The sequence below is a fragment of the Cibotium barometz genome, chromosome 59 (assembly GCF_041138505.1).
Source record: "Cibotium barometz isolate CiBa-2024 chromosome 59, ASM4113850v1, whole genome shotgun sequence".
NCBI classification, from domain to species: domain Eukaryota; kingdom Viridiplantae; phylum Streptophyta; class Polypodiopsida; order Cyatheales; family Cibotiaceae; genus Cibotium; species Cibotium barometz.
Window position 1 is genome coordinate 27,025,780 of NC_141104.1, and position 72,089 is coordinate 27,097,868.

At 41.2% G+C, this 72,089-nt stretch overlaps 1 protein-coding gene across 3 annotated transcripts; it reads right to left on the reverse strand.

Annotated features, from left to right (window-relative positions):
• Positions 1-20,173: 20,173 nt before the first annotated feature.
• LOC147605654 (uncharacterized) lies at positions 20,174-52,515 on the reverse strand. 3 transcript variants are annotated; one of them, XM_086793562.1, is made up of 9 exons: positions 52,104-52,515; positions 51,918-51,984; positions 50,939-51,699; positions 50,580-50,819; positions 30,276-30,365; positions 29,766-29,915; positions 21,220-21,344; positions 20,982-21,111; positions 20,174-20,666 (listed from the first exon to the last, which is right to left on the reverse strand). In XM_086793562.1, the coding sequence occupies exons 3-9, from the start codon at positions 51,674-51,676 to the stop codon at positions 20,538-20,540; spliced, it is 1,602 nt and encodes a 533-aa protein (XP_086649688.1). In that variant the 5' UTR covers positions 51,677-51,699; positions 51,918-51,984; positions 52,104-52,515; the 3' UTR covers positions 20,174-20,537. The 3 variants fall into 3 exon arrangements, with proteins under 3 accessions (XP_086649688.1, XP_086649690.1, XP_086649691.1); XM_086793564.1 differs by having other exon boundaries at positions 20,982-21,124; positions 51,918-52,506; XM_086793565.1 differs by lacking the exon at positions 20,174-20,666 and having other exon boundaries at positions 20,976-21,134; positions 51,918-52,506.
• Between the last annotated feature and the right edge of the window lie 19,574 nt (positions 52,516-72,089).

Sequence of the window (72,089 nt, forward strand, 5' to 3'; positions counted from 1 at the left end):
AACGATCTGTTGTGCTTCTTGCTTGGTTTGCTCATAAGAACTTGCTTGTTCTCTGATGATAGCTCATTACTCTCTTCTTCTTCTTCTTCTTCTTCTTCTTCTTCTTGGTTGCACAGCGACTGTCCTGAAGTCCTTGTGGAGCTTTATTGTAGCTATCATAGACATCTACGTAGGAGGAGTCTACACCATTCCCTTTTGATCAGCTTATTTACAGTGGGTGACGGGGTTACCCTCAAACATTAACCTTTACGACAGCATGTGTTACTGGTGGTATTACGGGCTTCATTGATAAATGATTTGAATCGGTGTGGGCAAAACCATTATGGAAATTATGAGGCTAGCATGCTGATGATTTACCCAAGGTGATGAACCGATAGTATGCTTCCTCTTTGAGATGCGCAAATGATAGTCCTCTCTCAGATCTGCCTGTTCATAGAGCCTCAATAGCCTTATAGATTCCTTGAAGTGGAACTGATTGTCTTCATTCTATGCCCATTAAACTCGATGATCTTTTGAGATTCCATGATGAAAGATACTTGTTACATTTGTTGTAGAGGTATCTATTGTGAGCTGTGCTTCTCCACCATGCCTTCACCAATGCTTGGAGTTGATGAAGATTCATCCTGTCTTTGTGTTGATTTGTGAAGAACTATTCTTAGATTTGGTCCACTTTTAGAAGCTCTATAACTACCAAGATCTTCAAGGAATGCGTCATGTATATTCTATTTGGCCTCTCATGAGCATTGCTATGCTAGAAATGCCACCATTGCTCATAGCCAAGCTTGTGAATTACATTGGTAGGATTACATTCGTTGAGCTCAACTTCCAAAAATGGTTTGAAACTCAGAAATGACTCCAGAAGTCTTGCATTGGGTAAATCACAGTGCTTGTACCATATGAACAACACTTGCATCATGTGTTTGCAAGTTAGGAAACTTTGTGGTGTATGGTGCAAACTGGCTCACTCGAGTGGATTGGGTTTAATTTCCAGCAAGGTCTCAACAAACTAACTTTTTGAATTTTTGCACTTGAAATTGTTAAGCTTGCACACTTTTGTATCAATTATTCATCAACATGCTCTTTGCATAACACTAATGCCTAGATCTATATAATAGAACAACATGTAATACATTTCCTTGATGAAAAATATACCAAAATACTGTAATCCACAATGTGGGCTTGCAAATAATGTCTTTTGAACACTTTTTCTTGTTGTCTTTAGTCGGGATGGCTACCCTTTCTATTACTCACACCACCTCTCAGGTATTGCATCACCCTTATTACCAGAGCTTGCACCACTCTGGACGATAGTCCTCTCTGCTCTTCATCACCATTTAGGTATTGCAGCAACAAGTACAAGTAGGTATAATAACAAGTACAAGGGTTGGTATAGTAGGAACAATGGTGGTTGGTATTGTGAGGGCAAAAGGACAAAAGAATCAAATGTACGAGAGATCAAAGCAAAACAATACAACATGAAATAAGTGAGTGAGTCTATATGTAATGGTGAGTGAACATATGTACAAGAGCCCTCTGATGTGAGGTGACTTTGAGTAGAAGAAGACCATTGTAGAAGTAAAAACGATGTCAAAGCTGAAGTACGGTCAGTGTGACGAAGGCTCGCGCCGATGTGAGGCAAAGGCACTCCAAGGTGGTAGTGGGTAGTGGAAAGGTGAAGTGATGCTAATATTGATGATAATGTAGACTCTTGTGACAAGGGTGTTGCTATACTTGAATGTGAAACCATTCGAGACTATATCAACAGAGTCAAATATCTTCACTCTCGCTGTGCCAATGGTGGCAAAGCAAGTATAAGAGCTCATTGATATGGGATAGGTCACTACTAGTCAATCACCCTTTGCATCTCCTATACTCTTAGAGTTCTTGAAACTTAGGTATAATCCTACTTCCTGTCTTACATTGATATTTTTCCTTGAGTCTAGTCCTCTCTGCTTCTCACCTCACTCAGGTATTACATCACCCTTGTCACCAGAGCTTGCACCGCTTCCAAATCTATTGGATTGGTACTACTCACAATCAGCTATTTGCAAGTAGGACTGAGAAATTGGTACTACTCACAATCAGCTATTTGCAAGTAGGACTGAGAAATTGGTGTACATACAGTACATCAAGATTGGCACTAATATGTGTAGATTTGTACCAATCCAATAGATTTGTAATCTTTTGTCCAACTTCTTTACAAGAAAGTGACAAGATTAGAAAGATTTGATCAAGAATCACTTACTGCTAGTTTTCTGCATCAAGATTTGATATTAGCACAATAAACTTTGCATAATTTGTATACTGCTCTATTTTACAATGTAGATCTACAAACAAAATAATACTCTGCACTGATCTTGAAATAGATCTTCAGTGTTCTCAACTCTGCACTTGAAATTGCATAGTAATGAATTATGCAAATTTTCTTGAAACTGCACCAAGATTCTTCACACTTTCTTGAAATTGCACTAAGATTTTATAATATTTGTAATCTATCTCCAATTTCTTTGATAATCAGCACCTTTCTTGATGAATCTTTCACCAAAACTGTATAACAACCAAGAATCTCCCTAATAATGCAAAGACTCGAAGGATCTTGCTAATGATAGCAAGAAATTAGGGTTTGTGTAAAGATTTGATGAAAATAGACTCTAATTCATACAAAATTCAACAAAATCTTGAGAGAAAAGTATTTCAAAGAGTTAAAAACTAAACCAATGAGGGACTTAAGTGCAATTCTTACACCAAGCAGCCCCTTTGTGAGGGAAGGCGACGAAGGAGAAGTATCACTAAGAGAGAATCTCTACTCAAAAGAGCTAAGAAACCAACAAAAATTAGACCCAAAAATCCACCAAGACTCAAGGTTTAGCCGAAGACTCTAGCCTTAGGGCTTGTGTTCACACAACCTAAGTATTTGGCCACTCCACATTTCCTATAAATTGGCTAGCACATTTACAACAATAAGGGCAGTTCACACAGAGGCATGTCTTTGGCATTGCCAGCATTTTCTCACACTATTTGTGCTTTTATAGCCTTGGTAATGCACATTAGCATATTATGGGCTTGTGTTACACTTTTGGGAGATTTTGGTGCGTACACTTTGGGTAGTGTTCACACGCAACCATGGATTATTCCGATTACTTTTATCCTTCATTTGATCGCCATGGTGTGAATTCACATTGTCGTCGATATCATTTTGATCAATTCTCATTGTGATATCGTGCACTATCTTCGTGGTCCTACAATTGCTACTGTGATTTTCCTTCTCGTGTCATGTATTGCATATCTTTTGCTACATTCACACATGCCTTTGGCATTTCGAGTCCTAGACCTCTACATCTTCACTCGTCAACTTCTTGCTATCATGAGGCAGCATATTCATACCAATATTGGATATTCGAGCTTCACAATTTGATGCCATTTTTGGCATTTGTTCGATAGGGAGGAGATATGTGCCAAATGGTCTAGGTGGTCAACACACGACAAGTTTCATCACTTCATTGCTTGGTTACATCGGCACAGATGGTTCAGTGTTATTCACGTGGGATGATTCTTCTTTTAGTAACTTGATTGAGTATTCCACACTCTCGAGTCATCGTGATTATGTTCCTGATGACGACGTGAACTACACCGACATGGATACTTATGATGATGATGATGTTCGTAATGTGACTATGGATGATGATCATGGTGTCATTCATGGGATACATTTATTGAGTTATGGTATGACAAGTTTGGATCCTTGGAGGATGCGTATCGAGCATGCTTACACTTTCACTGCTATTGTGGTAGTGTTCGCATAGACCTCGATAGCTCCTACGACTCCCCCACGACATTGACTAGCCATCATCTCATTAGTTCTCATTTACCTAAACCGATTCATTCATTGTATTATGATGGGGATAATGATGTATCACATGATGTATTGTACACACACACACACACACACACACACACACACACATGATATTAATGTATCGCACACACATGCACATGATCATAGTAATATGCGTGCACATGATGCCACTAACACATATGTACACAATGATGATGTATGTGATCCTGATGTGTGTGAGTCAGATCATGTGGGCATGATCTCGAGGGTAGAGACAGCAAACGAGCATACCGAGCATGGACACTTCTATGTCTATCATCTTTCCTACAAATCATGTGAACACTCTAGTTGATTATGGTGACATTCCAGAGGATAGTGCACATTTGATTGGTGATGTATCCATTAGCACACTTGAGGTTAGTGATACTCCGTATATGAGTGACAGGGACACTTATGAGCATAGAGATGAGTTCCTAGTGTTAGATGCATCACTCTGTTCTTCTAGGATTTCTATTCATGGAGATACTGCTGATATGACCACTACTCCTAGTATTCATAGCATTCCTAGCAATATTCGTGTGGATAAAGTTCATGTATTTGAGCAGTCAGGGATAGTGCATGACAGTAGTGATCATTTTTCTAAGGTTATACCTCGTAGGGGAGGTAGAATTGTGCATATGGATCTAGAGAGCTTTGTATTTGATTTAGACATTTTTCCTAGATCCAGTGATTAGAGAGGTAGACCTATCTTGGGATATAGGTTATACATGGATTCTAATGATGGACACAGACCATGATCTTGATGATCACTTTGAAGATTGTGAGGATAACATGGTCAGTGATTTAATTGATAGTGGATGATGCCACTTTCGTCTCATGTGTGGATACACTATTAGCATTCACTGATGGTGATCCTATTGATCATTTTTTTGCTTTGGATGACACATATGTAGAGGATTTCACACATGAGGGCATATTGCATTTTTTGGATCGTGCCTATATACACATTGATGCAGTGAATCATGCCTTGGATGATTCGAGCTATGTTATAGTGGATGGCGACATTGGTTCACATGAGTTTCTACACGATGCCAACTTTGAGATGTGTTTTTTTGACTTCCATGATTGTCTACAGGACCCTAGTTTCTTTGGAGCCGGGACATTCATCTTCGAGTGCATCATATGCCACTTGGGATGTATGGTAGATGATTACATAGCATACCATTCAGATACACTTGTGACATGTCTTGGTCTTGATCTACGTGGACCATTCGACATTCCAACTAGGAGTTTTGTTTCCATTTAATGGATACCCTAGATGTCAATCCATGTTTTAGTCACACGAGGACGGGCTTATGAGCTATCCCTCAGACTTGAGCTTTCCTTTTGACCCAGGAGCTATTGCCACATTGGATTTGAGGGTCCATGATGTATACTACATTTATCCATTTGACCCAGGAGGATTCATACCTAGCCTCATTATCAACATTGACTTCTTGCACTTTCCATTTGACCCTGGGAGATATTCAGCTACTTTCATCATCGACAATGGTCACTTACACTTTCTTTTTTATCCAGGTGGGAGATTGCTTAGCTTCATCATCAAGACAAGAGCCCCTCATCCTTTCCGTTTGACCTTGGGATCATAGTACTCATGTTAGGGTATTTGGGTGGTTTTGTGATGGGTGGCATGCCATTTATTACTCCTTATATTGGCTTTCCTATACCTATGACTGCTTGTTAGATATCCGTAACGCCGCTACGGGCGTTACCACGAGAGGGGACGGCCTCTGGCTCACCACCCAGCCATAGAGGAAGAATGAGGATTGCCCCTCATCCCCCAGGCTATATAGTGTGTGGCCTGCCATCCACACTAGCCTGGCCGCCCATGACTCCGCATGGGCGTCCTCTCCCACTGAACCCCGGATATGGCCATCCGGTCTGCCGTCGGTCACAGGCATTACAGCCTACGTGACATTACCCCCCCCTTAAGAAGAGTTTTCGTCCTCGAAAACAAATTGGGGAAACCTTTTGGAAATTGCACTACGGCGTTCCCAGGTAGCTACCTCCTCATCCCTATCTGTCCATTTAACAAGTACCTCCTGGTACACTTTATGTCGGGTCTGTCTATCACGATACTGTAGAATCTTTTCAGGTTCATGTGGTATCTTTGGTGGCTCTATCAAGTCCACCAAAATTTTTGGAGAAACTGCGTTCTCTAACCCGTGAACTGATCTCTTCAGTTTACTGACATGGAAGACAGGATGGACTTGAGAACTCTCCGGTAACTCAAGTTTATATGCTACGTCCCCAATCTTCTTAAGGATTTTAAAAGGACCACAATATCTCGGAGAAAGTTTATCACACTTTCCCGTTTTCATGGTTTCTGACTGCGCAGGAACCTTGAGGAATACAAAGTCACCTTCTGCAAAGGTCACCTTTCTTCGTCCTTTATCCGCATAAGTTTTAGCGCGATCCTGAGCGCTACGAATGCTCTCACGTGCGGCTCTGAGCATATCATTCATATCTTCAAGGAAATCCTTGACAGATTGAATCTTCTCCTTTTCTAGGCCTACAGCCATTGGAGATCTCGGCTGGAATCCATACATTAACATGAATGGTGTAAGTCCAGTCGCTGAGTGTTTGGAGCTATTATAGGCAAACTCCAGTAAGGGTAAGTACTCTTCCCAATTAGATTGCTTCTTACTAACATAAGAACGCAACATATCCTCTAGAATTTGGTTAACTCTTTCAGTTTGACCATCAGACTCCGGATGATCTGCCGTACTCATACTCAGAGTAGTATCCAGCTTTTTGAAGACTTCCCTCCAAAAATGACTGTTGAACTTTCTATCTCTATCCGACACTATATCTGCGGGCAGGCCATATAGCTTGTAGAGATGTTCAATAAAGAGTTTTGCCAACTCTGGCGTTTTAACAGTTTTCTTCGTGGCAATAAACTTTGCCATTTTAGTTAACCTGTCCACTACCACCCACACCGAGTCATTCCCTCGACTCGTCTTGGGTAAACCAGTAATGAAATCCATGGAAATGCTTTCCCATTTCCCTTGGGGAATCTCCAGCGGATGGAGTAGTCCTCCAACCTTAAGACGTTCATGTTTATTGACCTGGCACTTATTGCATTTCAGCACATAAGTCTGGACGTCCTTAAACAAACTAGGCCAATAAAACTATCTTTTTACTAGTGCATAGGTCTTCTGAATCCTGGGATGACCCGCACTTGGACTATCATGACTTTCTTTAAGAATTTGGGCCCGAAAGTCACCAATAGTTGGTACACATATTCTACCCTTGTAGAGTAAGTACCCGTCGTCAATGGAGTAATTAGCATATTTCTCCCCCCGACGAAGTTTATCACTCCCCTTTGAAGCCGTGGCAGTCAAAGGTGATGAAGGGCCTACGTCAGAACTCTCCGGTTCCAAACTATACCCAGAAGACACGGCTAGTCTCTCCGGACTAACTCTCGCTTCCCTTCCCGTTGCACCTTCGGCCAGTCTCTCCGGACTAGCAATACGTGCCAACGAGGGAGGTGGTCGCGTCTGTGAAGAAGTGCGTACGCGTACAGCGCGCCAGACCTCTGTAAAAGATGGATCATGCTCACATAAACCACGTAGGGACTCCAAGAAATCATTCTTGAAGACTGTGAAACTAAGTTCATTAATCTGTGGCATGCGACTAAGTGCATCTGCCACCACGTTATACTTACCTTTCTGGTAACGTATCTGAAGGTCAAACTCTTGTAGAATCTCCGCCCACCGAGCTTTTCTACCCTTCAGTTCATTTTGACTTGAAAGCCATTTCAGACTTTCATGGTCCGTCCGGACCTCAAAAGTGGCACCATATAAATAGTGTCTCCACTTTTTCAGTGCATGAACTATCGCTAGGAACTCTCGCTCGTAAGCCGAGTAGTTACGCTGCGCACGATCTAACTTTTTACTTTCAAATGCAATTGGGCGTCCCCTTTGCATAAGTACGGCCCCAATGGCCTCATTACTAGCGTCTGTTTCCAAAACAAACGGCTCATTTGGATCGACAATTGTCAAAACAGGTGCAGCTGCTACGGTCACCTTGAGCTTATCAAAGCTTTTCTGTTGGGCGTCCCCCCAACTAATGTTCTTTGTTTTTGACCGTAACTGGTCAGTCAACGGGACTGCGATCTTCGCGTAGTCCTTCACATACTGTCGGTAGAACCCCGACATGCCAAGAAAAATCTGCAGTTCCTCGAGATTCTTCGGCGCTGGCCATTTAAGAATAGCCTCTACTTTTTCTGGCTCCATCCGCGTACCATCGGCGGATATAATATGGCCAAGGTAGTGAATTTCTGTTTCAAAAAATTCACATTTGCTTTTCTTTGCAAATAATTTGTGCTCTCGCAACAACTTGAACACTAGACGCAAATGCTCTATGTGTTCTTTCTGTGTCTTACTGTACACAAGAATATCATCTAGGAAAACTACTACGAATTTTCCCAGATATGGACGTAAAATATGTCCATCAGCGTCATAAACGTCGCTGGAGCATTGGTTAGCCCAAATGGCATAACCAAAAACTCAAAATGCCCGAAACGGGTCCTAAATGCTGTCTTCGCAACATCTTCTGCTTTTATTCTAACCTGATGATACCCAGATCTTAGGTCTATTTTTGTGAAGTATCTCGATCCATAGAGTTGATCGAACAACTCATCCATGCGTGGCATCGGATACTTGTTCTTAATCGTTATCTGATTAAGAGCTCTATAGTCTATGCACATTCGCATAGATCCGTCTTTCTTCTTTACCAAAAGAATAGGCGATGCCCACGGACTTGAACTAGGCCGAATAAAGCCTTTGTTCAAATATTCCGTTAATTGTTTTTCCACCTCCTGTGCCTCGGAGTGGCTTAATCTATAAGCAGGTTTGCTTATAGGTTTTGATCCTGGCATAACTTCAATGCCATGGTCTACTTCCCTAGATGGTGGTAAACCATCTGGTAAATCATCAGGAAAAACATCCTGAAATTCCTCTAATAAATTCGTTAAAGTATCTACGTACTTTTTCTTTAATGTCTCATTCACCTTGGATTTTTTCTTGTTTGAATCACATGCATGCCAAACAGGGTTTTCAAACAGTGGGTCTCGTCCAAGGTTATTTTGTTTTTCTTGTTTGTCTACGCAAACATCATTTATCGTTTCATCTACGGAAACAGAATTCAAAAGAGGGTAACAAGCATATACCTCTGCTATCTGGTCTCTGCGGACCGCTGTACACAGCTCCATGGAGGAAATAAGTGGTGTGGCAGGGACAGTACGGTCGCCCTGCAGGGTGATGACTCTACCTCCATGCTCAAAACATAGCGTGTTATGTAAGTAATTCCGAGCTAGACTAGGGCCCAAGCCATACAGCCACTCCCTGCCTAGATATACGTCTGCTCTGGCTAAGTGCATGACCTGAAAGTCAAGCGGAGCCTTGTAGTCCTGCATAGATAATGGGACCCCCAGTACTACGGTATTCCATACCGTTTTGTCATATCCGTTGGCTAGGCCAACAGTATACTCATGATCACTCCGGGTCTCAGTCAATCCCAATTTCTTGACTAACGAGTAGTTCAAGAAGTTGTGACTAGCTCCATCATCAATAAAAACTGTGACTCTACGGCCACCTATGGTGCCATACATGCGCACCATGTCATGCGGACCTACAGTAGGCTGCCACATCGCTGGTGTCACTGAACAAGCATGATGCTCATCACAATGACACACTGTCACCTCTCTGAAGTCTGCGGAACTGAGAGGGAGTCTCTGCACTGTATGCAACTGCCTAGAAGATTTACCATCTTTTTTGGGCTCGTTGCCACTCGTGCTGGCTTTAGGCTTTGGACACTCAGCCTTCGTGTGTCCTACTTCATTGCAATTAAAGCAGCGATTTTCCTTTTGCGCTTTAATATATTGCTCTTTCTTTTGGTTTTCAGTGTCTCTTTTTTTTCTGGATGGTCGCGGTTTTTTAGACCAATGACCACCCTGTCCTTCCTGGTCCGTCCTATCCCCTTGTTTCTCACTGCGGAACCCTTTTCTTTTGAGGCCTGACCTCCTCTTTTCACTACCCTCGGCCCTGCTAGAACCACCACGCGCACTACGGCGCTTGATGTCATCGAATATCTGTGCATATTGAATTGCCTCTGCTAAGTCCTTAGGCTGTAGGGGTTCTACGTACTCAAGGTAATCATCTTTGAGGCCTCTCTTAAAGCCCCGCAATGTTTGGAATGCATCGATTCCTTTTAACTTGAGTACTATCTCCCTGTAATTTGAGATGTACTGAGTTAGGGATTTGTTTTCCATCGAGCACTTGTCCCATAACTCCCAGCTTCTCTCTGCCTCATTAACAGGCAAAAATTCTTTTCGAAACATTGTTTCAAATTCCGTCCAAGTGGCAGGGCGAGTTGTCAGACTCATCCACCACTTGTACGCTTTGCCGGTTAAAGAGAGGCTAGCCTCTACGGGCTGTATACGGCTAGGCTGCTGTCGCAGCGCGTGCAAATCTGACCACTTCGCTAGAAACATATTGACTGAGTCCTTGTTTCTCTCCTTTTCCTCGCCACCAAAACTAGGCGGCTTTAAGTCTTTTAACAACGACGAAGCTGTCGCTACGGACGGCCCCGCAGGCGCATCGGCCTGTACTCCTGCAACCACTGGCGAGGCTACGCTCACCCGTGCTGTAGGAGCTCGGCTACCACGAGGAGTCGGAGTATTAGCCGAGGCGGCTGTCAGTGCATCTAACCGTGTGGAGATGCTCTGTAGCATCGTGACTACATCAGCCTGGACTTTACCCATAGTATTCAATTTCGCATTAAGATATTTAAACAGTCCACTAGAGAGCTCCATCTCTGTCAGGACATCAGCAGGGTCCAGTAGGTCATAGTCATCGTCGTCATAATCCAAGAGGTCCTCCTCGGTCCCCTCGGCGACGTCAGTGTTCATGTCCTCTGGCTCATCGGCCAGAAAGGGGTCATCAGCCAATGCGGCCGCTGCGGGCTCGCTGGGTCCTAAGACGGGGTCAATAGACGAGGAGGGCGCTGGCGGATCACGAGTGATCGATAAGCGCGCTCCGGACCGAACAACGGTCGGGCGTGTACGGCCTGACAATTCGGTCGGGGTCAAACCCGCGACCGAGGACAAGAGACTGGAAAAACCTAGAGAAGTAGAAGGCGGTGGGGACACACTACGCCTAGCAGACATTTTTAATTCTTGCAAAAAATAATGCGAGAACTCGGAAATTACTTAAAAAAAACGCTAATAAAAATGAGCAATGGTGGAGAGAGAATAATAGTCACCCCCCTTTACGGACGCCTGTCGATTTGTTGCGTTGCGAGCCTCTACAAGGACGCTTCCGGGATGCTCCGATCCACGAGAAAATATCTGCAACTCATAACAAAAATTAAGTGCGGAAACTATTATCCCTTGCGGGATTATTTCTTACGGGAATGATTCTCCTTCCCAGCCGAGAGAGAAAGGGTCTTTGAATTTTCTGATTTTTCAATTTTTTCAAATTGAATAATGGAAAAATATATATATATATATATAAGAAATGGTTTTTTTTTCTTTTCTTTTTTTTTTCTTTTTTTCTTGTCCCTGGCCGCTGGTGGGCGTCTGGCGTGTGCTGGGCGCTGTGGCCGGTTGTGTGGTGGCCGCCGCCGTTGGCTGGCCGGCGCCGCCGCCCATGGCTGGCCGCCTGGGCCTGGCTGGCCTGGGTGTTTGGGCTGGCCGCCTAAGCCACTACGTGGAGGAGCTGCAGCCACCCACTTCAACGGGTCGCCACTTCAACGGGTCGCCTCTTCAACGGGTACTTACTCTTCGCTCACGCAAGCCTGCGCCTCCCCCCCCTCTACACGACTAGATATGTGTTTTGCTGGGGCTGGCTGTGTTTCGCCGCCCCACCCCCCACACACTGTTTTGTGGGGTTGGTCTGCGCCCCAAGGCTCGCTGCGCCCCAAGGCTTGCTGGGGCTGGCTGCTCTTCGCTCCCCCACCCCACGCATTTCAGCAGGGCATGGGTTTCGCCGCCCAACCCCCACACACAGGGCTGTCGTGGGCGTGGTCTGCGCCCCCCCCTTTTACACAGACAATTTTTTTTTGAAAACCTTCAACGCAGAGCTTTCAAAGCGATCAACGCAGAAAAAAAAAAATATCACAAACACATTTTGCTTACCTCGATGCTGTGTGACGGGGAGAGAGAATGAGAGAGAGAGAGAAAGATTTCTTTCCTCAAGAGTCTTGGCCCTCCTTCCTCCACACATTCCCTTGTGTAGATAAGGGTGAGGAGATTGTGGATGAAAACCACCGAGTGGGCTCCGGTCCCCCGTTCGCGCGCAGACTCTCACGATCCCTTCGAACCATGCTCTGATACCAGTGTTAGATATCCGTAACGCCGCTACGGGCGTTACCACGAGAGGGGACGGCCTCTGGCTCACCACCCAGCCATAGAGGAAGAATGAGGATTGCCCCTCATCCCCCAGGCTATATAGTGTGTGGCCTGCCATCCACACTAGCGTGGCCGCCCATGACTCCTCTAGCAAAACTACTCCTGCTTCTTCTCTTGCTTCTTGCTTCTTCTCTAGCAAAACTACTCCTCTAGAGCAACATCCCGTAAAGGAGAAGAAGATAAGGTATTTCTTTTTTTGGACTATGATGAAATATTTAGTCTAGTTGCAAAGATGGGAACAGTGAGAGCAGTCATTGCTATGGCTGCTGCAAATGGTTGGGAAATGTATCAAATGGATGTGAAAAATGCATTTCTAAATGGTGATTTACAAGAGGAAGTTTATATGGCACAGCCAGAAGGATATGTACACCCAAGGTACCCCACTCATGTATGCAGATTAAAGAAAGCATTATATGGTTTGAAGCAACCACCTCGTGCTTGGAGTGATAAGATTATATGGTTTGAAGCAACCACCTCGTGCTTGGAGTGATAAGATAAGCCGATATCTTATCTCCCTTGGATTTCAGGTTTCTTCAGCAGATTCTTCACTCTATGTGAAGAAAACAGATCATGGGATTGTCTTACTTGTCATCTATGTGGGATGACTTGATTGTCGCTTTCATATATAGCATTTTTTATATGTTTGATTTTTGAATGACCACCATCCTTTGATTTTGAGGACGAAATCATTATAGGAGGCGATGGTTTATAATCAAGAAACAACTTTTAGTTTAGTTGTAGGACCTTGGTCATGGGCTCAAGTATAAAAGGGGGCTCATGGACCACTATTGCATCTTTTGGATACATTATGATATTTGGTCATCTTGACTCTTGGAGCCTCATGGCTTTCATATCTTGGCTTGTGGAAGGCTATTTCCATTCTCTTGGTAGGAGGTTAACTCACGTAGGCATCATGGTCATTTGTATGAGATTATTTCCTTAATCTTATTTTAATCCATGGTGATTATGCCATATCTCAGCCTTATCATCACAATTTCATGAAGTGATTTCCTCTTAAGAGATTCTCGCTTCCCTTACTCCCATTGTCCTTTCACTATGATAGGCTAAGCATGATGTAACACTCCATGACTAGACCTCTTTGAATCTCTTACCTCCTCAATAATTCTTGGGGTATAGGTGTTACCTTCCTCGACATATGTCATTTGATTAGTGGCTTGCTAATAACACTTGCTCAATAGGGGTGCACCAGGGAATCTAAATGTTCCCTCTAATTTCCTAGGAATATAAATTGTCGTGTAGAGGTTGCGTGGGGAATCCTCATATAGCACCATTCCCTCATTGTTGACTCTAAGCATCCTCCCAAGAAGAATTTATCAAGGACATGGGAGCTGAGTCCTTACCGGCTCTATTTGAGCTTTGGTAGCATCTTGCAATCTTACAGGCCTTTCTATCTCATTGGCCATGGCGAAAGGTTTGCCCTTCTCGATGTCACTTGTTAGAATATACATTGTCCCATCAAAGTCAAAACAGAACTCTTGGTTTCCAATAGCTAACAATACCACCCCACGGGCCTTTCTTGCAATCTTCTGGGCCTTTCTATCTCATTGCCCATGGCAAAAGGTCTACCTTTCACAATGTCCCTTGTTGGAATATACATTGTCCCACAGCGAAGTCAAAATAGACTCATGGTTTCCATTAGCCCGCAAACAATACCACTCATGAGTTATCCAAGAGATATAGCGCAATTCTGCATACTGTTGACATTGGCCATCTCTCCAAGAGTTTCTCGTTAGTGTCAATGAAGATAGGGGCTTGATTAGTTGTGTGGAAGTTGTAATGTTATAAAATGTACGCTTCACTCACCCATTAGTCTTCTGGCTTGGGACCTTTCGAGTCCTTCTGATGACTCACCTCTAAACACTCCTCCACGATCTCGTTCGCTCATGGCCATATCCGAGTTTGGACATTCAATTAGGCTAACGCCCATAACCCTAATATGGTATCCTTGGTGTTGAAGGATTCCTGGTCAACTTCCAAACTAGAATCTAGTTCTATTAGGGTGGTTAGATCAATTCTCTGTCATGTCTCACTCCCAGCCGTTATACAATAACATTTCATGTTCAAAAGTTGGGTTCAAGTATGAATTTGCAATGATTCAGGCTTGAACGTAAACGTACAAGCACTTGATCCAATGCTAGAATCACTTAGCTTAGTAAGGCTCTTTTTATGACTTTCCTTGGTTTTCTGATTTTTTTGGGTTTTCTATGCTTTTTCCTTTTTTTTTAATGGTTTTCTTGGTATTTTTTCTTGATTTTTTAATGTTTTTTTTATTTTGAGAATTTTTTATTTTTATATTTTTAATTATTTTTCTCTAGGATTTAGAGAGTCTAGGTTTGAGAGATGGTGGCTAAAATCCCTTGAACGGGCTGTATTTTATGAATTTTAATGTTTCTAGAATTTAGTCTCAGAGCAGGATTGACGATCATACTTGGTGATTCACCTTTGACGATTCTAGACAATCCTGCTTAGCGATCCTTCTTGAAAACAATTTATCAGAAACGATTTCAAATGAAACGATTTCAAATGAAACGATTCTACTTAAGAACAATTCAGAAACTTGGACGATCTAGTATCCTTGGTGGTGAAGGATTCTTGGTTTGCTTTTGAACTGGAATCTAGTGCTATAAGGGTGCTTAGATCAACTCTCTGTCATGTCCAACTCCTTAGCATTAGCACATACGATAATGTTTCGTGTTCAAAAGTTGGATTCAAATATGAAGCTTCAATGATTCAAGCTTGAACATAAATGCATAAGCACTTAATCCAATGCCAGAATCACTTAGTGAGGTTCTTTTTATGACTTTCCTTGTTTTTTTTATTTTCTTTTTGTTTCTATGCTTTTTCTTCTTTTTTAATGTTTTTATATTTTGAGAAATTTTATATTTTTTATTATTTTTCTCTAGGGTTTAGCAGGTCGAGGTGGTGGTCAAAATCCCTTGAACTGGCTCTATTTTATGAATTTTAATGTTTCTAGAATTTAATCTCAACAAGATCAATGATCATACTTGGTGATTCACCTCTGGCCAGGCTTTAAATTTGGCACCCGTACGGGAGCCTTTCACAGTTTCAAGTGCCAAATGGCACCTCCGTTTTCTGGTAAAAGTGCCAACGTGGCACTTTGAAAAAACAGGGGAAGTGCCCAATGGCACCTAACCTTAGGGGTCTAAGTGACCAGGGGTATATATCCTATATAATATATATAATATAGTACACAATACATAATAAATATGGAATGTCTTCAATAACTTGAAAGTCTTCAATAAATTATGATGCCTTTAAAAATTCTCTTGCTATAATGTATTTTGTGTGATGAGAAGAAGTCTATTGAATTGTGAAAGCTTAATGCACTTACAAAACTAATATGTTTTCATTACTCAAAGTAAAGTGGTTTGTTATTAAAAGGGGCACTCAAAATTTTAGCCAAAGGTGACATTTTGACACCCATGGTTGATGGCAAAAGTGCCACTAGATTTTCTATGGCACCTAGACTTAGGTGCCAAATTTAAAGCCTGCCTCTGACGATTCTAGACGATCCAACTTGGCGATCCTTCTTGAAAACAATTTCTCAAAAATGATTTCAAACAAAACGATTCCATTAAAAAGATTCTACTGTGACGAATGATTCAGAAACTTGGACGATCCTACATCGGTATGATCAAACCTTGGATGATTCAAGTCTTGGATTGTGCAAACCTACTCTAATCACACGATCTGAGACTTGGATAGGCGATTGCATTTTTGGGATCACAATCCGATTATCAGTGTCACGCCAGTGGTGGTGCAATTATTGTGTTGTTAGTAAATATTCCGTGTAGATTTGGTATAGGCACACTGACACTGACTCCCACATTCACGACCGTTATGACCAAATAACTGCTCGCATTAATGCACCTTTGCAGACGTCAGGTCAATGATCATGTCAGCGTGGTCAAATCTATTTGGGCAGCAACACCTCTGCAAACATTGGGTCAACGATCATGGCAGCCTGGTCAAATCCATCCAGGAAGCAGCACCTCTACAGATGTCAACAATTGTGTCAGCTTAGTCAAATCCATCCCGGCAGCAGCACCTCTTATTCAAGGAAGTTCTAGCTTCACAACAAGCATTGCAAATCCATCCGAGCAAGCAGCACCTCTTGTTCAAGGAATTTCTAGCTTCACAACAAGCATTATCTTTACTAAGGAGGAGTACAACCTGTCTAGAGTGTGAAGGAACGTGGGAATGGAATCTTCAAGGGTGGTCAAGCCCTCAAGCTCTACTAATTCAATGCTTGGGCCTCCATAATCTAATTACCCATGAGAGAGAAGCTAGCAAGCTTTCTCTCTTCTCACACCATCTCTCTCTCTCTCTCTCTCTCTCTCTCTCTCTCAATAACACTCCACATCTAGCTAATCACAAGTAAGAATCAAGCAAGCTTACCTAAAGCGCACACACACATTTAAGCACTCACACATGCAAGCAAGCAACTAAACAAGACTCTATAGCTAATCACATGCATAAACATAAAAACATTGAAGAATTAAGAAGAGATTAAGATAAGCAAGAATGAAGGAGCTCATAAGCTTGAGATAAAATATAGATTCTATTGTCAAAAGTTTCATTATACACTCCCATAAGTCACTTATATAAAAGTGGGCTTTGTCCAATCGCCACACTTATGGGGTGCCCAAAACATGTTCTCATTACAAATTCAAGCCTTATATGGAATGGCTTTTAATACAATGGTGGGACTTTGGCCATATACAATGTGAAACATGTGGGGATTACAAGGAGTGTACATAAAAGAGGTAATATAAGTCATTAAAAAAATTCATCTTTGGTCCAACATAAGCCTTCAAATGTGACACGTAAAATACATCATGTATCTCGGTAGTAGTCAGTGGAAATAGTTTCTATGCAATCTGTCCAACTCGCTTCAAAACTCTGCATGGACCACCATGAGTGTTGCCCTTGAGATAACTATATCTTGATTTAGGGAGTCTCAAAAATACATAATCCCCTTCTTGGAACTCCAATGGCCTTCTATGCTTATCTTCATAGTGCTTCATTCTTTCTTGTGACCTTTTGATATTACTCTTACATTGTTGAGCAATGCTTGCTTCTTCTTTTGCATTTGGGTTAACACTCTTACTTGATCATCATTTGGTACGTTGATCTTGTACCCATATAATGCTTCAAAAGCTGACATGCCAATACTCACATGATGAGTAGTATTACAAGCAAACTCAGCAAGAGCCAACCAATCATCCTATGCATGTTGAGTCTCATGACAATAGTGTCTCAAATAAGTCTCCACCCACTTATTCACCCTCTTTATTTGACCATCGGTCTCGACGTGATAAAGTGGTAGTAGTAGAAGTCAACTTGGTTTCCCCACGATCTCAAATAGAATTTTCCAAAGTGAACTCATGAATTTGACATCTCGCGATGACTAACAATTTAATGTGGCATACCATGCAATTCGAACACACTCCATAAATTTCTTTACATGTACTTGACCTTTGTAGAGATGAAATATGCCACCTTTGTCAATTCCATCTATAACTACATACAAGTTGTCCAGTGTATTTATATTTATATTTATATTGAAGGCAAAATGGCAATCGATAGAGATAAGGACAGAGAAGAGAGGACACACAATACGCGCAAGAAAGAGAGAGAGAGAGAGAGAGATGGACGATGACGATGACGATGACGACACCATATATGATGTACGGGCTGATACAAGGACAATTCAACAAAAGAAAGCCATAAGGCTATCAAAAAAGAAAAGAAAAGCTAGAGTACATCAATTCGTACAACAAGGACAATACAACAACGTTTATGGACTAAGAGTCCAACGAGGGCCATAAGAAAGAAAAGAAAACCTAGAGTACATCAATTAGGTTCCGAGTGCCGAGAGCCATAAGCCGAAGAACGATAGCCTATCAATTAACTCTTGCATTATAGCCCTTCCTCCTTCACAAAGGATCGCCCATTTTCCCGCTTTACGTGCTGTGCTGCCCACATGTTCTCATCCTCCGCTTGAGCTGAGCTCATCCAGTTATCCATGTACCTTCCAGAGTTCTGTTATCCATAGCTTTGTGCCTTTGAGAGTTCGGGATTGCAACCCTGTCTTCTTTGTGCTTGATGCTGATCACTGCATGGATGTTATTTTCGAATTGATGGAGGAAATGGATTTTACCTCCTACGTAATCGCTGGTGTAGCATCGACGACTTTGGTGAATGTCTCCATAAAGCTATCTTGCTTGGGGTACCACTTATTGGAAGGGCCTCCAAGCGCAAGCCTAGGAAGGCCAATCATTGCTTAAACTAAGGTTAACGCTAAGATGTCCACCTTGAGGTGGGGAAAAGTGGGGGTGGGACAAGGAAACTAGTTGAAGAAGAGAAGAATGCTGACAAAGGTTCGTGATGAGGCAGGTAGGATGGCCAAGCAAAGTTTAGATGAGTACAGCCTCGCATATAATGATGTGGATGCTGCTAGGACATCCATCCTTCATTATATTAGAAAGAACAAAATAATTTAAGGTGCATCGAGAGAAGGCAAAATGCCACAAGCCTAGCATATAATGATGTAGATGCTGCTAGGACATCCATCCTTCATTATGTTAGCAAGAAAAAAATAATTTAAGGTGCATCGAGAGAAGGCAAAATACCAGTCAATAAAGTGATTTAGAGGGGGTAGAGAGGAGGGGGCACAATGCACGTGCGCACAGAGAGGGAGAGTGGGAGAGGACAACCTAGGAAGACGTATCACTGCTTAGACTAAGGTCTGTACTACGACATTCACCTAGAGGAAGGCAATCATTGCTAGAGTAAGTTGTCCACCTTGATGCTCATTAAGCACCTGCTGAATACTCAGGGGCGCTCGTCTGAAATAGTAACACAACTTCTTGCTAGACTAAGGTCTGCACTACGCTGTCCTCCTTTGGTACTCTCATTAAGCGCCTGCTGATATGGATCTACTTGTACAATATCTATTGGCTTCAGCAGCATGTCTTTAAAAATAATTACAAGCACTGTCCGTCTCAAGTTAGCATGAGAATTAACGTCTTTGAAAGTAAGTATCAACTAAATTATTGGAACTCTTGAACCATCATTCAATATACGCAGTGCTATTACTCATCCACAACTTGCACGATGCTTACCAAAGGAAGTGACCACTCTTTTGAAGCTCACAATCAAGTTTAAACAATCTGTAAGCGCACCTTGTGAGACCAATTCCCATGTAGCTCTACACAAGCATATGGGGTTCTTTTTAAAATTGTTGGTTGTGTAGACATGGATTGATTCTTGTAAAGGATGTGACCAATTAATTTTCCAGAAGGAAAAGAAGGGCTTGATGTCATGCAAGAGAGGAATTTTCAAGCATGAAGCTCAACCCAATGGCACATTTGAGATAACTTGGTCGTGCTGCACAGTAGCATGCATGGTTTGTTATGCAAGAGGAAGATTCAAAAACCGAAGACACTCAATGTTAGCCTGATTATTGTTGTTAAGGCCTCGTGTCTTGGGTGCTGAAGGCCACACTGGTCCTCATGCTCCACCAGTAAGAAACACTGAATGCAGTTCAGCAGTTCCTCAAATCAACATGGCACAAGAAAAAACACCATCTTGACTGTCCATAAATTTTTGAGAACCATGTAATCTGAAATGTCAATTATGTCCCTCTGTGCAACCATAGCAGCCAGGTGCTTTGCTTGAAGGAAAGGAATGGGAAAAGAAGGGATTGAGAATGTTTCAAGCAAAGGAATGGGAAAAGAAGGGATTGAGAATGTTAAGGGTTAGGAGGGGAGAACAAGAGATTCCCCAGTCCACCTACTTCATTTGTCCAAGAACCCCCCAAAAAAAACAAATGCTGATTTCTCCTCAACGTTTTGCACAAAATTTTAAATGTATGTCCGAAATGTTCAGAGGCTCTTATTTTCTGAAAGCACCAAAAAACTGAACTGTAAGAAAACTATAGTTAGGTTCTTTAATGTGCAACTATCAAATCCTGTGGAGAGGAACTCCATTAAAGATGCTCTACATCACCGTGTGAGGCATCAAGAAACAATGGTTGATTTACATTTCAACGATCTACATATTACCCACCGGCAGGCCCATGCCAGCAAGAAATGTCAAGGTGCAGTATTCCATACCAACCCAGTATGCCTAGGAGGCTCACGATAGAATTAGCTGAACCACCTTAGGTGGTAAAAAATTCTCTTAAAACTCAACACCACTATTCAATTGGATGGAAAACGATGCCCTGCTCAGATTTTCCACTGGTGTCTCCACAAGTAGTACTAAACCTGAGCTTCCAGAGTCATTACCATTTTGTTTTGATTTACCCAACTGTAATCAACAACAAAACGATTCAAACAATTGCCAAGTCCATGATAATGACTGCTTCACAAGTCAAATATCAAACAACACACGTTAAAAAACAGGAGTCCATATCGTAAAAACCTGGGAGCATGCTTATGCACACACGTGTGCACATGCGTGGGTGCATGCACATGAATTTCAGTAACACGTAAAGATGCAGGAAGGATAGGGTGGGGGAGATTAGCCTAGCAGACAGGTTCATGCTCTATCCAGTGGGAAGTGAGTGAGGTTTAATATAAAATCCTTATTTTTTAAAAGCTGCAGGAAGAATAGTGCACCAACCGAGATTGAAGCATAAGCAGTCGGTTGAATTGTTAAAGCACAACCACAAGCCCAACTGAGCTTTTCTTTGGGTGAATGAATAAGCTCGGTTTTCCAGCCTGCATTTCTTCCCCCAAAGGTAGGTGTAACCCTGCAAATTACAACTTTAAAACCCTTCAAAAAATAACCAAAAACTGATGAGGTTGTGTAGACATATTTCATAAGAAGTGCAATGTTACAAGATGCAAAAATCATATACCTGAACTGGACTGTCGGTCTGACCATGATGCCTGACCTTTGCCAAGCTAGAGGCTGTACAACGTCAAGGGAGAGAGATTTTTCTGGCAGCTGTAAAGATGGGGTTAACCTTGTTTCCCAATTCATCTGCAACCACAATCAATATGACATTAACCTTTTGAGGTCTCCAAGCTCACTTCGAGAAGCTTCAATCCTCCAAGCTCCACCTCCATGCTGTCACCGTAAAGTCGCTCACACCACCACACAAGGCAATCTCTCTCTCTCTCTCTCTCACTCCTCTACCCAAGCATACAAGCATAGAGAAGACACATGAATTAGAGTACACTCTCACGGTCTCTCTCGAGACAAGGCAAGAGCTCTCATAACAGAAAGGGGGATTACGTCCATTCATTATGAGAAAATACCTTACATACAACTGGCCCTTCTTCACACTTGGACGCCCAAAACTTACTAACTAAGGCCTTAGGTGACGAGTATCTCATAATGTATAACTTTTATAGCGCCTTTGTGTGACACTTATTAATGTCCTCAAATGGAGAAGCATATTTGTTAATCTAACATGGGATTAACAACAAGAGCTACCACCATTATCTTACATCAAGGAGTCAAGGTAGATACACCAAAAGGTCATACATTCAAGATATGAAGCATTTCATGCAATGCATTGAGGAGTTTAAAACCTCTTCAGACATTGCCAGCTCCCAGTAACGTGGGAATAGAACTGCAGAGTAAGGGATCTAGTAAATTTCGTCATCAAGTAGAAGATGACTACTTGGATGACAACACCACATGACTACATGTCTTTACAGTCTACTGTCAACAAATAGTCAGACAAGTGACTCCACAACAACAACGTATGGCATAACCAATGTTGAAACAAGGCTGTCCAGGCAATAGCAGAATAACACACCAAAAAGCAGGTACAGGGTGGACCTGGGCCTGGGAAAAAAGGTTGGACAGAGGTGAGCTGCACTTACGCTGTCCTAGTATCATACAGGGTTTCCAAGTTCCAAAGGCACTAGCTTATGAGAATAACCAGGTGGGAACAAGGGGAGTAATGTATGGACAGCAGAAAAAAGGCAAGTTCAGCATGGACAATATGTACAAACTTGAGGAGCACCTACATTACATGGGTCGGGAGTGGTTACAACCCTAGATTTAACAGCATATAGCATACCACCCCTAAGTACGGGTAGGTATGGGTTCTTTCAATACATGCCATAATGAAAAACTGTTTCAATGTGTGTATCGACCCTGAGCTGCTCATAAGTAGCCTGTGTAGTATACGCCAAGCTAGGACCGTGTGAAACAACCAGGCCTTCTTTAAACCTGAGTTTAATGAGTCTTTAGCAATCTTTTAAACAACGAAAGATGTAGTCGAGACGACACCAAATGGGGTCCCAAATTACCCACTGAAGGGGCCCCCCTTAACACAGGAGTATTTCCTTATTTCTTCTAGAGAATTGAATACAAGCTAAACGATGTCCACAAGACTAAGTGGATCAATTGACTGACTGACCACCAAACTCAAGGACAAAGTGACCAAACGCTGGGCAGAAATGTGCATAAGCTATAGGCGACTGTGAAGCTATCTTCAAAGAGAATACACCGGCCCGAGACTGAGGATTGGTGTGCTAAGAACTTTGGAAGAGAGTAAGCTTCTGATTACCTTGGACTTGAAAGCTGAAAGTATGCAAAGGCTGAAGGCCTAGCACACATTCTTGACTGTTTGCTTGAAAACTCAATTTGTGTCTGATTATTTATGGACTGAGGTTGGGGCACCTTTTTATATGTCAATATGGATGCAAGTCGGCTGGCAGAAAGGCTGTCGGCCTGTTGATATTTGTGCCACGATTGGTTTAATCAGCATTAAATGCTGAATTAAGCGTGGCTTTTCTTGTCTGCTGGCCGACTGTTGCACGGGCCCCCTTCAAAGGCTGCCGACTGGTTATAGCTGATGGCTAAGGGTATTAAATGCCCCTTGCAAGGCTGCCCCGGCCTTAGGGCTAGTTCCTACTACCTACATGCTTCTGATGCAATCTAACCTATGGCTAACATCTACATGAGGACTAACTTGCTGAATTCTCCAAAGTGACATTGACTTGACAGACCTCTATGGCTGGGAGACTGACCTATGTAGCTTGTGCCTGACATGTCCTGGGCTGGGGCTCACAAAGGGGTCACCACATACGATAAAAATATCCTAAAAAGGTACTGCTTTTGTACATGTTTCTTGCACTGTTGATGAACCAGTTTGTCACCGTGTACCACGCATAGGTGCACCTGACAGCGTAACTCATATTTGGTAAAATGGAGTGATCATAAAGTTGAGATATAGGATAATCACCATGGACAACATTAAGGAGATAATCTCATACAAAGAACCATGATGCCTAAGTGATTTAGCTTTTCACCAAATGATGGAAATAGCCTTCCATCAGCCAAGGTATGAAAGCCACGAGGTTGCAAGAGTCAAGATGACCAAATATCATAATATATCCAAAAGATACAATAGTGGTCCATGAGCTCCCTTTCATACTTGAGTCGATGACCATAGTCCTAGACCTAATCTAAAAGTGTTGCTTCGCAAAAATCAAACATATACAAAAGACTATGTATGGAAGCCAAAAATCATGACATAAGCCACTATCATGGAAGACCCAAATTACCATAACATTAGTATGTCTCCCAGGGTCAAATGGAACGAATGAGAGCCTCCCAGTGTGAACAACCACCAATAAAGCCTAAGGTAAGTAAACAATCCCAACTGTGTGACACAAGCGCACAATGTGCTAACGCGTGTGATCAAGGCTATAAAAGCACAATTAGTGTGAGAAAACGCTAGCAATGCCAAAGTGTGTGAATCAAGGCTAACAATGCACAAAACGCACATCGCACGTGAACAAGTCCAAATAATGCATCGACATGTGTGGCACACCTAAGGTAAGTAAACAATCCCCAATGTGTGACACAAGCGCACAATGTGCTAATTGTGTGATCAAGGCTATAAAAGCACAATTAGTGTAAGAAAACGCTAGCAATGCCAAAGTGTGCGTGAATCAAGGCTAACAATGCACAAAACGCACATCGCACGTGAACAAGCCCAAATAATGCATCGACATGTGTGCCACACCTCGCACGTATGAAAAATCACCAAGGAAGCTCAAGACGTGTGAATAAAACCCATGAAGCTCTAATGCACGTGAACAAACCCATCAAAGCATAAATCGTGTGAAAAAGATCCAAAATGCGCAACAGCATGTGAACAACCCCAAACCAATCTAAAAGTACGTAAACCTCCCTAAAGTCCAAATGTGTCAAAAGATAAAGACTGGACAAAATATGGATGGGCAGAGTGAGAATGGACGAAGTGTAAATGGGCTGGCCAAATGATGGGAAGTGTGGACAAAAGAATTGAAAAAAAAAATTAGAGCAAAAAGGTGTGAAAGAAGGGAAAGTGTGAACCCTAAAGTTTAAAAAAAAGCCTCACTTCACTTCATCAACATGGTGGTGCTTCTTCTTTTGAGCAAACATTTTTTTCTCTTTTCTTTCTCACGTGCTGGCGGCTAGAGCTGAGACTTCAAGAAAAGCTCTCAAGCCTCTTCTTTCTCTCTTCTCTGCGCTGGCTGAGCCATTCGGCAATGAAGCTTATTTTCCTCCTTTTTTCCCCCTTTTTTTTCTTGTTTTCTGGTTGCTACATATCGTAAGCTTCCCAAAGGTGATCAACCACCCCTTTTTTTTTTCTTTTGCGTTGCTCGTTTCACAATGTGAGGCCTCCCAGAGACAATGAACCACAAAGAAAACGCTCAGCAAAAAAACACGAGCTCATAAGGCTACACCTGAAGCAATGGCTTTGGCTAGCTTAGAAATAAAACGTAAAAACGTGATGGTGCTAGACGTTGCAGTTCTGCCATTGTTTACAAGGCAAAAATAACACTAACATGATGACTGAACTCGAGCACCCGACAAACCAATCGATCAGCTTGGTTTTCACTGAATCGTGCATTTTCGATTGCACTTTCGCTTGCATGAGCAAGTCACAAAATCGGGCAGCTCAAAGGTCGTGTGTGTTGCAGTTAGCCTACACTAGACTGCAGTAGATCTGGCGCCTTGGTTTTCATCACCTTGGCGTACAACAACCAGCGTAGGGAGAGAGATTGTCTGTGCGCTCTTTTAAAAAGATCAATGCCAATTGACGCGACGATGCCGATTGATGATGATCGGTTGAGTAATACGCTTGATCTTTTGAGTGATGCACTGACGTGCTGACGATGATCTGTTGAAATGCTTGACGTATGCACGCGGCACTGTACTACGCTTCGAACGATTGCTGCACTAACTTACATGTTGGCTAGATAATTGGAGTGTTCGCAGCTCAGCTTCATCCTCCTCATCAGCTACACTACACTGGAACATGAGATGACGTCAATGCTGTTGCTCACGACGAAATGTTGTAGTTCCTTTGCGTTGAGCCTCGTAGAAGTGATGAAGCACAAACAGAGAAACATTGGCTGAGCCCATAGTGACAAGAAACGTTTCGAGATTTCTTTCGTTTCGAGGTTTTGGAGGTTTTGTTTCGAACGTTAAGGTCTAAAATTTAAAAACCGATGCGTTTCGAAAATTAGATATTTCGTAATTTTTATATGTTTAAGAAAATATCAAAATTCAAGAGACTAGTTCGTACCATGTAGTATTCAAACACAAGGCACCTAGGATTTTCAAAGACAAAAAGACATTTACCATTGTTCGAATTTCTCAAGAGGCATTCTATGAGAGCTTGAGAAATTTGGAAAAATTAGTGAAGAAAATTAAAAAACATCCAAAAAGAAGGGCAATTGGGGGAATTGTGAAATTTTGTGAAAATTCAGCATGAAATTGAAAAAATTAGGGAAAAATTAGAGAATTAAGAACAAACTGCAAGAAATTTGAAAATTTTGAAAAAATTTGGGAATTTGGGTGAGATTGGAGGAATTGAGGCAAGGGAGTGTGAAATTGGAACGAAGAGGAGGAGGAGGAAAAGTAAAGAAAGGAGGAGAGAAGAAGGTAGACGCGGGAGGAGATCGCGAGGAGGAGAAGAGGAAAAAAACAACGTGCTGCAAACACGTGCGCGTAGAGAAAGAAAGAAATCTTAAGAAAAAAGTGGAATCCTAAGGTTTGCACACGTTTTTTTTTCAAGTTTTTAATATTGAGCGAAACGCCATTTTTGAGAGGTTTCGCAAGGTTTTTAAAAACGTTTCGGAGGGTTTGTGTTTCAGGATTTCGAGATGAAACCATGACGAAACTCGTTTTTTTGTCACTATGGCTGAGCCACAAGGCGATGAAACCCAAAACAAGATAACGAGGTGCGCTGAGCCTCCGACGTTGGCCGAGTCAAAAGACAACGAAGCCTCAAACGAAGATGACTGTTGCACTGAGCCAAGAGCTTCGCACTAATGAGCCTATCTTGGCTTCAAAGGAGTCTCACTATGGCTTAGCTTTTCAGCCATGGCTGCTACAGTCTGCAGAGCTTCGAGCCACAATCCACCACAATAGTGATCACGAAATCCATCATTTTCAACGAGACCATCCCGATCTTTGCTAAACTGGTCCATGTAAACCATAGCTGTAAAAAGTGCAGGCCATGCTTTCTTAGCAAACACTATGTCTCGAGTTGCTACGAAATCACTGTACACCTGAAGCACAAACTTGTAGTTGAGATTCTTCCACTTGCTGGTATCGTGGATGTTGTAAGCATTGACCTCAATCCCGGGGTCATGCATGCCAAGGTCATGAGGTACCGCACCTAGGACCTTCCTGACACCCCAATCGGCTTCTAGTAGGAATTTGGTTTTCTCCAGGTTGTGTCTCAAGCCTCTTTGTACCACCGGAAAGAGGGTAGAAAATTTTGCCTTGAGGGAATCTGCTAAAGGATTGGAAGAGTGGAATGCTTCTCTTGGACCTGCCCTTGGTAATGATTTTGATCAACAATGTGATATAAAATCTGATGGAGAAGAAGACCAAGTACGGATTGCTCTCTATATGTGCCCAAGAGGGTAAGAAAATACTGACTCTGCACTCCATCAGTTAGTAAGCGGCACCACCATCATTGATGATCTGAGAAACCTTGTGCTCTTGTTCAATGATGTGGTCATGTCTTCAAGACAGTGCTATCTGTGTAGCTCTTCGTTTGCTGCTGCTAAAACTAAGCTGGCTTGCTGTGATGTGTTGCCTAGCTAGCCAACTGCGCTTCACTTATCTCCTTCAACCCACATGCTCGGTCAAAGCCACTGCTGCAGAAGTCTCTGTTGTCAGCTGTGCTCCTTCAGCATGCCTTCACGAATGCTTGGAGTTGACGAAGATTTAGTCTCTCCTTGTGTTGATTGTGAAGAACTATTCTCTGATTTTGTCCACTTCAAGAAGCTCCATAACCAAGAATGCTTCGTGTATATCCTATTTGGTCTCCCATGAGCATAGCTATGCTAGAAATGCCACCATTGCTCGTAGCCAAGCTTGTGAATCACATTGGAGTGATCAGATTGATTGAGTTCAACTAACAAAAATGGCATGAAACTCTGAAATGACTTTCAGAAGTCATACACTGGGTAAATCACAGCACCTGTACCATAAGAATTGTACTTGCATCATATGTTTGCAGGTTAGGGAACCCTATGGCGTATGGTGCACACTGGCTCAATCCAATGGACTAGGTTCAATTCCCATCAAGGCCATACTTGCAAACACAATGTTAGCAAACTAACTTTCTGAATTTCTGCACTTGAGAGAAAGTATTGCACGACTCAATGATGATTGATTGATTGATGTTGAAACCCTTCACAAGTAAATGCTTTTATAGGCTGGCAGTCTTATCTTTTGACCCATGGAAATCACATACATACTCTACAGAAATCACACACATACACTATATTGATTGACACACTTATCCTATCCTCCCATAAGAAGGTATTCACACACACTAAGCCCCAAATATTGACTAACCCCCCTTCAGAGCGAAGATGGAGATACCTAAAAAACACACCTACAATCTCATGTCAGGCCTGATATAAGAGCTTGACCACAAATGACAACCTACATCAATCTGTCAAGACAACCCCTCCTAAATCTAAACAAGGGAATGCAAAGAAAAATGAAGCCTTTTATAAGATTCAAGGCGTACTATAAAGATGGGATTCAAGGCGTACTATAAAGATGGGACATACACATAAAGGAAAGACTGACATACTCACAAAACATTTATTACAATCAATTTTGAGGGACCACCCAGGTAGAGAACCCATGACCCACATATATTGGCTTTTAGAAAGCCCAATCATAATCTTACTTTTTTAGAGAAAGAGTATCCGTGATAGTGGCTGCATGTTCTACTGCTGAGGATGCTTCTGCTTCATGGACTTCTTCTTCACCTTCTACCACCAAGTTTGCATGCACCTTCACTTGCTCTTTGGCCATCCTCTTGAAGCATCGGCCCTCTGTGTGTCCGAGCTTCCTGCAGAAGTGCATTTTTTTATAGTTCGTTTGCCTATCCCCAATGTACACATGACTTTGTCAGATTCCCACGTGTTAGGAAATCCCATATTGCTCTTTGCGGCGGTCTTCGTCTATGACTGCAATCATCTCACCATAGGTCATTTCCCAAGCCACCCTTACTACATCTTTCTTATCTCATCCATTGCAAGTCCCAAGCTAAAGAGTGGTTGTATTATAGGTCTCTTTCATTCATTTGTAAGTGGAAAAATTTAATGATTTTACTACCAAACAGGTTTTCCAACTTGTCCCGTACCTCCTTTGAGCTCTAGGTGAAATGAATGAGTTTGTCAGACAATCCAAGCCCAATAAGTGCCATGGCCTTCTCATTATGGTCATTCCATGTGCGAACCTTCTCCACTCTGTCAGTTGGTTTGAGGTCTGTGCCGTTCACCACATTCCAAACCCCATCTCTCATCATCAAGAGACGTGTCTTTATTTGCCATGTTGGGACGTTGCTTCCATTGAACCCTTCAATGGCCAGGCTGCCTCTACTGGTCTCCATGATGTTCTACTTGAGAAGGCCCCAAATTTTATAAATGTTGAAGTGGGTAATTAGACAAAATGTCACCTGATTTATGGAAAGCCCCAAATTTATGTTGAACTGCAGTATTGTGGGGTGGTGCAAGTACGATCAGCAGGTGCAAGAGCGGAAGGTGACGACAAGCAAGTACAGCCGATAGGTGCTCGGCGGTGACAAGCAAGTATAGTTGTTGAAGAAGTAGCGGTGTAGAAAAATGCAAGGAACCTAAGTGAGTTGCAGTTGTACAGGGGCCAGAGTCATTAGGCAAGATGGAGAGATGTGCCGCTGGCGGGTAAAGATGGACCAACGCCGGCGGAAGGTGGTGCCCTGCCCATTAGAGCCGCCTCTTCGGGTGGGGCGAGGCGGGACAGGCATGGTGCACGCTTGGAGGTGCAGGGGCAACGGCGCACTCATAACTCCAAGTCAGAGCAGAGGGGGGCGAAAGCACTGTCCTGACACAGTACCAAAAGTAGAGAAGCACAAAACTATAAAAAGTAACTCACCTTCTTTGAAAAGCTTAGTCTGGTATCACCAGGATGACGGCTTTGAGCTTGAAGAAGCCCTCCAAGAACAGGAAAGAAAGCGCTACTTGTTAAGCCCTCCCCTGCAACATATGTGAATTGACCATTCGGAAACTGCAGGTCCATGAAAGACTGAAATGTAGCAAGGTATAGCTTGCATCATTAGGAACATATAATACCCGAAGGACACGGACATGATGAGATGAATAGCATCATTCAGAATATACAAAAATAAATTGGCACAAAACAAAAAGAGATGTACCACACTAACTAGCTCAACTTTTGTCTTCCCTAAGTGATACTTGAACATTTCTATAGGGGTTAAGTTAAATAAATACAGGAAAAACCATCACTCATGATCTTCCGGCTCCTGGATAGCTTAGGGTTCGACCTTCCAAAGACACTGAACTGGCCATGTCCTTTCAACGACATTTTCATGGAATATCATGCCAGCTTAACCATCAAAAAATGAAACTGATATGGTGAACTCACACAAGTAAAGGGATTCAGGCATATCATTGACATCAGCAACCACCTCCGATGTTTTGACCACACAGCTGGGCAAATAGAGTGTGCTCCGTTCTGCTTAACATGAAGCCAACAAGCACAAATAAGAGAACAAGATGTATCTTTTTGATAGCACGTCGTGAAGCAATCAATACTTTCCAACATCAAAAATCTCAAAACAAAAACAAACAAATCACCGCAAGATAGCATATAATTGAAGCAATAATTGGCCACCTTAGGTATGTGTCAGCCAAACTTAAAGCTTCAAACAACAAATATGTTACATTAACATCTAAAACACTTGGGCTTATGAGTTCACTACAGCATCATTCGTTTTTTTTTAATAGCAAGAGAGAGAAACTCAAACCCTATAATCTTGAATTAATTTTGTGATAAACCTACGAGTATACACCGGACATAAGATAGCAACCGACAAGCATAGTCAGACAGTACAAAGGACACGTCACAATGATGACATGGCAGCAATGATGTGGTAGTCGGGTACAAGTGGCCGACAACAATACTATTGGCCGACTAGGCACACTGGTCATATATATGTGGGTAGCCAAATTATCATATTCATCTGCTTTCCTAAGCGTTGTACTTCACGGAGCGCTTCTGACGAAGTGCTAGCCGGGAGTGAACACTAGGTCACACGGCTGTGATTTGACGTCTTCATTCTCTGCCCCAACTTGTACTTGAATTTCAGTTGTATATTTCTTCTTGTACATAATACAAAGCAGTAGTTTAAGACTCTTGTCTGTGCTTGTGCCGTATGTGTCATTCCACCGCACTCTTCTTTCTATCTCTGGAAAACCCTAGCACATAGGCACAAGTGTTCTACAAATTTATTATTCCAACCATGCATATAAGATAACAGACTTCCTTTTTATTGAGATTCACCAACCTTCACATGAATTAAGAATTGACACATGGTCCATCCCAAATATTCTAGCCTTTCTAGAATCAACAAAATTAAGTGAGTTGCTTACACTATGATTTCACATAGTCAAGTGATATAGCATATTGATCTCCAAAGACCATGCATGATGCTAGAAAATTTGATTTTGTATCCTACTTTTGCAAAATGGATGTATGAATTTAATTTGCTTTTGAGTTTTGGACTATATAGCTCGTACAGAAAGAAAGAGTTTCTCCAAATGGCTTTTCCACATGATGCCTTCTACCTGAAATCTTACTTTTGGAAGGTAAGCTCTCTGCCAATACAAAATACTTGTTCTATGGTGTGCCAATTGTCAACCACTTCTACCATCCCTCTAAAGCTACTCTTGGCCCTGTTTTTCATTGCTTCTTGTAAGATCCCTCCCTATAAGTTTCCCTTCAAGTAAGTCGAAATCTTCTCATTTATCAAGTGAGAACCTAGAGAGAGAATTGGGTTTTTCCAAAAATTGTTTGAATGGAAAGTTTGGAAGGTCCTCTACCAATACAAAATATGTGTTCTATGGTGTGTCAATTGTCAACCATTCTTGGCCCAGCTTTTTTTTAATTTTATTTTTATTTTACCAACAAGCGCAAGAATTAATTAAGAGAGACAAAAATTACAAAGTCTGATGGCCCAGCTTTTCATTGCTTCTTTCATGGTTTGAGTAGTACATTGTAAGATCCCTCCCTATAAGTTCCCTGCAGGTAAGTCGAAATCTTCTCATTTATCAAGTCAGAACTAGAGAGAGAATTGGATTTTTCCAAAATAGTTTGGAAAGTTTTTTTGATCCTGGATGAAAACCCTGAAGTTGGACTAGTTAGCAAAAATCTTCAAAAATATTTATTCAAAACCCGCATACAATCATACATGGTTTTAAAATTTATTGCCCAAATATTTTAAGAACTTCTATAAGGGTAGAATGTGAAGAAAACCCCTTGATTGGCCCAAGTGAGAGAAAGTTTATATAAGAGCTTTTTGATAAAAAGACCAAAGCAAATCCCGTACATTATACCCAGGTATATTAGACCTTGGGCAATTTGGAAAAATAGAGTGGGAACCCAAGGCTAGAAGGTCATACCATGAATTCAAAAAATTTTAAAGGGTTGTAGACCTTAGTGTAAAAATATGAGTAGTTAACCTTGGAGTCTAGTTGGGAGTCATTTGAAAACCTTGTTGCACTTGAACTAGGAGTTGGAGGATTCTAGAATGAAGCCACATGCTTGAAAAACGTTTTTTAATAGTTAATACACCCCCATGTGAAATAGTAAGGAACCCATGTGAATGAGTAAAGAAGCGATGACACCTAGGCATTTTTAATACTTGCTTATAAATTGAGATTAGCCTAATGTACATGCATAATCTTCTTCTCACAAATCAATTCCTATTGGAGGCTTAGTGCATACTCTTCCCATCACCAAATTCATCAAGGTAAGTTACATTAGTTTCCCCTTTTGATTACATTGCAAGATGGGCAAAGTGAGGCCAAGTAATTCCACATGCAAAGGCAGTGTGGAAGATGAAAGGGTATAGATAGTCCAAACGGACCCCTCCTATCTTCAACTCCCCCAAGCTTGTCTTTATGTTAGATGTAGGGTTTATGGTGCATCTCCACTTGTAAGCCTCCTTGAGGGAACATCGGAGTGCATGGTAAGTGATATATTTAAGGGCATGTGAACCATAGTAGCAACGGAACGGGAACGGGAACGGAACGAAAGCACCACCAGGGGAACGGGAACGAGAAAAAGGGGGAACGGGAACGAGGGGGAACGGAAACAGGGAACGACCTAGATAATTCCTAGAAATGACGATAAATCTTAACATACAATGCACATTTATATAACCAAATCAGAGACACACTAAAGTCTAGTGCACCATAATTTGCATGGCTAGATACTAACACTGAACAGATCTCACAAGTCAAAATAAATTAGCCCACATCATACATGACATAAGTGACAAAAAGCACAAAATGTGGCCCAGCTGGCACAGCCTAGAAAAAAGAAACAATCCAAGTCCAAAGTCCAAGCCTCAAGGTGACATGCACATTGCAAATAGTAAGGAGATATCATGCATGGCTACTGCCAGTGATGCCATCAAGGAGACTATCATCTATGTCATCCAAGAAAGCCATATCATCAAGACCAACATCTGCAGCATCCAAATCTTCAATCCCATCCTGACCAGGATCTGCAAGTCCATGTGTCTCCTCATCATCCGAGGACTCATCATCAAGCAATATAAACTTCTCTGGTTTGGGAGATGCCATATCACCAAGCAAGCGCAAATTAGCACTTACAAAAATCAAGTCATTGACTTGTTTTGTCCCAAATTTGTTCCTCTTCTTGGATGCAACATGGCCGAACACACTCCATAGCTGCTCAATCGGAGAGGAGCTTGCACCTTGAGACAAGATCCTTACTGCCAATGATTGAAGCTGTGGTGTACGAGCCCCATAATCCTCCCACCATAAAGCAGCCCCTATCTTAAACCTATCTCTCTGAGCATCAGCCGATCCAAACCTTCCCAACTTGCTGCGATAAAATCCAAGTTGGTCTTTCACCAACCTTCGTTTATCTGCATCACGAACCTGCCTAGAAAGCACTGTCTCCCAACCATCCATCACCTCATCATCGGCCTCTTGTCCACATCCTTGGAACTCGGGATCCAAGACATACGCTGCAGCATGCATAGGAGAATGATAACCATTCCATCGTGCTTCACATAATTCTCGAACCTCTGCATATTTCTCATCAGACAAGCCCATTTCCCCTATTTTCTCGATCATTCGGTCAGCCCCCTCATAAACCTTGCCAATGCATGGCTCCCGTCCATCTGCAATCCGCATCAAGCGCATGATCGGCTTCATCATAGCATTGATAGTATTGACTTCATCCCAAAATGTGAAGTCTTGTATGGTTCTTGCAACCTCTATGCCGGCTCTTGAGCGAGAAAGTGCCCATCCCATCCACTCATTGCATACAACCAACTGCTTCAAAGGCAATTGCACTTTGGATAACCTCTTCATCATGAGAAAGTTATAACCAAAGCGTGTCTCTGAGTACTTCAAGAGATCCTTTTTGGCCGATCTCTTGCGGAATTCATTCAAAATAAACTGATGGTTTTGAATGAAGCTTATTATCTCCTTGCCTTTTTGAATGTGTGGATCAACCCATGGCAAGCTGCCAACATCCTTCAATAAGTTGCTCAAACAATGAGCAAAGCATGGACTGAATGTGATATGCGGATACCTGTCTTCAAGCTTAAGACCAGCTGCTCTATTTGTTGCCTCACCATCAGCTAAGAACTGAATAACATTCTCTGGTCCAACTTTCTCAATACCTTCGGCCCACTCTTCCACAAGCTGATCTGCTGTTTTTCCAGTCCCAGAAGCATCATGTGAGGAAATGAATTGCATTCTTCCTCGAGAATAAGCAACCATGCCATGAATGGACCTTTTTCGAGTGTCACTCCAACCATCTGCAATAAGTGACACACCATTCTTTGCCCAACTTTCATGCACAGACTCTAAAGCACATTCAATTGCAGCTTTCTCCTTTTGCAACAAGGTGGTGCGTATGGTCTCATATGAAGGAGGCTTGTATGTTGGGCCATACCGTGCAATCTCCTGGACCATTTCAATGAAATATGGAGACCTGGCAACATTGAATGCTACATGATCATGATAAAAGAACCTTGCAACAGCTGCATCTACCCTCTCTTTCTTGCGGGGATCCCAAGCTGCTCCCAAGGTTTGCTGCTTGCCGGAACTTGCACCCATAGACTGCGAATCTTGGGAAAATGCAAAGCTCCCAAGTCCTCCATACTGTTGTCCATCTCCCAAGTGTACATCTTCCCCTTGTCTACTGAAGTAAGATGCATCAACTGCCGGTTTCTTTCGTGCACATGCTTTCTCCTCTTCACTTGGGTACTTTGCCAAAAGCTCTCTACGCATTTCAGGTGTTGTCCCTGGGCATTTGTTCACTTGTGCTTTTTCATTGTTCACATGGCATAGATGTGCTCTGACACGGTTTGCTCCTCCTGACTTCTCTTTGTTACATTGCTTGCATTTCCATCGTGTTGCACCTCCCTTAGATGAATACCTTTCTAGCCTTTCAACCTCGTCCCACCAAGTAGCATTCGAAGCTGATCGCTTTGAACCCGAGTAAGCCATGATGTCTGCAAATTCGGACAAAAAGTTGAATAGGCTTTCAAAGTTAACCATTCCAGAGAAATGAGTCCTTTTTTTTCTTCTGTTTAATGGGGAGAGACTGTGCACTGTGCAGTGTGCAGTCCAGATTGTGATTCACCATAGGTAATTTTTAAAACACCAAAAGTTCAAAGTTCAAAAAAAAAAAAGAGAAAAGCTTCTTGCTGCCTTGCCTTTTAGATGACTGTAGTCTGCACAGTGCAAGGGCTGGGGGCCTGGCTGCCAGTGGTGGCTGGGGCGACTGTAGTACTGTACTATGCAGGCAGCAGGCTGCAGTACAGAATGTCAAGACTCAGGAGTTGAAACTTGAAAGTACAGCTGCTGTACGGGCAGGACTGTACAGTGTACGGGCGCTGCTGTACGGGCAGGACAGTACGGGCGCTGGAGCCTGGCGGCTGTACTCGTGGAGTCGTGGACAGCAACGGCGTGAACTCCGAAATGCGACGGGCGGCGTACGGGCTTGTGCGAATTTCCGAAAAGCGCCCAGCGCTGCAAGGCTTACGGGCTTCATTTTTTTAAAAAATTCCACGTCACCTGCACGTTCCCACGTGGGGGAACGGCAGGCTAGCGTTCCCTGGCGCGTTCCACCTAGCGTTCCACCCACGTTCCCTGCCGTTCCACCATTTTTCGATCACCGCCACGTTCCAGCATGCGTTCCCGGCGTTCCACTTGTCCACGCGATGGGGGAACGCGTTCCACCGTTCCCAATGGGGGGAAACGGGGTTCCCCTGCTACTATGATGTGAACAGTCTTTTAATCAAGTGTAAGATTAATGTGAATACACTTTAGTGCACGCACTTGGAGGCTAGGTCCAGTGCCTCTATATAGGACCCTCATGTAACATTATTCATAAGTGCAATCAACCTTAAGCAAGTTCCCTTGCTCTCTCTCTCTCTCTCTCTCTCTCTCTCTCTCTCTCTCTCTCTCTCTCTCTCTCTCTCTCTCGTGCGAGAGTGTGTTCATGTAATCAAGTGTTACTCTATCTCCTCTTCTCTCCCATTGACTGCATTTTCTAACATGGTACCACAGCCCCGGTTCATGGTCTTGAGCCACTTCCCTGTTAGCAATCATCTCCTTTCTGTACCATATTACTGAGGAGGGAGTGAGGGCCTCCGTTGTGGGTGTGTCCGCCCGGTTAGGAGTATTCTCCATTTTTCCTCATTGTCCATGTTTTTTCCCTAGTCGTGGTGTGTTGGCCGACTTGTCCTGTCACTGGCCGACTCTAGGTTTGCTTGGTGACTAATATAATACTGGCCGACTGGACATAATCCAGCCGTGGGCCAATCTGGGGGATGTCGGCCCAATTGCTACTGGCCCACTGCCTACCCCAAGTAGTATATATGCATGCCTTGCCCCCCACACCAGTATTGTGCTAGATCTTGTGTATATAGTAGAGTTTATACAGCTTCTCTCTCTCCTACAGTTCTGTGTTTTCTCTCTCACAGTACTTTGTCTCATTTCCGTTGTGCATTCCGACATGGTATCAAAGCCCCAGGTGGGTTGAAGCTTGGAGATAGTAAGAGCTTAAGGGTTGCTGTTTTTTAGGTGCTGATTGGAGAATTTATGGGCTATTCGGGACGTGGAGAAGCAAGTAGAAGGCGGCCATCATTACTGGACAACCACCTTGCATAGCACATGCAGCCTCTTCTTCAATTTTTTTTCCCACCCATCCTTCCTTCACAAGACCTTGTGAACCCTCAAGATGGCAGATTTGCACGAGATGGTTGAGAAGCATGTGAAGATCCCCACCCTCCCGACATTCCCGGTGGAACGATAGTTGGACGGGACCAACTATGGCATCCGAAAGGTAATGATGGAGTCTATCCTAGAGTCTTATGATTTGGCTGATTTCATTGTGGTTAGAGTTTCACGGCCATAGTTGGAGGAGGAGGAGCTTTCACTTTCAGCTAGGAAGGAGCAGGAGGCTCAAGCACAGTTGTGGGATCGTGTCAATGCCTGTCAAATCCCCACGGATCTCCTCGTAGAGCAATCCTGAAACACGCCTCGAAACCTGCAAAACAAAGCCAAACAACGTGAAGGGGGTGCACGCCTAACTCACCCATGACAGCCATGGGAAAAACCCACAAATCCTATCCCATAGTAACATGAAATGTTTCGTCCGTTTCGTTGTTTCGTTGTTTCGAAGGTTTCGTTTTGTTTGTTTTGGACGAAACACAGGTTTCGAAATGACACTAATTATATACACATACCAAATTTATAACATAGCCAACAGAAAGATGAAGATACATTTTTTGGGACTAGTGGGTATGAAATTCACGATTTTGGGAGTAGGTTTTTTGGTATTTTCAAAATTTGGGCAAGAAAAGGAGAGGAAGAGAGGAGGAAAGAAACAAGTCAGAAGGGAAGAGGGAGGTGAGAAGAAAAGGAAAGGAGGTGAGAAGAAAAGGAGAGAAACTTGGAAGACAAGAAAAGGAGAGAGAGAGGAGGAGGGAAGAGGAGGGGTGGACGGTGGAGGAGAAGAGAGAAAGAGGAAAAGGGAAGAGGAAGAGGAGGCGTGGAGGAGAAGAAGTGAAGGAGCGAAAAGGAGGAGTGGACGAGGAGAGGAGGCAGAGTAACAGGTTGCGGCCGAGAAGAAGCATCAGAGGCGTGAACTGGCAAATGGGCAGCAAACAAGGATGGAAACGACGGCAAAAATCGCATTTGCAAAAAAAAAAAAAAAAACTTTTGCCCTTTTTTGTGACCTCACTTTACATTTGGGTGAAACACCGTTTCGATGGGCAGGTTTTGTTTTGTTTCGAAACGTTTCGTGCCAGAAACGTTTCATGCCGTTTCAAGAGGGCAAAACGGGTTTTTATGTTACTATGGGCTATCCCCACCGAGCCACGAGCTGAGCTAACTAGCAAGACGCACCAACCAATCTCTACACTCCATGACGTCCCATACCACCATGGCACTACCCTCGCGGGCCTCGAGACTCTGTCACCCTCAGCTGCATGAAGCAAGTGCACATCTGCACTAGATCCAGGCTCCTGACCGTAGAGCTCTCGCAAAGACTCACGAAACTCTATGACCAACTGACTACCCTTGGCCACCCTTTTATAGGCTCTTGACCGTCCACACTTGGGCGCCCGTCTGTCCATACTTGGGTGCCCGCCAGCCCATCTCACCAATCAGCCTGCCTAGCTCCAAGCTTCCCCAAGCCTCAAAGCTAGTCTTGTGTGCATGTTGCGCACAATAGATACACACTGTGCACATGACTTCCTCTAAGAGCTCACTTCTGAGCTCAGTAAAAACCCAGGGGTCCCTCTGAAGGGTAGTCAATGTCTCCCATGTAGCATCCTCCTCAACACGATCCTTCCACTTGAACTTATATTCCGTGAGTAGCGTATGCTGCAATTGTCTTTCGCGAAATCCAAGAATCTTTTCCGGTTCATGTGACACAAATGTCATATCCTCGACAGCTATGATTTCTTGAAGAGTAACTAACTGATCTGTTCCACCCAATACTTCCTTAAGTCTATTGACATGAAACACGAGATGAACTTTCACATGAGAAGGCAAATCCAATTCATATGCAACTGAACCAATCCGACATATAACCCAAAATGGTCCGCAATATCTAGGGGATAATTTCGGAGATCGATCCGTCCGTAAAGTCTTGGAATCTTTCGAAACTCGCAAATACACCATTATTCCTTCAGAGAACTCTCTTGGTGAACGATGTCTATTAGAATAAAATATGTATCTGTCTTGAGCACTTCTAATAGATTCCTTTGCAACTTGTAACATTTCTTGCATGTCTTGCAAAAAAGTACGCGTTGCATCATGCTGAAGTCCTGAAAATCCCACGATAACAGGTAATCTAGGTTGAAATCCATACATATATATAAAAGGACTAAAACCTGTACTCGTATGCTTAGTATTGTTATATGCAAATTATAACATGGGAAGATAATCTTCCCATGAACCTTGTCTTTGGAGACATGCACGAAGCATGTCCTCCAAAGTCTGATTCACCCTTTCAGTCTGGCCATCAGATTGAGGATGATCTCAAGAACTCAGATTCAATGTTTCCAACTTCTCAAAAACAAGCCTCCAAAAGTCACTTGTAAACTTAGAGTCCCTATCAATGCGGTAAACCGTACAGTCTAAACAATTGCTCGATAAACTGCCTTGCTAATTGCGTAGCTGTAACAGTCTTCCGTGTAAGTAAAAATCTACCCATTTTTTTCAAGCGGTTCACCACAACCCAAATAGAATCGTGGCCTTGACATGTTCTTGGCAATCCAGTAATAAAATCCATGGAAATACTTTCCTGGGATTTGCAAAGGATGCAACATCCCAACATATCTAAAGTGTTCAGCTTTATTTGCTTGACAAACCTGACACTTGAGGACATAATCTTCTACATACTCTTTCATCTTTGGCCAATAGAAAGTGTGTTTCACTAAAACTAATGTCCTGTGTATCCCGGGGTGTCCAGCAGAAGGGGCGTCGTGACACTTCTTAAGAATCTTGGTCCTAATGTCCGAGACCTGTGGTACACAAATTTTGTCATTACGAAACAGTAAACCATTCCGAATCATCCACTCGCCTCCCACAACCTACATGGTAGGCTCCTCAGCCACTGAGTCTCGGTCAATCAATGAGCTCTCATCCTGGATCCTCTGCCAATATGGACCAAAATAACTATCAGTCCTACAAAGCCCTCTCAATGACTGAAATAAGTCGGTGGAAAGTGAACGACAAAGTATTCACCTCTCTGATCCGACCACAGTTGCATGGAAACGCGTTTCGTACAGGTTCAAAACGTACGAAACATTTCGAAACGTTTCGTCCTGTACGAAACGCGTTTTTTTCATCATGCAATTTTAAAAACCTAAAAAACGAATCGTTTTGCACAGCGCACTTTCGTTCACGTTTCCCAATGGCGGCCGCATGCGACTTTTCGCCGATTTGTGTGCCAGCCTACCATCGCTTGTGTCAGCCCGCCTGCTCCTTGGTGTCCTTGGGCCTTGTGGAGGTCTTCCAAAGGGGTAATGTCATGTTTTGCTTTATGTTGGTTTTCCCTGCACAACTCACAAAGCAGCACACTTTTTTCTCTTCCATCAATATTTATGGCATATCTTCCACGGTCCACCCTTGCTCTATTGAGACCTAACTTCTAAGGCTATCTACCTTCTCTTCCCCTTGCTCTATTGTTGGCCAAGATGACAATTAAAATCATGAATCATATAATGAGATTAGTTTATGTTGTGTGTCGCACTTTCAAGGCCAACAATCTGCATTTATCCCCGCCTTGTAGGATGCCTCGAACAGGTGATTCTCTTTGGAACAATGTCACCTTTGAGTCTAGATATGGTGGCTCGGGCTCCGGAAAGTGGAAATGCAACTTTTGTGCTGATAAGCACCATGGCAGTGTCACCAAGCTGAAGGCACATTTGTCACAAACAAAGGGTTTTGGCATCGGGCCATGTAAGCATGTGCCACAAGAAATCTATGATAGTGTCGCGTGCACAGTGTGTATCTACCATGTGCTACACGCACGCAAGACTAGTTTCGAGGCTTGGGGAAGCTTGGAACTAGGCAGGCTGATTGACGAGCTGAGTTAGGGAAATACTAACGGGCGGGCACCTAAGTATGGACGGGCGGGCGTCCAAGTGTGGAAGCCCGATGACCGGCCAAGAGCTTATAAAAGGGTGGCCAAGGTTAATTATTGGGATATAGAGAGTCTCGCGAGTTTGTGAGAGCTCTATGGTCTTGGAGCCTGGATCTAGTGCAGACGTGCACCTGCTTTACGCAGTCGAGGCCGACAGCGATCTCGAGGTCCGCGAGGGCAGCTTCGTGGCGGTATGGGACGTCACGAGGAGGAGATTGGTCGGTACGTCATCCTAGTTAGCTCAGCTCGTGGCTCGGTGGGGACAGCCAAGTCTGTGGGCTTGCCCACGGCTGTCATGGTTGGGTGGTGAGTCAAGGACCCCTTGTTGTTTGTTTGTTCGTTTGTTTGCAGGTTTCGAGTCTCGAACCAAGAACGATCACGACGAGATCCGTGGGGATTTGACAGTGGTATCAGAGCATACCTCGTGAACGAGTAAGTCGATAGGTAGAGAAGGTGAGGTCGAAGAAAGGTATGTGTTAAAAAGCTTGCTGTTTTTTCTGTGCATACTGCTGTTTTCAGAATAGTATGTGTTTTTTCTTCATCAAAGAAACCCATGTTGATGGGAGGTGGTAGTTTAGGAAGGGTTGATTGCTTTGCACGAAGTAGGGAAGTTGTTTGTGCAGTCGCATGAACTGCAGGGAGAGAAACAGAAAAAGCACGTTGCACGTTGCTTTTCATTGAACACGAGAGAGAGAGAGAGAGAGAGAGAGAGAGAGAGAGAGAGAGAGAAGCGGTTGTGGCATGCTGGTCGAACGCTGGTGAGCAGGCGATTGGTAGTCGAGTCTGTGCAGGCAATAAAACTGGCAGCCAGCTCAGCGTGCAAGGGCAGCCCTGCTGGCAGGCGTCTAAGGCTCTATTTGCAGGCGGCCAGGCCTGCGTAGCCAGGCAGCCAGGCGAATAGGCTTACGTAGCTAGGCCTACGCAGGCGGCCCAGGCCAGGCCAGGCCGACGCCCAAGCCAGGCAAGGCAAGGCAAGGCAAGGTAGCCACCCAAGCCCACGCAGTCTAGTGGCAAGACCTACGTGAGGCTGGCGCAGATGCTGGAAAGCAAGCTGGCAGCAAAGATGGCGATCACTGCACATGTGACGCCTGCAACCAGCCGACGGCACTAATCCAGGAGGAAAGAAAAAAAGAAGGCAAGGAAAGCACGTTTTTTTTTCAGAGCTTTCGTTTTTTTTGGGAGTTAAAATTTTTTTTAAGTTTTAAAAGACCCATCCTCCAAGGTTTCAAAGGTGTTTTATTTTTATATTTTTTTTTTAAATAAAAAAACACAAAAGCAAAGCAAAAGCTAAGCCTAGCTTTTGGAGATTTTTAGCTTTTGGGGCTATCTTTATAAACCCCTTAAGTGGGCTTCTTGCCACACATCTCTAAAAGTTTTCAAGCTCTCAAGCTCTCAAGTTCACTCGCACTTTTATTGTGCAAAGATCGAATTTTCTCTCCGCGTACCCTCTTCACGATGGTGACCCAAGAATCGGAGTTGGAGCCCCTCGTGGAATGCGAAGGCTTGTCGGCTACGGAAGGTACCGTTCCCGATCTTTTTGACGATTTTGTGTCAAAATCAGATTTCCAAGAGTTCAAAGTAGCTCTCGAAGCTTCTTCATCGGAACGTCAGGCACAAATCGCAGCTCAGATGCAAGCTTTGCAGAACTCCATCGCTCTCTTGACCACTACCCTCTCTACTTTCTCGGGTATGGATACCTTGGCTTCAGCTTTAGGCCCCAACATTACTCCGGAACCGTTCGGGGGCGAGCAAAAGCAGCACACCAAGGAGATCGTGGACACGTGGCTACACAAGTGGCAAGTTCACTTTCAGTTTCATCCATATGATGATGGAAAGAAGATCCAGTTAGCAGCAGGTTTCCTGTCCGGCAAAGCTTTGCTTTGGTGGAAGGAACTCAACCCTAAGCCAACGACTTGGGCACAATTCGAAGACTTCTTCAAGAAGGAATTCCTCAAGAAAGAGGATGATTATGATGTTGTTGCCCGGTTTTCAGCTTTGACCATGACCTCGCAGCACCTCACTTATGAGGTCTACCTCCAGACGTTTCGTGACTTGCAGATGAAAGCTACAAAGATGGATCCCACTACTCTTTTGGGGTTTTTCGTAGCTGGTTTACCAGACTCGTACCGTTTACAGGTTAAAAATAACAAATGTAAAACATTGGACGAGGCCATTCATTCAGCTCGTATCTATGATGATACGATGGTCTCTTCCAAGTCGAAACCCGTTACCAAGCAGGGGAACAAGCATAAAAGAAAGTTCTCCGCACCTATGGCTAACACGACAAAAGAGAAGTCTTCGGACCAACCTTCGAAGAGTTCAAGTTCGACACCAGCGAAGAAGAAACGACTCCTTAGGGCTTTAAAGCTCAAGAAGAAAGGACGTTGTTTTATCTGCGAAGAAAAAGGACACATGCGTAACGAGTGCCCAAAGCAAAAGGGTACCAAGACGAACGCTGGACCCAAGCCAAAGGCAGCTAATCAGTTGTCTTTGACAGGTACGTCAATAACTGTACTTTCTCGCTCTAGTACTTGTTCTGATTGTCTGTTCAATTCTAAAGTATTTGGCTTGCATGATCTTCTCCGAGTTTATGGAGAAGTGAATGGCCATAAAATTCACATTCTTTTAGACCATGGCACTTCGCATAACTTTGTTAACTACAAACTTGTGCAAAAATTGAGTCTTGATACGACACTCAACGACCATACCTATGTGGATGGAAGCTATAATGTGTGCAGCTCATGTGTTGAACAGGTGTCCAACAAAAGCTTTGAAAACCATAACACCATTTGAGGCTTGGTATAGCCGAAAGCCAACAGTGGATTATATGCGTACATTTGGGTGTTTGGCATATGCACATGTGCCAGAACAACTCCGAACAAAGCTAGATGACAAAGCAATTAAATGCATTTTTGTGGGCTACAGCAATGAGAGCAAAGGATACCATCTTTATAATCCAACTACACGGAGGATTTTTGTCAGTAGAGATGTGGTATTTGCTGAAAATTCAGAACAGCCCATGGTCAGCTTGTATAAAAGCAATGATACAGGCTTACAGGACATGTTTGATGGACAAGAATGAGAATTGGTTGCAAGCTATGCAAGCTGAAATTTCTTCTATCATGAAGAATAATACATGGGATCTTGTGGAATTGCCTAAAGGCAAGCATGTAATTGGAACAAAGTGGGTGTACAAAGTCAAAAGAAAGTCTGATGGTACTATTGACAGGTACAAAGCAAGACTTGTGGCAAAAGGCTACTCCCAGAAAAAGGGAATAGATTATGAAGAGACTTTTGCTCCTACTTCGAGAATGACCACAATAAGATCTGTGATTGCATTGGCTGCCCATAAAGGATGGAAAGTGCATCAATTGGATATCAAAACTACATTCTTAAATGGGGATTTACAGGAGGAAGTATATGTAAATCAGCCCATTGGTTTTGTAGTTCCTGGTGAGGAACATAAAGTATGCAGGTTGCACAAAGCATTGTATGGGTTAAAGCAAGCTCCAAGAGCTTGGTATGATAAGATACATGCTCATCTCACCAGCCAAGGTTCTGAGAATAGTCCAGCTGAAAGCACATTGTATGTGAAGAAAACCGATGTCGATATTCTCATAGTCATCTTGTATGTAGATGACATGCTCATTACAGGTACAAGCAAAGCACAAATTTCAGATTTCAAAGCTGATTTGAAAGCTGAATTTGATATGTCAGATTTGGGGCCTTTACACTACTATCTCGGCATACAGTTTATGCTACAGATGATGGCATTGTTATGCAGCAAACTAAGTACATAAAAAGTTTGCTAAAAAGGTTTCACATGGATGAATGTAAGCCCATTTCTACTCCGGTAGAACCAGGTGTACGGCTTACTATGCATGATATTGGAGAGCCTTTTGAGGCCGGCATTTACAGCCAGGCAGTGGGATGCCTCATTTACTTGTGTAACACGAGGCCAGACATATCTTTTGGGGTGTCTTTGTTGAGCAAATTCATGCACAGCCCAGGCACAGAGCATTGGCAAGCAGTCAAACACATCTTTCGTTATCTTAAGGGTACCCTAGATCTTGGTTTGTTCTATCCCAGGGGGGGGCAGCTTGCAGCTTTATGCATACAGTGATTCAGATTGGGCTGGTGATTATGATACCAAACAATCCACCAGTGGGAATTGTTTTTTTCTTGGCAGTTCATGCATATCTTGGTTGAGTAAAAAGCAACCCACTGTTGCTACATCTACTTGTGAGGCTGAGTACAGGGCAGTCTTTACAGCTCCAGTTGATTGTGTATGGTTGAGGAGACTATTGGCTGATCTTCGTGAGTGTCAGCAGACACCCACCACCATTCTCACTGATAGCCAGAGTGCTATGGCCGTGGCACGAAATCCAGTATTTCATGCACGTACCAAGCACATAGAGATTCATCATCACTATGTCAGAGAGAGGCTACATGCAGGGGAGATCAGTTTATCTTATTGCCCTACACAGGATAATGTTGCAGATCTATTCACAAAGGCTTTACCTCGAGAAAAGTTTGAAGCTTTCCGCAAAGCTTTGGGCTTACTCTCATACAGAGAGTAATCTGCTACCTTGTACAGGTTCACACTTCCACTACAGGGGGAATTTGTAGGCATATGCTCACTTATGGTAGTGCTATGTGTGAACAGGGCTTAACCAAGGGCACTTTTTCCCATGTGGTTTTTCCCCTTGGACATCAAGTGTGAAAGGACACTCTAACATATAATATTTTGTACTTCTATATTATATGGATGTGGCACACATGCAAGGGTTGACTTGCATTTTATGGATACCACACTTTTGGCTCTCTCTCTCTCTCTCTCTCTCTCTCTCTCTCTCTCTCTCTCTCATTTCTGTGTGTCAACTTCTCTACCCTGCACCTAACCCTAATGTGCAGGTTTGTGTGTGTGAGTGTGTGAGTCCAACACCCAACAGGAAAGCTCGTTGGACAGAGTTAATGCAAGATTTTGATTTTGAGATCCGTTATCGGAAAGGGTCCATGAATAGTATTGCAGATGCGCTTAGTCGGATTAGAGAGGTGAATACTTTGTCGTTCACCGAGATTTCTACTAACTTATTTCAATCATTGAGAGGGCTTTGCAAGACTGATAGTTATTTTGGTCCATTTTGGCAGAAGATCCAAGACGGGAGCTCATTGATTGACCAAGACTCGATGACTGAGCAGTCTACCATTCAGGCTGCAGGAGGCCAGTTTATGATTCGGAATGGTTTACTGTTCCGTAATGACAAAATTTGTGTACCACAGATTGTTGTATGCAGTGCAACTCATTTGACAGCTCATTTGACATTTATATAGCATACATGTTTGCATTTCAATTGTTTTTTGTGCATCTTTGTGTACCAGTGTTGCTAAATTATGAATGATTTATAATATGTGTTTTTTTTATATACACTTTTTTAAAAAAAAGTAAACGTACTTAAAGTACTCATCCCGATGCGTAATTTACATACTCGTACGCATGCAATACCGCACCATACCTAAAGTACTCAACCACTATAGCTTGGACCGACGCTGCTCTACTGTGAATTCTCACACTACTCCCAGAGCCCAGAGCCTGGTTTTGGAAAGATAGGTCAAGTGGCATGATTCCCAGATCTATGCCAAGTACATAATCAAGTGGTGATCCTTGGGTCAAGTGGTACAATTCCCGGACCCTAAGGTCAAGTGTACGATTCTCGGACCATGATAGACAAGCTTGTCGATTGGACTCTCGAAGAGATCACGTTTGTGATACAAGAGTAGGACACTTGGACCAACTAGCCATTGTGTATGTAGGACAAGAAAGGGTATGTCTTGGATACTAGGACACTAGTTCAAAATGGGACTTGGTTGTGCATGCAAGACTTTGCTCTTCACTTACTACTTGTTGGACTAAGTGCAGCTGGTAGAGTCGTGGAGGCTTTTGGTAGAATCATATTTATTGTTCATTGTTTCCCTACACTGATTAGGCATATTGACTCCAGAAGAGGAGAATGTTGCATTTCTCATTAGCTTTGGATGGCTATGGATACTCATATTAGTGTCATAGTATGTTTGTGTATAGGCTATTAAGCCAGGTTCTTTGTGTGAAAAGCTATTAAGCCTAAATATGTGTGTGCATGTGTGAACATCCTCTAGCAAAGGAGTAAACACTCACTTATGTGTGTGAACCACTGCTTAGATGGGGTATAAATAATATCTAGATATTTGTGTGTGATGTGACATAAGCATTGATGTCGAGAGGAGAACCTTTGTACTTATTAAAGGTACATGTACTTCATTGAAAATTAATCAAGCAAATATCACATCATTCTTGAGTTGTGTACTTCTCACTTGCTCTCTAGCTCTCTCTCTCTTTCTCTACCCTATCTGAACCCCAGGTTGATGTAGGAGCCTGATCAAGAGAAGTGACACTGGACAGAGCCACATAGCTATGCAGAGGTCGACGACCTCGACCCGGAACCCCCGACCATGCCCGCGCACCATAGGAGGATCAAGGCCCTTATTTTACATCATCACAGGACTCCCTCACACTGACTCAATTTTACCACTCTGAGTGCCATGCTCGCAACACCCCATAGGATGATATGCGAGCCTATGCTCTTTGTACATGGATCAACTCTAGCAATTTAGCTTTGTCATTTTCTTTCATTTCATTTTAGTACCCATGATGATGTATTAAATGGACATGACGTAATCCTTTTGGTCTCATAGATCATTTTGGCCTTTTGTAGACGTTAATATAACGTTCTTGCTTTCTTCTCTCTCTCTATCACTCTTGGCTCCAACACCATAGCCATGGATGTCATCTTCTATCATCTGTGACATGTTTGTTACTCGAGTCTTGATGCAATAGTCACGCACTTCCTTGGGCAGCCCACAACAATACTTCTCCACCTGCTCAGACAAAGGCACCGCACGGTAAGAAGTAACTGGGAGTAAAGCTTCCCAAAACTTCTTGTTGTAATCTTCAAGATTTTCACACTTTGATGCATCCAACTCGTGCCATGCTGTCATTACATCCACCTCAAAAGTAGATGTGAGCCATACGGAAGAGAACACCTGTTTAAATTGTACCCAAGTAGATGGTGCTATGCCCTGCAAAAGAAGAGTAGACCACCACTGCAATGCATTGCCTTTGAGAAAAGTCGTAGCTTTTCTCACCTTAGAGGACTCCGTGTAATTACCACGCACTCGCAGCCATCATTGCTATGCATACAAACTATACGCTGCTGAAGCCTCTTCCCAACAGTCTATTTGCACATCCTCAAGCCACGCCAACTATACCACTCGCCTTGCTACGGCGTAGCCCAATTGTACTCCCCATTGCCATCAACTGGCTACGCTTAGTAACTCCCTCACACGTGTACCCACTTACGACTGTGAAGCAGCTCGCCATCAACTGTGCGCAACTCTCTATAACAGCCTGGCACTTGTGAAGAAACTCACAAGCTATGCAGCTTACATCTCTCCTCAACTGTGCAAACAACCCAGCAATGGCCGACTCCAATTAAAACAAACAAAATATTATATTCAACAGCAATACTTGCATCTGTCAGAAGGTACATAAAAAACAAATTTGGGCCTTTTTCCAATTCCTACAAAATACCGGTTGATCAAAGCCTTAATCTCAACTCCCCCAACATTTTTCAAAATTGAGGGCATATATCAAGCATTGGAGAGTTGCTACAACCTCCTATAGCGTACCCTAATTTTTCTGAAGCATAACATAAAAAAAATTGTTCTATGTAATGATTCAACCTCTAAGCCACCAAATGAGTAAGCCAAGTTGTTATCAAGGGGTGGTGATAATCAATGTGGTGCCACAAAGCACAAATGTGTGTTGTCACGTGTATGTCAAATGTTTGTGTGTTTGTTCAAGGGCTTTTCAAAGTCCAAGTCATGTGTTGTTCTGTGTTTTGTTTTCTGTTGTGAACCGTGACCTGAAGGCTAATGCTATGTGTACTCTATCCGTGGGATTTCATAACTAGCATGAGAAACTGGAGCCATAAGCCTAGATTTATCCTTGACACAGTATGAGATAATCACTTGAAGGGGAGATTGTTGGGAATCAAGAACTTACTTGTGTGAACGCACTCATATAAGTGTGGTAGTGTGAGATAATCACTTGAGGGGTGGATTGTTGGGAATCAAGGTCTTACTTGTGTGAACCCACTCATATAAGTGTGGCAGTATGTTTGTGTGTAAGGGTATTAAGCCTGGTTCTAAGTGTGAAAGGCTATTAAGCCTGAATATGTGTGTGTGTGTGTGTGTGAACAACCTCCAACAAAGGAGTAAACACCCACTTGTGTTTGTGTGTGAACCACCTCTTAAAGGGAGTAAAAATAATATCTAGATATTTGTGTGTGATGTATCAAATGCAAGGATGGAGCTAGTAAACCAACCCCAACCTCTGTCCCGAGCAATTAGAGAGATCACATACGCCCAAGTGATCGGTGGTGAGGCTAGTATGTTTGCTACTTTTGGGCCAGGGCAGATTGTGATATGAAAGAAAGTTGGTTGGTTAATTATTTTGTTTCTTAACCAACTTAATTTTGTTGTTTTTTGTGGCATGTCCAAGAGCTGCAAGGCTGTCCATCCAGGTAAAGGGTCATATTAATTAGCATAGCAAAGAGCCAACGTCCACGTGGCTGCCGTGTTCAAGTTGTAAAATAATACAACGTATAACAGAAGTACAAGTTGTAGGGGTTGACTAGTCATGGCAAGGTTAGATTTGGTTTGAGGCTGTTAAATTTGGGGGTGTCCAAATTTGTTTGTGTAAGTTGCTTTTTCTAGTGACATGGGCTTATATAGGAGTGTGCATGCTATATTAGGCTGAGAGCACAACTTTTCCGCTCTAAAATCATGGGGTTTAAAGCGTGTTCTCTTTAGAGCAGCCAATCAAAAGCAAAGGGGCACCCTCCTATGCCTGCAAATTTTGGGCCAATCTAAGCTTTCAAAGCATCTACTCGCTTGCAGCCATTGTTTTGCTTCACACCCATCCAATCCACCATCGCCTTAACTTGCTTTTCCTTTATTATTTTCCCCATGCCTTGCAAGAGATTGACAAGGCGGCTATTTGTGGCATTGTTGAGTTTGTTTTCGAGTTGAATTAGGGCAGATCACCATGAATCCTAACAAAAAACTTCTGGAGCCACAAGTGATTCCTGTAGATACTGGCAACCACAAAAGGCAAGAACAGTGAAACCCAAGAGAGGAGATCTAGGAACCAAATCACTATTGATACAATTAAAACAACTGAAATGACTGAGATCAGCAACATTACTAGTAATGAACAGCATGTCTTCAAGAAAATAAAAAAGGCCTCTATCTGTCCCTATTTGCCAAAAAGCACTAGTTTCCATACATTGTCAATCTGATAAGTCTCTACCTTCATATTAGATGGCAACCTCTCAGTGACTTCTTAAGAAGACAGCACACAAACACTTCTAAATAACATAGTACTATTAAGCATGAATGACAAAAAGCTAGAGACATTACCTTTCGGTCAAATCCGTACCAGAGTAAATGCTGCTTGGAAAGATGGATGGGCAAAAGGAGGGTGGTGTCACGTACAAACAAAATAGGACCTATTTGGAGTAAAAATAGTGGAGAAGGTCCATTAGCTGAGTTATTCCCACCATGAGAGGCCTCTGCACGCCATAAATCTCCTCGGGCTGTGACTGAGCTTTCCACCTCCTGTGTCCTGCTGTCATATGTGGTAATGACATTGACGCTTCCCTGTTATCACCACCTTTCAGAGTCAACTCTAAACCGAGGCACATACGACAATCACCAGCTTAAATGCTCATGAAATAGGTAGAAAGCCAATCGAAGCCATAGGAATGTCCATGGGCTACCTGTCTATGTGCTTCCCGTTTGGTAAACAAGGCAAGGATTTCTTCATTAGAAACATCTTGAATCTCGCTTATATCCTGAGACATTCGTGACTCATCAGCTCCCCTGTGCCTGCCATTGCTAGAACGCTTCCAGGTTGCAACCCTTCCCTTGTTCACAGATGTACCAGTGTCATCAGCTTCTCTCCAATCCATGTGGTCCCCTTGATATTCCAAAGTTACATTAGCAGTAGGTTGATAAGACTGAGGGATTGTCCTGGGCTCAGCTTCCCCTTGAACTGGCGAAGTGAAATGCTTTGTAAACTGGCTAACAAAGCCACCAACACAAGCAGCCCCAGCTTGGCCTAAACGCTGCCCAAGCTCATGAATACCTGTGGTTCCCTGGCTTATAGAAACCCTATGATCATCAGAAGCTCCATCTTCAGCAAGAAGCTCTGTACTTCGCCTTTTCCCATTTAATTGAACCCTGTTAAAGGGAGCTCGGGCTTTTGTTGGCCTCGGCTTGACTATCCATGGCCAGTGCCAAGGAGAGCTTGGCAGATCGCAGCATTGTACATCTGACACTGGCACAGTGAAGGGTGAAACCCGTTGGCCTGCTGATTGCAAAGGGACACCAGATGACCTGAGATGGCTCTGCAGCATACACCCTAATCCCTGTGCAAGGGAGCGGAACTGGTCTGCAATGTTTTGCCCTTGCCTTTGAACGCCTTCCCATCCTTCTAAAGCTTGTTCAACTGACATGATCACGAAAAGTCGACAGCACACTAGTCCAAGAAAAGAGAACGCAGGCAGTTTAGGATTTTTCTTGAAAACAAATAGGTTTCTAGATTGGCATGCAAGGAAAAAACATAAAAGCGTCAAAATGAAGCAGATTACGATAATCTCCAGGGGAGAGAGCTAGGGTTAGGGTTAAGAGTTTCAGACTCAGTTGAAATGAACTACAGTTTGAATTAGGGTTTGTCTAGAAAGCTTATGTTCTTACCTTGTTGATGCGAACTCTCGATTTACAAAGCAGAACTAATCCCACACCATGATCCGCAGCGGCTTCACTGATCCACATAAAAAAGAACGCTGTACTATTGCTAAGGGAATCAAAGGTATGACAGATGATGATAGATGTTCATTAATTAATGCCTTGGGTAACTTTTTTGCACAATCTTGCAACTACCTTCCTGATCCCTCCTCTGTCTGCCCTTGCGAGTGCCCTCGTCGGGTCCCCCTTCTTCATATCTCTCCCCTCCTCCCCCTTGGGTGACATCGAGCATCACACCATTGAGTATCAAAGTGCTCGAAACACAGACACCCGCCCTGTAAACTGCCACATTGAGAGAGGCAAAAAGATATCTGCCTATGCTACACAAGGAGAGCCAAAGATAGATACACGAGAGAGGCAAAGAGATCACTTTGTGCAGGAATGAGAGAGAGGGGGGATCGGAGAGGAGAGGAAAATAGAGAGGTGGTCTTGTCTGCGAGAGAGGCAATAGTAGGGTTTGTGAGAGAGCGTATCACTCAGTAGCATGGAAAACCTTAAACTAGCAGCAAGGCCTTCGTTTAAATAATGTGCGTAACCTACTCTCTCCGAAAAGTATGGCCATTGTTTAAATAATGCCCCTCATAAAACCGTGAGGAATATGTGTCAATTGACACGACACGTACATTAACAATTTGACACATTTAAGTCTAGTGAATTTTACCATTAATTAGTGCCCACAACCAATTAATGATAAAAGTCTAAAATCACAAACTTTAACGAACGCTCTCTCTCATCAATTCAAAGTAATTTAAAAAAATATTTGCGGCGTGATCGTCCAAAAGCAGTCACAAATGTTAGCGAACGCTCTCTCTCCATCAATTCAAAGTAATTTAAAAAATATTTGCAACGTGATCATCCAAATCGCAGACATCGTCTCTCTCTCTCTCTCTCTCCATCCTCCTCGTGTCCGCCTTTCGGAGAGAGAAAAACGCGCCTCCTCATGTCTGCCTCCTCGCGCCTCCACCACCTGCTCGTGTCTAGAGAGAGAAAGATGACAGAGAGGCAGGCTTTTATAGCCTCCATCTGAACTCTCTAGAGTCTAGAGAGAAATCCTCACCGCCTTCACCAAGGTTCCTCTTACGCAAGAAAAATAAACCTTATAATACCACCCCCTAAGGTTCCTCTTGCACAACTAATTAATTAATGCAAAATAGAATTTTGGTAACCATTATAATATTATCTTCATGTCCTTTGTCATATGAATGAATGAATGTTAAATAACTCGATGCTAAATTATTCCTTTAATGATTTAGTGAAGCAAAAACTCCTTCAATGATTCAGCAAAACAAAAAAATTGATCAGTGTGGCACCAAAATGCTCTTTTTGTGGTTTTAAAAAAACAGTGAATCTTTTTTTTTGGGATCAATAGTTATCATAATTTTTAAAAAAAACTGTGAATCTTATCATAATTTAAAAAATGTATGAATCTTTTTTTGGACCAATAATTATATATATATATATATATATATATATATATATAACAAAAAGTTCATTACATCAAAATAAAGCCCCGTGGGTGTCACCTACTTATCTTTGCATCCCACAACTCTATTCCCCATTGTTTAACAAATAACATAATAGATTTCATCTATCATCCTCATTAACAAGAGAGGATTGCTCCCAAGACACTTTGTAGTCCAGCAATATACAAGCCTCCATTAACGCTTTTGTGGTACACCCTCTAGGGGTCTGCTTTTCCAACACCTCCCCCTTACCTGACCAAATCTTGATAGTGGGTCTTGTCCCCACTGGAAGGCCACAAAAGTATGTCTTATCTGCTTCTCTTTCAAATACCATCTATGAAGGCCACAAAAGTATGTCTTATCTGCTTCTCTTTCAAATACCATCTTTTAATCTTGGGTCCAAACCTCAGTTATTTGGGCTTCACATCCAAAGAAACCTGCAATCATTATAACTTCAAATTAGGTTTCCCTAGTATGCCAGAGGGGTTCCCAGCCTAGGCAGAAATCAGTTGATGCCAATTTGCATTCTCTATAACAACAGTTCTAGACCATCAATCTCTATCTTGTTCACACAAACTACATATATACACATTTGTGCATTAAACCTGTCACATCCAGCCCAACATCCAATACAATGTATGAATCTTATCATATTTGGCCTTTGTTTTGGAATGCTTGCAAAGGACTCAAAATTGCCTATAAATAATATATCAAGATTATTGCCTTTTTTGGTTGGAAATTTTTTGCATGCTTAACAACAGTTCTAGACCATCAATCTCTATCTTGTTCACACAAATTACATATATACACATTTGTGCATTAAACCTGTCACATCCAGCCCAACATCCAATACAATGTATGAATCTTATCATATTTGGCCTTTGTTTTGGAATGCTTGCAAAGGATTCAAAATTGCCTATAAATAATATATCAAGATTATGCCTTTTTTGGTTGGAAATTTTTTGCATGCTTAACAACGGTTTTAGACCATCAATCTCTATCTTGTTCACACAAATTACATATATACACATTTGTGCATTAAACCTGTCACATCCAATACAATGTATGAATCTTATCATATTTGGCCTTTGTTTTGGAATGCTTGCAAAGGATTCAAAATTGCCTATAAATAATATATCAAGATTATTGCCTTTTTTGGTTGAAAATTTTTTGCATGCTTCAATAGTGGAAACATTTTTCAAGGTCTTCATCTTATTTACCCTATGGAGTAGCCTCACTCATCTCCGGCACGGTAGGGGTTAGGCATACTTTCACTCAAATGCTCAAACAAAGCTCCTCCATAAAGTGGAATGTGAATAATTTTCCCACCACATCTTCATGGCCCTTTTTATATTGGCCTACGCATCTAGCTATCATCTTCTCACATCAATCTCACAATAACCAATGCCAATGGCCCACCAAAGCTTACACTTTGGGACACAAATGATGGGTATCATAACATCAACGGTCTCAACTTGACTTATATCACCAAGGCACAAACAAATTATGCAGCGTGTTCACTCTAGTGTAGATCAAAAGGAAATCCAAGCCAAGCAAAATCCAAGGTAGTTGCTCTCTATCACGGGAGTGAATCCGACTAATTATGTGTGATGCATGGTTTATGTGTGAAGCATGAGTGAATGATTTCCATTTATAAGTATTATTTTTGTGAGTTATTCCAAAGTAATTGTGATCTAACATCATGGACTATTTTTTAGTATAGATCATAAGTTCGGGAAAACAAAGGTGGACATTGGACGAAATTACCTAGCCGTGCATATGCATGCAAAATAATTAATTTTTTATAGTTTGGCCCATTGTACATATGTTGGCAAGGTTTATTTTTTATGAGATACCTTAGAAGCATTGGACTATAGTTTAATTTTGTAAAAGCCCAATTTTAAGCTATGCTATTTATGGCTCTAAGGGCTAAATTTATGAAAAATGATTTAAATTGGCTTGTGGGAGTGGAGCCACACATGTCACGGGGGGAGGATTGCACCCAAACTTGTTTTCTTTGATCTTCATGCTCTTGAGTTATGCTATGGTGTCTATGGTTTATTTTTGTAATTGTCAATTTATGGAATATTCAAATCTCCATGTACCAAAGGTCTTGTAAACAATGATATTTGGGTCATGGAGACTTAAAGAAATATCAAGAAATTGATTTTTTCTCAAAGATTATTGGCTTGGAGCAAATTTGCACAGGAAGAGGAGAATGTGCAAAAAGCCTAGAGAATGTGCAAAAAGCCTACACAGCAAGGGTATAAGGGCTTTGGACAAAGGAAGGGTTCATTCAAAAATCCAAAGGGCAAAGGAGGCCAAAGCAAATAGACTTTTGGGCAAAGATTCAATGGTTTATGGGAAATTTATGGGCACTGAGATTAAGATAAGATTTGGATCAAGGGTTTAAGATTTGGATCAAGGGTTGAGGTTTAAAGCCACCTCTATGTATAAAACCACTTTTCTTGAAGTAAAACCACCCTTCTTCTCCCAAAACCACCTTCATCAATTCTAATCCTCTCTATAATCAATCTTTATGGGGACGAAATCAGCTCTATGAGGAGATTATTGATCTAGCTTCAGAATTGCTAAGCTTACAATCAGGTTAATTTGTATAAAGGAGGGCTCACATTAATCCTCAAATCAATAATTTTGAATTATCCTCATGAGAAGAAAACGCAGTGCGCCGATTTCAAGAGAGGGAGAGTTTTAAACTTATTAAAAAAATTTAGATTTTTTTTTCAAAGCTCAAAAGTATCTTTTTCTCCACCCCTGGGCGACAGCGGGCTTCTCCTTTAATTCTTTTATGGCTTCTACTTTGGTTCTTTTTCGCGTTTCATGCTAACACTCGATTTTCTGTTGTGTGCCTTCTTCAGGGCCATTAGCGGTTCATTGGTGAAGCTTTTTACAAAGCTCTAATAAGCTTAGTTGTAAAGCTTTAAAACTTAAAGCTGTTGTCTTCTTAAAAGCTTAAATAAAATAAAATAAAAATTTTAAAAAGCTTACAAAAGCTTAAAAATAAAGCTTCTTCATATCTTCAAAGAGGGTTTTCAAATCTTAGCTGTGGGCACCAAAATCGGTATTTTTTTGCTCATCTACAAATTTCAGCATAAGTGGCCAAGACGAGTGTTATTTTTGGTAAAATTTCTAGATTTTTTTGAAGCAATTTTAAAATAAAGTTTTCTCCAAATTGTCGATATCAAGGTGTTACTGATTGCAGGCCATCGATTTCAAGCGCTTCAACAAGCCTTCTATCAAATACACGGGAATCATATAAGCTTGTTATTTTATTTTATTTTTATACTATAGCTTTAAAAAAAAAACTTATGTCTTACCTTTTACATAAGCTAAAGTTTATCTCTCTTTAAGCTTCATAAAGTCACAAGAAAGACAAGGGAACTCTACAAAATTTCAACTCCTTCTACAAAAGCAAAATTTTCAGCAAGTGGAGAAAAACTTCACAGTGTTTTCTTCTTCGACATATCATGACTCTTTCGAGGACTTTTTTAGCATATTATTACTTGGATTTATTTCGACAACAAGGAGATCTTATGCTAGTTACCTTCTACATTAGATGTATTTCTTGGTCAATATTCTCAAGTTTTTAAACACTTCCGAAACCATGACTTTTTATTGATTATTCAACATCAACAAAATTCTCTTTGTGATTTATCTTTCGACCCACGAGCTCTATTTTATCAACTCCTCAAATTCAAACACTTTATTAGTCGACTCCGCATCACATGAGCTAAGTATTATTATTTTAGCAAATTTTCATTTCTACATTTAAAATATGCAACCTCTATCTTTCCACATCTCTCTTTCATCATGAATCCTTTACCCCCTACCATTCAAAAGAAACTTCAATAACTCTAAAATCATATAAGTTTATTATTTTTATAGATTTTTAATTATGGTTTTACAAATTATTTTTTTGATTTAAAAAAAGTACTAAAATTTGATGATGAAGAAGACTTCTACTACTCCGACTCTTGAGATAACATATTCATTTCGTTTTATTATCTCTATAATAAATTTTATTTAACACTTATTCAAGGAGAGTTCTTATGCATAAAAAGTAGAACTTCTTCGAGGAACTGGCTCAAATACATGCACTGTACCCATACAAATGATGCCATGTAAGCTACGAGAGCTAGTAGTGGTGATATTGTAAATGTCCCCACATGTAAAAGTCCTTTAAAAAATAGCTTGACACATGTAACACAAGAGACTTAAGCCTATGCTTATAGGAATCATATGACTCCCCATGCAAAGTATCACTAACCTCGTGAATACTAATGGATGTAATGGATGTAGTGGATGCATCACTAATTAAATGCTAGTCCACATGATCATCAAATGCATCCCTATAATCCCTAAGAAGGTAGGCCTAGGTGTATCAAGACTCGTAATGCTCGCCATCCTTGCCCTCTGGATTATGCTCGCATGATCTAGCTCACACATATCATTATTATATACATCAATATCCCACATCATCATCATGTGCATATGTGTCCATGTCATGACATTGTGCATATGTATCACTATCATCATGTACATGTATATCATCATGTGCATGTATGTGTGATATATCATTATGTGTATGAGTATACAATACACCATTATCATCATCTAGATTCGTGTCGATGTAATCTATACCATCAAAAACATAATCATGGCGGCTCAAGAGTGCATAACCATCTATGTTAAGGTAACCAAGCTATGAGTTAATGAAGTCGCCGTGTACAACCCATCTAGACCATCTGGTGCATATATCCAAAAATCAAAAGAATGCCTCAAGTGACTAGGCAACAAACTCGCGAGCTCAAACATCCAACAATGGCATGAGTATACCTCCTTGTCATAGCAGCATAAAGTCAACGAATGAGGGTCTAAAAGTCTAAGCCTCAAAGTACCAAAAGGATGTGTGAATGTGACAAAAGATATGTGAACCATAACAAAAAATGGCAACTCAAAATATTGAGCATAGAGCCATGAAGTCAATGCATGAGTGAACCCCCTAAGATCAGGATTTGAGATGGTAACAAAGTGATGTCGACGGTGATGTGAGATCACACCATGGCAATAAAAATGAAGGGTATAAATAATAACCCATGATCGCAATCTCTATCAAATACCCAAGTGTGTGAATACCCAAGTGTGTGAATCAAGCCCACAATGCACTAAGCATGTGAACAAAGACTAGAAATGCACAAAAAAACTCACATTGTGTGTGAGCAAGCCCAAGAAATCACCAAAACATGCTCCCAAATCACCCGCATGTAAACAACCCCTATGTACATGCCAAAAATGTGCCAGCCTCAACATACACCTTGCATGTGAAATGCCCCAAGGTCCAAGAAATTGTAGGAAAGTAATGGCTGGATAAAAGAGGTAATGGACTAATAAAAGAGGAATAATGGCCTGGACAAGGCATGGATGGGAAAAAGAACAAAGGATATGGACAAGAGTGTAGATTTGGGTGGGGTATGAAAGGTCAAAAACCTTTAGGAGGGAGGGTGTGAAAGGTTAAAGCTCAAACCCCAAGGCCTAACATTTTAAAAAGACTTTTTTCTTCATCTTCTCTCACATTTGTTTCCTTATTCTTCTCTATAGTTTTACCTTGCAACTCTTTGATGCTCTGGGTGGTTCCATAATTACTATTCCTCGGTGGAGCAAAGAACGAAGCTATGGCTACGGTGGAAGCCATTGATTAGCATCAACAACCATAGGGACTCAATTTAGAACCTTTTGCATCCACAAAAGGGACAGCTCACTATTAAGCTCCAACTCAAGCTCCAACAAACAACAACACCTGAGCTCTAACTTGGCGACTATTTGTGCATCATAAGAAGTCAACAAATCGACAGTCCATAACAGAAGTAGTATCTTAACTTGGCTCCACCACCAAGGCCTCTACCACAATCATGTGACTTCTACCCCTAGGGGTAACACACATCTCAAGCAGCATGCTGGTAGCAGCCCTAGTAAATGCAAGCGATCTAGATTTGGGTGCTTTAACACATGAACTGATAATAACGGCTAGTCTTTGTTGCCTTGTACACCTATGGTTCATTGACAATTTCTAGTATTGCAGTAGGTTCACAAATAGAGGGAGATCATCAGTGAAGAATTTCCCAACACAACATAAGCAATAAATGCCTTAACTTTGTAGTCCTCCACAACTCTGCTAGCCCATGTTAAGCATCAACTAAGAGATCCAAAGAAAGCTAAAGGGCCTTAAGGCTTTTGTAAAGGTGAGAGATTTAAAGAAGCTTTTAAAAGAGACAACAAAAGGGACACTTGGGAGAGCTATGTTCTTCAAAGTAGCAAATAGAAGCTGTAGACACTTCAAACAAAGAATAAATAAGTTTCAACAAAGAAAAGCCTTCATCGGCACACCTCAAGAATATTGGTCCAAGTACATAAAATTCTATTAGAAAAATGAAATTAGGGTGTGTGGGCATTGGTTTGGTGCCAATAGTATTACATATAGCTAGACAAGATGCGCCATGAAACTCAATGAGTGCTAATGACATTCTTGTATCTCACAAAGAGAAGCTTTCTTTTCTTTATGATAAGCTCCACATCCAATTTAGCCATTTTCTTCAAAGAGTCAAAACAACCAAAATACCAAAAAAAACTTCATCAAGCTCAAGGCTCTCAGCAATGTGCATTCAATGCTTGGTTATAGAAACAAAGTGGGCACCAATCACATCACTTTGTGCAAACACAAAAAACTTCAACAAGCTTAAAAGAGCTCAGTAGTAGGAAGGCTTTGCAAGGTAGTTGGAGAGAAGAAAAAGGAAAAGAATGTGGGAGAAGATGAAGAAAAATGTTTTTTTTAAAATCATTAGGCCTTAGGGTTTAAGCTTTAACCTTTCACACCCTCCCTTGCGTTTAAGGTTTTTGACCTTTCATACCCCACCCAAATTTACACTCTTGTCCAAATCCTTTCCACTTTTTCCCATCCATACCTTGTCCAGCCCATTATTCCTCTTTCATCATTCCATTACCTCTTTTATCCAGCCATTACTTTTCTACAATTTCTTGGACCTTGGGGCATTTCACATGCAGGATGTATGTTGAGGCTTATTGGCACATTTTTGGTATCTACATAGGAGTTGTCTACATGTGGGTGATTTGGCAAAAAGAAACACTGATCTAAGTAAATCTTACATTAATGACAAAGATTAGGGTTCTGAAATCTACTATGAATCTATACTCAAGATTAAGGTTTTTTAATCAAGATTATTAAGCAAATATAATCTAAAAAATTAACATAAACTCAAAAATCTAATTGTTGTAAGTTGTTGTTAACCCTAATCCACAATGAATGATTAACCTAATCAAGGATCAAAGATTAAAAAACACTCATCTATGGAAATCTATGGAAACCCTAATTCAAGAATGATTAAGTGAACTAATCACTCCTTAATCAAACATCAAGACTAAATCCAAGAGCTCTAATACCACTGAAATGAGAGGATCTAACCAAGCTAATATTTGGGAATGGATCTAAACTATATCCATGAAAAGCCATGTGTTAAATAGGGATCATAAGCCAGCTCCCATGAGGGATCATAAATCCACACATGAGGGATCATAAGCCAGCTCCCATGAAAGCTAAGGGTCTACTTATCATAAAGAGTAGTCACTTGAATAAGACTGCCATGATTCAGACATAGAAGCATGAGAGGTGATGTCTACGTATTGTCTTGCGTATGCTGCACCTATACCCAAAACTACCAGCTCTATTCTCAAATTGACCTGTACCTAGGTAAGACATAAAAACCCATTTAAAACTTTATATTTTTGAGATAAAGGAGCTTTACAATCATAATATTTAACATACCCTGGTCAATAAATGACGTACCCTCGTGGATAGGCATACGAGTAAGCCTTAAAAAGCTTTACATAGTCGTTATTATACCCTGGTCAATAAATGATGTTCTTTCATGGACAGGCATATGAGTAGGCCTTAAAAAGCTTTACATAGTTGTTATTATGAGTGACCATGCTCAATAGCTTGCCAGTCATCAACAGGCTCTCAATAGACTAAGTAAGACATAGTGATGCAATTTGCACTGCAAGGGCCTACAACCCTATGAAGATCTACCTTATAAAACCGAAGCAAAATGTATTCTCCATTGAAGAACTAATCACATATAGAGAGTTTCAATATAAACATAGCCATGTTAGAAATGAACCTGTTTTATAGAAAGAGGATCCCTTATACTCACTTATGCATAAACCAAATAGCACTCTCTTCTTCACAAAGAATAATTAGCAACAAAATATTAGAATATGTATCTGTAAAGACTTGCCATCTCGAGGAGATCAACCAACAAACAACTGAGCCATGCAAGAGCTCTCCATTGAAAGGGATCTACATACTTTTGTAGGTAAGTACCTTTAGTATTATTATTGAAAATGCATAAGCTAAATACTTAGAACTTGCGCATTCGTATACTTTTAACTTGAGCAGCATAGCCGATGATAAACGTAAAAGATCATGTTATCCTAATCCTATTTAAAGTCATGTCAATGTGTATATAAAGGCTAAAATAGAAAGCTTTCTAAGCACATAAAACTTCTCAAACTTAATCTACTTCACATAGATAGCCAACAAAATAGACTACCTATACTTTGGACTTGACATGTACCTAGTTAATATATACAACTCATAACAACTTTGGATTTTCAAAGACAAAGAGCTCTACAATTATACAATCACGATATTCAACTAACCTTAGTCAATAGATGATGCATCTTCTTCAACAAGAGTATAGATTAACCTTAAAAAAGTTATATAAATAGTTCTCATTACAACCATGCCCCATATGTCTCTAGTTAACAGGCTTTTCGTAGCCACAAATTGAACACATCAATACAAAATGAACTCTTAGAGCTTACAATCCCATCAAGTTAAAACAAAAAACTCACTCAATATTGACAAGGATCATGCCCAAAAAGTCAAAATAAACATAGATATAAGAGTGTACTTGTTATAATAGCATTATCCCTTATACTCATGCATATGCCAGTGAACACTATCTCCTTCACAAAGAATAATCAACAAAAAAGCTTAGAATGTTAACTCATAAATTTTTCCATGTCCAAGAGCTCAACCAATAACTAAGTAGGGACATGAGCTCTCCCTAGAAAGGGATCTATGTAATTTCTTAGCTAAAGGACTTTAGTGTTGTTTATTGAAGACATAGAAGCAACACTTTTAGTACTTTCACAATTGTGTATCTTCCACCTGAGCAGAGGAGTCAACAAGAAACAAAAAAGGAGTTAGAGGAGTCAGTATAAAACAACTCCTCGTTCTAATCCTATATGAAGCACACATGTATCAATGTCTTTGTAGAGCCAAAGAGTCTATTTTTTTTAAAAGAATAGAGTAAATGCCAAAATCAAATTTTATCACACAAACAGTTAAGTAAATGACCCTAAAAATTACCTTTTAAAGCCAAAAAAACTTACCAAATTATCTCTACATTCATCTTGAAGCCAATTTGCAAGTCCTTCTTGAACACCATATTTGTGGTGTAAACAATGCTGGAAGTACTAATGTCAGTTTTAGATGTAGTGTTTTAAATAAATACTCACAGTATCCGATGATCTCCCTCATGTGAGAAGACCACATATAATTGTTCATGGTTAATATAAGTGTCAGTGTTAACCCAATTATAGAATTTACAAGATCTACTGCCATTATCTTACATCAAGGAGTCACGATAGATACACAAAAGGGTCACACATTCAAGATATAAAGCAATGGTGTCCAAAGCTACAACTTGGACGGGCGTCCGTAATGGTGTGACGGAGTATTTATGGTGATTCCCGCTTCAAGAGCACATGGTAGCAAGTTAGGATGAAGTCCTAAGTGATGTACTTCATGGATATATTATGAGAGTAGTCATTGTAATAGTATTGAGCCTTTTATGAGCCTAAAGTACCCGGTTGGCCACAGTTTAAGTGAGTGTGAACACTTATGGCCATGTATATAAGTGAATTTCTCTCATAATACAACATACTCTCCCATTGTGCAATTGAGTCTTGCTCTTGTTAATCCTCTTGCTAATCTATCTCCCTTATGCATGCTAGTGAGTGTGTGTGAGTAAAGAGAGGTGAGAGGAGGAACGAGTACCCATAGTGCAATGTGGTGGTGTGACAACGCTCGCGGATGGCGTGGTGTAATTGATTTTCAAGGAGTTTTAGAGCTTGGAGACCTCAAGGGTTACAAACTCAGCTATTGGAAAGATCCTCACGATAGTTGCGGTGGTTCACTAGGTAATCTCTTTTTGGATGTGTTTAAAGGAGGGTTAGGGTGAGCCATAACATTTTTGGCGTCGCTTTTAGGGAGCCACCTTTCTTGGCTTTTTCCATCGTTTTTCCTCTAATCTATGCATTACCCATTGCCCATTATCTTGATTAATGGTTTCCCATGAAAAAGATATGGATTTGATGGTGATTTGGTATAAGAATAGCTCTCTTTTTTGTTTTTGAAAAGAATGCCTTTTGCTTAATTTGTTGTTTTTGTTGTTGTTATTGTGGTTTTTCATGTTCGTAGGGCTTGCACATAGTTTGTATGAGGCTTAGTTTGCATCCATTGCATCAAATAATGCAATAGAATGTAATTTTTTAGTGAATGTTAGCTCTCTTTAGTGTTAAACATAGAACTAAAGTCATTAATTTTAGCTTAATTATGTATTTGTTGTTGAAATTGTTTGTATTAGAGTGTTAGCAAACATTAGGAGTAGCTTAATCTTTCAAAAAATTTCTTAAAACCATAAAAAAATCCTTGAATTTAACTAATTTCTCTTAATGGACTAGTTTTTGTCATATTAAGGGTGATTAATCTTGTTCAAGAGGATTTAAAAAAAAGAAAATGTGTTAATTGGGGTCTAAATTGATCATATGAGTAGTCAAAACTGGTGTTTTTTAGTGTTTTAAGAGCATCTAGATGCATCAAAACACTTAATTACATTAATTTTTTCATTAATTAGAGAAATTTGACTCTCTTTGTTTAATTTTACCTTAAAAGAGGAGATCACAATTAAGAGTCTAATTAATCTCCTATTTTATACTAATTTACACATTTGTTGATGCATAAACATTAGGATTCCCTTGCTCTATTCAATGATGTGCTTAATTCTGTGAATTAATTTAGGATTAGTGGGTTAATTAGAGTCCTTGATTAGTATAAAAGAGGGAAAGATTAGTGAAACGACTAATCTTAAATTAATTCTTAATCCCTTTTTACATAACTCATTAAGGCTAATGAGCATTCAATGAGTAGATGCTCATGAGTGTCAAATTGTCCATTTTGGGGGTCATTTATAAAGGGTGTAAGGGGTGTCATAAAAAGTGACTTTTTTGATTCCCAGTTACCTTTTTGGAAAAGTGCCCATATATTCTTAATTTTAATTTTAAAAAAGATTCCTCCCAAAAAAAGGAAAATTCGTATTTCCCACTAGACTTCAATTCTTTTTTTCTGAAAAATGGTTCACGTCGTGAACCATTTCTGCAACTTCACGACCTAAGGGTTTACGTCCTAGGAGCTGAACCCGCACAAAAAAAAAGAATTTAATTTTTTCGTGAAGTCCGGTTCATGGCGTGAACCGATAAGGGTTCATGACGTGAGACCCTTTGTTCACGCGACCCAAAAAAAATTTCAAATTTAACTTTTTTTGTGAAGTTCGGTTCATGGTGTGAACCGATTAGGGTTCACGGCATGAGACCCTTCGTTCACGCGACTAAAAAAAGAAAGAAAGAATTTAACCTTTTTCGTGAATTTCGATCCACGGCGTGAATTGGTAAGGGTTCATGGCGAGAGACCCTTTGTTCATGCGACCCATTTTTTTTTAATTTAACCATTTCGTGAAGTCCGGTTCACAACATGAAAGGGGGTCCGTTGGGTTTTTTTTAATTTTTTTTTGGAAAACATCCCTGTTTGGAGGCCCGTATCTTCTAAATCGTATATCCGATGAAGGCGCTCTAGGGCTCATCGGAAAGATGACATTGAGCTCTTCGACTTTGGTCGTGGCCGTCCGAAGTCAAAATCGATCATTTTGGCCTTTGACCAGCAGCCTCAAAATTCAACCCGAAAATCGAGGCAAAAAGGCCTCAAAACCATGAAAAATCATAAAAACAGTGCGAAAATGACGGACGAGCCATATCAGGGCTACTTTTTGAGCATTGAACCTATGCTTAGAGGGAAAAGCTAGTCGATGGTTTGTTACATTAAATCAGCCCACGATTAAGACCAACTTTAAAACATTGAAATCAGCCTTTATACATGGCTTTTCCAGACAAGGTGTCAAAATTTTGGAGAATTACGATCAGTAATACTATGATTTCATTGAAAGATTGTTTTAAAGTGCAACAAAAGAACTCTATTCAATTGAGCGTCAACAAATGAATCCATTAGAGACTTTATATTTCGGATAAAATTCTTGGACTCACGATGTGAGTCATGGGAAAAATTAAACGATAGTCAATTGAAGAGATTTTTCATAATGGGCTTAAAGAAAAACAACTTACACAACTTGATTATTTTATCCAATCCAGAAACATTCAATCGATGTTGTAAAGAAGCAATATGTTTAGATAACATGCTGGAAGATGATCATGCTGTACGAGGTGTTCCTCATCTAAACTAAGTGAAGCAATGACAAAACGAAGATCGATCTCAGAATTGACATTCCCCGAATTCTATGCAGCCTTGTTTAAAACCTTTAAATCGATATCTCTAAGAGAGGATGAACTCCTTCAAAACCATACATCTCTACAAGTGAGGGGAATGAAATGCCTTGTGTTGAATGCAATCACGCTATGACCATCCCAATCCCCATTGTGCATATAAGGCACCTGTTTTTCTATACTGCATATATTGTAAAACCTTTGACCATGATACTAAAAAGTGTCCCACTTCATCCACGATTGACTTAAAACCTCCATCTCTCGTGCACCAAACAGAAACAGTCCATCCACCTCAAAGACAACCACACAAACCCCAAAACCCATATGTGCAACACAGGGTATAAAAGTCCAAAAGAAAATTCAATCTCGTCGTAGGGCAAATATAATGAAAAACTAAGAATCCAAAGAAAGTCAAAAAATGAAACAAGTTCTAGTACGTTACTAAGTGTGGATGAAACAAGTTTTGACTATAAGTGCCCGGCTGGCCACAGTTTAAGTGAGTGTGAACACTTATGGCTATGTATATAAGTGAATTTCTCTCATAATACAACATACTCTCCCATTGTGCAATTGAGTCTTCCTCTTGCTAATCCTCTTGCTAATCTCTCTCCCTTATGTATGCTAGTGAGTGTGTGTGAGTGAAGTGAGGTGAGAGGAGGGACGAGTATCCATAGTGCAATGCGGCGGTGTGACAAAACTCACGGGAGGCGCGGTGGAATTGCTTCTCAAGGAGTTTTAGATCTTGGAGACCTCAAGGGTTATGAGTCGGTTATTGGAAAGATCCTCATGGCAGTTACGGTTTACCAGGTAATCTATTTTTGGATTTGTTTCAAGGAGGGTTAGGGTGAGCCATAGCAGTCACCAAGTATAACCTTAGAACCAATTGTGTTTGTCCCTATCATTTATTGGTGGTCATTGCCTTCATCTCATATAACGAAGCTAAAGAGTACTTGGTATAAAAGTTATTATAGGGATGAAAACCCTGTCCCCAATATTTGTATCTATAACTATTTTGGCTTCTATAACCTTATAATGGAATTGCTTACATATTAATCTCATCCCATAGCATAATCCTTCTTATGGATCCAAATTTCGCAACAAAATAATAGGAGCATTTGCTTTAAAACCAATCGATGAGCAAGACAACCGTTCGTTGACTAGATTTAAGCTAATAAGATATTTCATTACATACAAAAAGTTAGCCTCACTAGCTCCAAACACAAAATATACACTCAAGTATTCCTTGTTCTCTATAGGTATTTCACTTAGAGCAATGTCATTAATAGCATCAACCTCAACATTTTGAGGTGCAAGGATAGCATCCTCTTTAAAAAAACTTGCATAGTCTCCAATTCTCAAAAGCCTTGTGTATACCCATTCAATGAGTTGTTGTATAGACCCTATATGAAGAAGCATTTTGGGAGGAATTGACACAAGACCTTATTCTATTTCACTATGTACAGTCCCATTACTAATGTCTAGGATCCACCGTGCAAATTCTCACTCTATGGAGTTACTTGCATTCTGAAGAACATGCATGTTCTACATAAGCTTTAACACTTTGGTCTCTCTATAGATTTTTGAATGACACAATGTTGAATTGACAATGTTCTCTCTTTCTCCATGCCGAACAACTCATAAATTCCACCAAAGAGCTTGTCATTAGACATTATGTCTTGTAGCATTCTATCTAATGCTTCGAAGGCATATCAATGTGGCATCGGTGCCTCGTCCCAAATTATCAATCTAGTCAATATCAACAACTATGCAAGTTGACTATTGACATTTATATTACAAGTGCTAGTGCCATTTAGGTCTAATGGTATCATGAATCGAGAGTGAGCCATTCATATCCATTAGCTAACAACAAGGCAGCTATGCAAGATAAAGCATAAATAAGAGAAACATGGCCATCTCCACATACTCGACACAGCAAGCAATTGTAGAGGAAGTCTTTCCAGATCATCCAGGACCATCAAGAAAGAATACATCACCAACATTCCTATCAATTGCATTAAGAATTTGATTAAAGGCAGCCCCCTGATAATTTGATTAAAGGCAGCCCCTTGATAATTGTAAAGAGGCACTTACATATAATTGGCCATTTTTGTTTATTGCATAGGATCAAACATTATCTCTTCTTGCACCAACCCCCCAACCTGATTTATCAATCAAAGGCATTCCTTCAAACTCGGATAACCTTTGCCTATGCTGTTGAAGAATGCACTCTATTTGCAACAACAAAGTCTTGTTTTTTGCCATAGCTTGACATACATTGATAGTTTGCATTGTACCTTGTAAATCATGGAATATCTCCTTCTTCAAAAGATTTGATGAAAATGTTTTCCACAAATTCCCAAGAAATGAAGGCTCACAAAAAGACCAAAATTGTTGTAAATAATTGTCTCAATTGTCTGGCACTGTGATGAAATGTGGCCTCTTGCATACATGTAAACCACTCGTCATCACTTTCCAATAGACCTCTAGCTATGCAAGCAACCTTGAAAGTCAGATAAAGTCAATCGTCAATAGTACGTAAGTCATCAAAAGACTTACAACCTCTACAAATAGTATGTAAAAAATATTACTTGTCACCAGTAGATGGAGAAACATTATACATGTGGCCAATGGTATTATCTACCTTTGTTCTAGTCCACTTCTTTGTGTATTTGTTCCAAACCCAATTGCAAGGGAAGCCACTATACATCAGATTTTTTTGCATCCACATGAATCTCATTAGTTATAAACCACTCTATAAGAGTAGTTTTCTTATTGTTATCCTCCTCGACTACATCTCGTAAGTCATCATTGTCTCAAAACATCATGTTATTTTTACAATGGCGGTAGGTGAACTTACAATCTCCGACTTCTCCTCATGCAAATCATATTCTTAGATTCTCTTGATGCTAATACATAATGTGTAGCCAGGTATTTATAAACTTCATCAACTACACCACTATGATCATCCATCCTTATCGTTGCTCTATCAAGATCAGTGGAAATTGTGGAGCTAACTTTAATATTAATGTGAGCCTTATATCTCATAGAAAGGAAAGGTGAGTATGGCATAATCCACCTATTGTCCACTGTAACTCCCTTTACTTGTACACTGTTACCATCATCTGAACACATGTAAATAGGATAACCATCATTTGAATGCATGTAAATAGGATAACCATCACTATCCACTACTGTAGAGACTGAGTGAAGTTAGGCGGATATACCCGAATATGTCTCCCATCAACCATACAAACAACATTGGGAATCAATGTACCACATGGACCATGAAGATTACATTGTTTGATAACTTCATTTAACTCCAACAATATTTCTCTATTGGGTAGCTCAGCACATACCAATCGATCATAGTGAGCTATGTCACTTGGCTTGAATTCACCTTCTATAATCAAAACTATGTGCGAGAGTGGTAGACCTCTCTTTTGAAATTCAATTAAAGATACATAGGCAACCACTTTTCCAAATAAACTTTTCTTTATAAATAACCTCATTATATCCTTATGCTTCCCATAAAATACACGGGTAGTAAGATATGGTCTGCCCTAGTAAAAAGGTGTCAGATATTTCATGGCATTTTGGGTTGCACATGAAGGTAATAAATGGATTTGGCTTACCCTTCTTTCTTATAATTGCCATAGTAGCTTGGTAAAGCTGATACATAAAGCAAGGATCTCTGTAAAAGAAGATGGCAACACAACTCTTTGACCTATTGCACTCCTTGATACACTTTGTGTGCACCATCAGCTACATCGACCATGTTAGATAGTCCCTGGTTTTCCATAACTGAGCATGGCAAAAAGTACAAATATAATCCACACCTCCCAATGAGGGAGCACTACATGCACAAAAAATAATGAATATATTGCTAGCTTCCTTATGTCATCTCTTATAGGATATTGATGTGAGCAATAGAAAGACATGACTCTTGGTCATAACTACATTGCACAATGAAAGCCTAATCATCATGTGCATAGTTTGTAGATTCTTTATTTTTTGCATTGGATGTGCTGATGCATCAGCACATCCTAATCATCATGTGCATAGTTTGTAGATTCTTTATTTTTTGCATTGGATGTGTTGATGCATCAGCTCAGCCTAATCATCATGTCTTTCTTTTTCTCCTTCTCCAGCCGTATGAGTAAATGTTCAATTACCTCATTGATGAAATGTGAACCTCAGTCACACTGACTAATTCTAGTGGGCAGCCAAATTTGGAAATGATTTGTTCATACAAGAACTTGGCCATAGTTCAAACATAAACTTTTTTAGAGGCTCTCGCCTCTACCTACTTTTGGTGTAATAATCCATGGCCACGATCACATACCGAGCTTGTGTGACGGATGCATTGCTCGACTAATGGATCCAATAAAATCAATACCCCATTTTTCAAAAGATTATCTTACAATTACAAGGGTAAGTGGCATCCGGACTTTCTGGTTACACAACAGCAAATCATCGACATTCTTTGCATCTTTTTACAAATTCTATGGTGTCTCTGAATAATGTAGGCCACCCTAGTCCTACTTGAAGCACCTTGCAAGCTGTAACTTCTCCAGCAAAATGTCCTCCATCCATCAATTGATATGGTGCGGCCAACTTAATAAGCTGATGCATCTTATCCTTATTCAAAGGTCAATCTTGTGGAAAACCATGAGCTAGGTATTTAGATATTTCCTCACTCCACTCAGGCACCATACAGACATGCATCTGGAAGGTCATCGGGGTCAATGCCAAGTTCTCCGTTTAGAATCTTTGATATATGGTCTGCCAATACATGGTGTGTTCATTTTCTCACCGTGATCGTCGTAAAGTCATATTCCAAGCGTAAAAGTAACCATCATGTGATCCTTCCCATGGTGCATGGCTTGTTCACCAGATATAATAAGGCCTGATGATCCACAAAGAATATAAACTTGTTGGCCAGTCTATATTTCTTAATAGCATATACCATGGCTAACCCTTCACATTCGGTTATGGTATAGTTTATTTCTACATCATTGAATTGTCACTGGCAAAGCAAACTGGGTAATCCAATTTGAATTCCCTAGGTTGCGCCAATACACATCCTATAGAAAAACTTGATGCATCAATGTGCACATGGAATACGAGGTCCCAGTTGGGTGGTCTCAATGGTGCACTAGTCAAAATTGGTGCACTAGTCAATGCTTATTTCAACTGATTGTATGCTTTTTGGCATTCTTTAGTCTGTTCAAAGGCAATGAGTAGTCTATACAATGGCTTGGCAATTTCAGCATAGAATATGATGAATCTTTGATAATACCCAACGTGTCCCATAAACCGTTACACACCCTTGTAGTTTGTTTTGGCGGTGGTAATTCTAGGATTAACTTCACCTTGCTCTCATAAGTGGAAATACCATTTTTAGACATAATGTGTCCTAAGATAACACCGTGTTGGACCCAAAATTGGCATTTTAGAGGGTTTCTCGGAGGGTTCACCTAGAAATATATAAGTGTAGCACATGAGTTCATCAAGAGGAGTACATTAATTCAAAAAAGTTTCAGAATTACATTTACTAGAGGGGTTTTTAAAACCAAATTTGGAAAAAAAAACCATAAGTTTATGAAGAAAAAGAAGTTGTTTTATTTATAAAAGTATGTAAGTATAAGGGGTTTTTTAAATACCCCTTGAACGCATGTGATACATAAAATTTCCTATAGGTGAACCCCCCAAGGAGGGTTTAAGGATATGTGATATAATTGACATCTCTTAAACACCTTCTTTAAGCAAGCTAGATGTTTAGTCCATCGTGAGTGCACAAAGATCGTCAATGAGTACCTCAAGCCACTTTTGCAAGTAGTCCTTGAAGGCCGTGCACATCAATCGTTGGTGGAAAGTTGTAGTGACATTTTAGTGAGGCCAAAAGGCATAGCCATATAGGCATAGGTCCCCCACATCGTGTTGA

Bases quoted from the DNA above. Each gene is read 5' to 3' on its own strand.
- LOC147605654 (XM_086793562.1), bottom strand. From the start codon at position 51,676: ATGTCAGTTGAACAAGCTTTAGAAGGATGGGAAGGCGTTCAAAGGCAA. The intron at 29,916-30,275 runs GTGAGTTCACCA...GCTACATTTCAG, and splicing joins GCCTGAATCCCTTTACTTGT to TCTTTCATGGACCTGCAGTT. The intron at 21,112-21,219 runs GTATATGATTTT...TGTAATTTGCAG, and splicing joins AGACCGACAGTCCAGTTCAG to GGTTACACCTACCTTTGGGG.